The sequence below is a fragment of the Miscanthus floridulus genome, chromosome 7 (assembly GCF_019320115.1).
Source record: "Miscanthus floridulus cultivar M001 chromosome 7, ASM1932011v1, whole genome shotgun sequence".
Taxonomy (NCBI): domain Eukaryota; kingdom Viridiplantae; phylum Streptophyta; class Magnoliopsida; order Poales; family Poaceae; genus Miscanthus; species Miscanthus floridulus.
This window is the reverse complement of record NC_089586.1, coordinates 133,255,147-133,327,235: the sequence shown is the minus strand read 5'-3', so window position 1 is coordinate 133,327,235 and position 72,089 is coordinate 133,255,147. Positions and strand designations below refer to the sequence as shown.

At 46.7% G+C, this 72,089-nt stretch overlaps 2 protein-coding genes and 1 pseudogene across 2 annotated transcripts; 1 reads left to right on the top strand and 2 right to left on the bottom strand.

Moving 5' to 3' along the window:
- Positions 1-49,347: 49,347 nt before the first annotated feature.
- LOC136464884 (probable prolyl 4-hydroxylase 3) lies at positions 49,348-52,793 on the bottom strand. Its single transcript, XM_066463835.1, has 8 exons — positions 52,237-52,793; positions 52,005-52,086; positions 50,999-51,194; positions 50,558-50,687; positions 50,275-50,462; positions 49,979-50,078; positions 49,672-49,719; positions 49,348-49,507 (listed from the first exon to the last, which is right to left on the bottom strand). The coding sequence occupies exons 1-6, from the start codon at positions 52,497-52,499 to the stop codon at positions 50,005-50,007; spliced, it is 933 nt and encodes a 310-aa protein (XP_066319932.1). The 5' UTR covers positions 52,500-52,793; the 3' UTR covers positions 49,348-49,507; positions 49,672-49,719; positions 49,979-50,004.
- Positions 52,794-54,697: 1,904 nt separating this feature from the next.
- Positions 54,698-60,485, top strand: LOC136464883 (plant intracellular Ras-group-related LRR protein 6-like). The gene is made up of 21 exons (XM_066463834.1): positions 54,698-54,967; positions 55,615-55,678; positions 55,769-55,905; positions 55,999-56,085; positions 56,352-56,427; positions 56,572-56,646; positions 56,726-56,795; positions 56,881-56,958; positions 57,048-57,108; positions 57,205-57,283; positions 57,852-57,942; positions 58,183-58,243; positions 58,335-58,405; positions 58,535-58,608; positions 58,717-58,854; positions 58,940-59,044; positions 59,300-59,424; positions 59,500-59,596; positions 59,768-59,842; positions 60,017-60,072; positions 60,310-60,485. Exons 1-21 carry the CDS (start codon positions 54,903-54,905, stop codon positions 60,383-60,385), a joined length of 1,761 nt encoding a protein of 586 aa, XP_066319931.1. The 5' UTR covers positions 54,698-54,902; the 3' UTR covers positions 60,386-60,485.
- A 516-nt stretch (positions 60,486-61,001) lies between these two features.
- On the bottom strand, positions 61,002-67,194 carry LOC136468057 (protein EMBRYO SAC DEVELOPMENT ARREST 30-like; annotated as a pseudogene).
- Positions 67,195-72,089: the final 4,895 nt, after the last annotated feature.

The following is a 72,089-nucleotide window of genomic DNA, read 5'->3' as shown; positions in this document are numbered from 1 at the left end:
TTCTGACCGATTAACCCCATAATAACCATTGCACTCAGGGCAATTTTCAATAGTTGGTAATTTAATACCTTCTTCCCAGCAATGGATGAAAAACGGGCACCTCCAATGATCTTTATGCCGATGCCATTCTTCTTGCTGTTGTCGATATCGATCATTACGCTGACGCCAACCCTCCTGCTACCTTCGATGAGTAATCACAATGCCAGGTCGAGGAGGTTTTTTGGAACTACTGCGTTCTCCCAGCAAACCCTTACTTTTTGCATCATCGGTAGTTATCCGATGTTGGGGATCCACTGATGCGTTTTTCTCAGCAGCCTCTGACGTCAATACCTTGGTCTTCCCTTTGGCCTCCAACGTATTTGCTGGAAAAGGGTGTTGATCAATTTTCATCGGTCTCTGGGCATTGGAAGTACCAAACTTAATTCTCCCAGATTCAATAGCCGATTGTAATTGTTGCTTGAACACCTTGCACTCATTTGTACTGTGTGAAGTTGCATTGTGCCATTTGCAGTACAAGATCTTCTTCAACTCTTCTGCCGATGGGATCACATGATTAGGTGACAGCTTAATTTGACCCTCTTGAAGGAGAAGATCAAATATCTTGTCGGCCTTGGTGATATCAAAGGTAAACTTTTCTGGCTCTTTCTGACCAAAGGGACAAGATATCGGCTTTTTATTCTTAACCCACTCAGCTAAGCCGATAACTGGTTCTTCATCAGAATCAGAATCTCCTACTTCTTCAACAAATGATACTTTTTTATTCCAATTCTTTTTAGGTTCAAAAACCCTAGTGTCTTGATCAGAAATCCTTTGGACAAGATGACTGAGACTTTCAAACTCCTGAGAAGCATATCTGTCTTTAAGATGTGGCAATAACCCTTGGAAAGCCAGATCGGCAAGCTGCCGATCATCCAGCACCAGACTGTAGCACTTATTCTTTACATCTCTTAGCCTTTGCACAAAGCTTTCTACCGATTCATCATTACGCTGTCTCAATTTTACTAAATCGGTAAGCTTCTTTTCATAGATTCCAGCAAAGAAATACTTATGAAATTGTTTTTCTAGATCAGCCCAAGTAATAATAGAATTTGGTGGTAATGAAATGAACCACGTAAATGCCGATCCAGACAAAGATGATGAAAATAATCGAACTCTTAATTCATCTCTGCTAGCTGCCTCTCCACATTGAATAATGAAGCGATTGACGTGTTCCATTGTTGATGTGTCATCCTGCCCGGAGAATTTAGTGAAATCTGGTACCTTGTGCCGATTTGGAGAGGAATTAAATCATATGTAGGAGGATATGGAGTCCGATAAGAATAAGTATTGACCTTGGGCTTTATCCCAAACTGATCCTTCATAATTTCTGCTATCCCATCGGCCCAAAAAGCATCAGCTTCCTGCTGACGAACTGGCTGAATTTCTACAGGAGGTACCTGCTGATATCCTTCCACATATCTTTGTGGCCCACGATTTTCAGCAATCGGCATATTTGTCGTTACTTGTGGTCCATTAACCTGTTGGAAAGGATTCATCGGCTGTGCTGCCGATGCTTGATTCTGACAACCAGCTTGCATATGACCTGGTTGAATCCCTGCAACCTGCTGATTTTGCTGAACTGTATGCTGAACAGGTAACTGTCCTGACCAACCATTATTAGAACTCATCGGTACAAAACTTACCGATGGCTGGTAATTTGCTGACATTGTTGGATAATTATAACCAGCTTGAGGCATAAACTGAACCCCAGTTTGACTCATAACAGGGGCTTTCTGCTGCATCGGCAGTAAGCTTGCCGATGGATTTGAACTGGGCGTTTGAACCAAAGGCATCTGGAAACCCCCTGGAGTTGGTTGCACAGTAGTTGCTGTGGCATATTGAGGCACTTGGGCCATCGGTGAAACAACCGATGGTATAGGAGCTTTTCCTATTGCGTCATACACTTGAGGTAATCCAGGATTAAAAGCAGATGACTCCGGAGGCATACCATATCCCCACCAATTAGTAGGAATTTGGCTATTCTGAGACACAGGGCCTGACATAGCTGATGCCGATAGATCTGTACTAAGCTGAATTCGTCCTCCTGATCGTATCGGTGTAGATTGAATATTAGGTAAACCTGCCGATAATGGAGAAGAAGTAACCTCCGTACCCACAACGGCCGAGGGAGCCAATGGAGTATTGACAGATGCCGGCTCTGGTTGGTGATAGGCAGGCCCAACATAATGCGGTGACGCTTGTCCTTCTTTGAGAGTTCGAACCACAGCATTATGAACAGTATTGGACAGCACATTGGAATGATTAATCAAAGCATGATTTACTGCAGAATTAACCATCTCTTGAAGTTTACCAGGATTGGAGTCAAAGGTAACCTGCCGAGGCAACGGCAAATCTTGCTTCTGGATGACTTGTCCACTCTTGTTCAGGCTAAACGATTTCAGACAAAGCTGCCTGTATTCTTCTATAGCCTTTTCCATAGCCTGCCTCTGCTCTTCCTTAAGATCTTCTTCTGATACCGCGATAATGTTCCCCGCATCGATCTCGGAATTGAACATTCTAATCAAAGGATTGTGGTCCCACCGGGCATGCCAAAAGATGTGTTGATGCAAAAAGTGGATCTGCAAACACAAAGGGCTAATACCCGAATCGATATCCAAGGCGTGCCAGTCGATTTGACCTGTTAATCGACAAGGATGAAGATACGAGCACTTTGGTCCTGACAACAGCGATACGCCCGGAAGTCACGGCCAAGAGGTACTCACACGGAACTCGTGGTTTGCCGAAGGTTGCACTGAAGCGATGCAGCTCGCCGAATCAATGAGAACTCGTAAAAAGGGAAAATAATGCAAATTGACGAAGTCGCCGAAAAGTAAGTAGATGCAAATAGGAGTAAAAAAATTGGTTTTGATATTGATTGATATATATCTATTACATTGCCCCTTACTCCATATTTATACCCTGATCTAAAGAGACACAACCAAACACAACTAGGACACCAATCCCATTTCTAAGGAAACACGTGACTCTTACATGAATCATATTCTAACAAATATAGAAAAGGAAATCAACTCCTATCTATTTCCCTGTCCGCCTCAATTACGATGGAAATCTCACCGTCCTCCTTCCCATCAGCATACTCCCTGTTTCATCGGCAGTAGTCTTCAAGTCTTCCTTCATCGGCATACTCCCTGTTTCATCGGCAGTAGTCTTCAAGCCTCCCTTCATCGGCATCGACAATAACACCTCCAACCTCATCGGCAACGCCCGAGTCCAAATCAACCTTTCCATCGACCATCCCCAGCTATCGGCAACTGGCTTTCATCGGCTATCAGAGTATTCGGTAACTTTCCCCTTGCCGATTAGTCCACTCCGATTATTTTGACACGTGCAAAAAACGGTGTCAACAGATGTCACTTATGCTAGCAATGTATTTGGATCTTATATTGATGTAATCATTTGAAAGCTATGTTGTTTTCACTAATCGGTTTTGAAACCCAAACTTATACTATTATTTGTGAACCCATTTGTAATATTATTTTCGCTGCAACTCTGCATATGTGATGTGTATTTGCTTAATCATGCGATCTTGGTTGTGATGTTGATTTACCGAGGTCCTTCGTGACACTCGATGGACTACCGGGTTTATATAAGTGAAAGTATGTGCGTGTCAACGTGTTAGCGGGAATAGCCATACTTGATCTTGTATAAATTGGGCGGTTCTGTCACAAGCCCCCAATTACAAAAGTTTGTGGTGTTAGACTCAATGGAGGTTTATTTTATAGGGGTTTCAGCTGACCCCCCTTGGTCGGCCAACCACCCCTAGCTCCACCAACCTCACGCATGTTCACATGCAAAGAAACACACAATTGAGTGATCTTAGCCCTTATGCAATGGCGATTTGATCCAATGGTTATGCGAATGTGTCACATGGATTCATGAGCCCACACTGAAACACTATATATATTCTACTACCCCTCAGTCTCAAGTCATGACACAAAGGACCTAAGATGCAATGCAAGTGCAAAGTGCAAGCTTAACACCTAGGATGTTACAATTATGTGGTCAACATCACCAAAACCCAATTATGGCTTGATTGCATTGATAGTATCCGAGTCCTGGCTTCTATTCCACTGGTGGTGAAATGTCATACTCTAAAAGTCGTTTACCTCTTGTTCTCCTTAGCCTGCAATTCATCTATTTGACGATGGGTACAATAGCTCTCTAAGAGTGATGTGCTTCTTTTCCCAAAATAAATGTTTACAGGTGATCAACTCACTTTATCTTTAGATTGAGTTGTAAGCTGATAGCGCTAGCTAACTGCTAATGTTATTCAATATTTCTATAGACCTCAAATGTTTTGATGTGAAGAATTTGTTGTCGATATCCTTGTTAATGGTGGTGAATGAAATGGGGAGGGGAGGAGCTCAGGAAGTGCTATGCATTTGTGTGCTGAAATGACCCTTCTGACTTTAGATAGTGCTCTAGCTGTGGTGCCATTGTGCTGTCAAAGACGAGTCATGAGATTGTGGTGCAGAACGTCCATACAAGCTTTTGATGTACACATACATCTTCTTGTGACAAGACTGGTGAAATGTGTAACGCCCTCGGTGTTACCGCTTAAACAACTTGCTAAACTATGTCATGAGCATCATGTTTATGTGTCAATGCATGTGATAAAGTGTGTAGATCAATTTTCGTAACAAAACGATCAACAAAAATTCTAAACAAAAGTTGATTCAATAGTCATGTTATATCACTTAGGGTTTAAATCCAATTTTTATTAAGCAAAAATACTATAGAACATGTATGTGACACTTAAATAATGTTGGAGGTACAAACTTGGTAGATGACAATGCAACTTTAACTTTTGGAAAAGAGATGTTGTTAACTAGTGTTTTGGGAGCTCTAAAATCAAACTTGACGTTAAGATAAGCTCTTTTCGTTAAGTCGGCAAGCACTTGAACGATTGTTAAAATACCATGTTTGGCAAACTATATTGAGCGAAATAGTTAAATGGTGCTTAACTATTTTGCTCCTATGGGTTAGTATAGGGTATGGACTATTGCATGAAGTATTTGTTGGTTGAAGTTAACAAGGTTTAGATCTATTAAAAATTGCAACAAAAGAGTTAATGGTGACAGCCTCAATTGAAATCCTTAACTTCCTAAGTATTGAAAAGTAGTAAGATAATGCTATTTTGATATTTAATTTCTATCAAAATGTTTAAACACTAGTCACATGTTTTGGTATTGTTGATTGCATCAAAGTGAGTGCTTGAGCAAGGCATGGGTCGACATTGTGTTGGATGTCACGTTGTCCGCTCTAAAATTGCCCTAACTTCACTAGAACGCGCTACGAACCCTGATTCGGTGCTCGGTTCACAAACCGGCGTTTAGCGTGATGAACCCATGTTGGCACCTCCCTATCTTCCTCTCTGGTCGCTCTCTGGATGTGAGGTTTGCTTTGTTAGCTAGGTGTTAGTATCGACTTTGGGTTCATGGAGTTGGTTGAGTCTTCATCAAGTTGGAAAGTAGTTTTTTTGTCGCTTTAATAAGCGTGTGTGTCACAAGTTCGTCCATTTGGCCCCATGGGCACGGTCGCCTTGCGCGCATGCGCAGTTGGCGTTGGGCTCGGTCCTGGTCTGGTCATGGCCTTTCCCTTCAGGCCAGTGCCGCCGATCAGGATGATGCCATGATGCGCCTCTCACCTCGCCTACCCTCTTGCTGGCCAAGCCACACCGAGCCGCTGTGCCGCGCATAGCGTCAAGGCAAGGCTACGACTACCGTCGCTTGGTCATCACGGCGTCTTTCCTGCCCTCCGATTCACCTTGTTCGCTATAGTGCTCGCCCTCCACCTCTCAACCCACCTTCCCCGCCCTCATCTCGACGCCGTTGGGTGGCCGCACGTAGGCGCTAACTGACTCGCTGCTCGCTCGTGTGGTCATATCTCCGCTACCGCCGTCTGTGCCCTGCTAAGACCAAGCCATCCCATCCTAGCACCCCACAACATGCTCCATCTATGTCATACCGTGCGGACGCTCGTGCTCATTAATCGCAGCCTCGGTCAAGGTTGGTCGGGCCTAGAAGCTGCTGCCCCATTGCCTTGCCACCGAAGGAGCTGAGTCACTTTGGAAGCTTAAAGAGCGCGATCCATGATATCCCATCTCGATTCAGTGCCCCAACGGCTAGGATTGAAAGCTAGCTAGCAAACCGACCCGCACCAAAGCGCAAACGAGCCTTGTAGTTGGCTAATTTGGCATTTTGCTCACCGCCGGCTGTGGGCATCGTCGAATCAGTAGGTTAGGAGGTGAGGCATGTAGGAGTGGTAGCAGTTCGATTGCTCATAACCCTACACTTGCCTTGACTCCCTCTATCAGGTGCTCGCACTATTTTGGCCAGGGAACTCGTCGACGTCATGGTGACGCATCGGTGTCCATCGTAGAGCGTTGCCGACCCACTCGATCGCACGTGGCCAGATCGCCACAACGCTTCCCAGCTTCAACCATCAGTAGGGTGTACACCACGGTGAGCTACAGATGCTTCTCCGCCATCTCTACCTAGCCGTGAGGGCATAGGCTCACCGGAACAGTCACGCCACCGCCGTGGATAGCCGCTCACCGCTGCAGCTCGTGATAGTGCGCCTTCGACTCCCTAATCTCCACCCATCCTTGCACATTTAGTTGTAGATGGTTGTTGGCCCCTTACTTCTGTCATAGCGAGCCTAGTTGGCCCAGCGCAACCGCAGTTGTCACTGATGTGCCGCGCCGCCGCGCGCGGGCACGCTGAAGATCGCCCCATTGTGAAGGCGAGGTATTTCGGGGTGCTATGTGCAAAACTCAAGACTAGTGGAACAGTGTTGCATGGTGTCATTTGAATTTTTAAGAGTACGAGCCTTCTTTTGCAAAATGGGCAAGTGCGCGTGGGCCGCTTGGTGGGCCAGCCTGCTACGCGCGTGGCCACTCCCGCGTGAGCCGCTTAGGCCATTGGGGCCAATATGGTTGTTGTCGGCCTCTTTTTTTTCTAGGCATTTTCTAATTTAGTTTCTAAGGCAACTTATAAATTCAATATAAATTTGTGTAGTCGGCCAAAAAATTGTGAAACTAATTTTATCGGGTTCCTAAAATTATGATCTATCTGCTAGTATATTTTGTTCATATAGTTTTATAATATTCTTAGGAGTTATATAATTAATTTGAGATACTTAATATTGTCAAAATATAAACTTGTTGCAATTGTTGTTATAAATTTGTAGTAGTGTTGGCTCTGAAATTTTTACAGTAGATTCCTAACATTATTAGGTGCTCACTGTAATTTTTGTAGCTCCATAGGAATTAGTTTGTTAAGGTAACTAAATGAGCCCTAGTACAAAAATATATATTTAATCAATCAAATGTCAAAATTAGTTGGGGGTTTGTAGAACAAAAACATTTTTAGGAAACGAGCCTCACTTGACAATGTGGATATATGACTTAGTATGTTAGTCATTAGAGCTAACTCATTAGCTTGCGAGACGTAATCATATTTTAGAGTTGCGGTTGCCATTGATTATTTACGTCCCTGCATTGCATCCACGTATTTCATGATAGGAGCGATGTTGGATCGCGGAGTCGTCTGGAGTAGCGGAAGCAGATGGTGACTTGATGATGAAAAGCTAACTTGGTTATATTTTACCCAGGCAAGCCCCGGTGCATAACCCCCATTATTCTGCACTTTATTTTATGCTGGTGCATTAAGTTTAAGGAGTTGAATGAAACCCACTTACATATATATATATATCCTTATCCTATGAGTCTTACTAGTATGACATGATCATGTAGATTGCTATGCTTTAGGACTCCGGTAGAAGTCGAGTGATTGCCTGTCACTCGTGAGAAATAGGAAAGATATTATTGTTGTTATTATATTACTGTCATATGGAATATATATATATATGAATGATAATTAGAGATCAGGCGGAATAATACTTTGGATCTGGACTTGGTTGGGCATTCGAGCGAGGCTCGGATTGCACTTGTTCCGCCTGTGTCGGTTATGGACCGGCCATTGCATTGGATTCTAGTCAGATCACAGACTTATTATCCTGAGCACATACTTGCTTATGGGGGCAGGAAGGCTCATTGCTCTCTTGTCGTGGGCTCTGGCTCTTTCTAGACTGACTGATTGGAGGCAGAGATGGTGGAGGTCTAAGCACCACATTGAGTCTAGGACTCAGGTGTGGGGGCTTGGAGTCCAAGTTTTGACGGGAACCTAGACCCCTTGATAGGAGAGTGGTGGGTTGGTCCTGCTTGTGTCAGGGGTACAATTGGTGCGTATGTTTCGGGGTACCCAGCTAGAATACATTAGTTCATGGATCGCCCTATGATACGGTATGACTTGTCTACGATCTAGCACCGTAGTAAGAACTAGAATATGAAAGATGGTAAAATGGTTTTGATTGCTTACCACCTGCTTAAAAGTAGCATATGTGCTTACATAGAATTGTTTGTTAATGAACTAATTATGGCTACTAATAAAATTGAATATCAGGACGCACGTTTAGTAATGCTCCTGTAGATGCAATAAATCCACAAGCCAGCTAGCCTTTCATATCCTTAGAGTCTTTTCTTTTCTCCTGATGGGCAAGTCTTGTGGAGTACAATTGAGTACTTCCGGTCGGAGAAATGTGTCGGAGTCGGAAGTGAGCATTGTTCCTCTCCTTAGCTAGGCCTTCCGGCCGGAGAGGCAGTCCAGAGTCAGAAGCGAGCGTTGTCCTCTCCTTGGCTAGGCCTTCCGGTCGGAGAGGCAGGCCGAGTCAGAAGCGAGCGCCGTTCTTCCTTGGCTAGGCCTTCCGGTCGGAGACTGGATCGCCCTTCTAGCCTATCGTCACGTATTTGGGCTAGCCCAGGAGTTGCGTGTCATTTCATAATATCGTTTGCTAGGTCGAGCTTTTGCTGGGAAGCAGGTCCATTAGGGACCCCGGGTTTATGAACCCGATAGGAGCCCTCAAGCCCTCAGATGATTCGGGTAGAATGGTCTGGGGGATTTTTTTGTTTTAACAGCGGATGCGTGCGAGCGCACCTATGGGTGTAGCCCTCGACCCCCCTGGCTATTTAGGTTGAATTGTATAGGGGGGTTTTCATTTTGGTAGTGGGGGAATTTTTGTTTCGATAGACCTAGGGGTGTAACCCCTAGGCGATTCGGGTTGAATCGTCTGGGGGGTTCGTTTTGGCAGCGATTCGGGTTGAAACCTCCTGGTGGGCTCAGCGAGGATTTCCTCAATGTTGTGTACATAGAGTTTATTTGAAACTTTCATCTAAAATGTTTTACAATGGAAAAACTTATAATCTGTTATGATGTATATAACATATCATCATGTTAATGTTTGACTTGTCATTAAATGATTTTATTTCCGCTGAAACTCTGATAACCTGGTTATATTTTGCTGTTATAAACAATAAATATTATACTCTGATGTTGCACGGAAAGTGATATAAGAAATGGCTAAAATGTTGTAAGCTTTATTCTCCCATTTATGATCCTGTTGAAAAATGTGAGTTTTCAGGTTCTCCCATGGAGTGTGCTCGACAGAACTGTCTGATGTATCTCACCTTCGGGGTGCTTAGTGTCTAGTGGAAGACAAGCGCCTCCATAAGTGAGTTATTTCGAGCAGTTCTGCCACAAAATGCTAGTTTTAATTTGTTAAGTGGTGGCTATGGGATGTAGTATAGTGATGTCAATCCTAGGATGTTGAGACATTTCTCGGTCACCTTTTTGGTGATGATGTTTCAGGGAGTAAGTATTCTTCCTTGGATACTAAAGTGTTTTTGATACATACTTTTGCTTAACTTACTAACTTAATTATCTGTTTGAAAAAATAGATCAAACATTCAATAGTTTGGATGATTGTGGGTGGCTATTTTGATGGTTCTACGCTTTGAAGCTAATCTAAAGATCTATTTGGTTGGACTACCTGAGCTTAACATTCATTGTGAAGAAAAAAATGAATGTGGGGAAGGTCAATAGGGTCCGAGAGCAGATCCTAGAATTACGTGTCAATGAGTTGAAGGGTCTCATGAGAGCATTATCTGAAGCAAGCAAATGAGCCAAGTCAAATTGACTTTGATTCTGTGGTTGCTCGCGAGATCAATTTGACATGAAAGACTGGTCTAATCGACTTTGATTCTATGGCTTCTCGTGAGATCAATTTGACATGAAAGAGATCTATGTTGTTGCTCGTTCCATGAGTCTGTCCCTGCTAGACTAAGAGTGTGTATGTCTGCCCCAATTGAAACAGAGCGGAAGATTCAATCTAACCTCGAGCATATGTCCGTCTAGATAAGACCTGGGTTGGTTCGTGGAAACATTTCCATTTAGAGAAGACATGGTTTGGTTTGTGGAAATATTTCTGGGTGGCAAACGATACCCACTAGGCGAGAAGATATTAGAGCCTATCTTTAAGATCAATAGGCAAACATGGGATATGGTCTTTTACGGCGAACAGTGGACAATGTACCTACAACATGAACAAAACACTAAACAATAGTATTGGTCAGTGTCTCCTATCGGATGGGACAATATTAGTCAGTGTGATTTTTTTCTTTTTTCTTGTTATCTTATAGTAGTATACACATTCCAAGTGGCTATGGCACTCCGATGTTGTTTCTAATCTTTCAAGATCTTGACGATGGTTTGCGTGATTACATTACGGTGACCTGGTTGCAGCTGGTTGTCGCATGATACTACACATCGTGCGCGCTTTGACGTGCGCCTGGAATATGTGCTTATGTGGTGTTGATATTGCGCTAGAGTATATAGCAACGATATATTGCAAACTTCAATTATGCAATTCTTGAAAACTTTGTAGTTATAGAGAAGTTTATTGTCATCAAAGACCTTTTCAAGATAAATGACATAACTATCATAATTTCTTGTTGTTTTCATTACACCAAGCATGGTCTACCAAAAAAATCATGGTGGTGGTGCTCAAGTTTCGTCAAATGGAGATGATGTACCCTCAACCTTAACAACAAAAAATTGTTTACAAGAAATTAGATTAGCCTAAAATCAAACACCCTTAGAGCAGATACAGAACATTGAAGACAAAAACATGAGTCTTTGTATTATTCCCATGTGGACTAACAACTGTTTTGTGAGCACCATATAAGTTGTTTTGAAGATAACAATGCAAACCTTCTAGAACCTTCCACACAACTTATGATGCTTGATATTTCACATGAAACCACTAGATATTAGCACCATGAAAATATTATAACAATGTAGAATATAGATATTCAACATGTTTAGACTAATAACTAGTAACTAGCCACGCGACAAGACTTGGTATGTCCCTCATGTCAAACCTTTGCCACGCATGCGAATAACGGAGCATCCAACAACCCCATGGACTTTGGCTATATATATTGGTATGGGACCATTCTTGTGGTCCTTTCTCTCCATTTCCAAGTCGCCACGTTGCCAAATTGTCGACCTAAGGTAAGTTAGAAACTCTGGGGACCATTATCCACCACTGTCGACCATTGTCAAGCTCTAGAAACTCATCCAAAGCTCTGAAACGCCACCACCATGTGGTTTTGTCCAACTTAAGCTCCAAAACCATGCCCTACATACCCACATTGTTCTCTACTAGGCCAGGGGAGTTAAGGCGAGGAAGTCCACGATGAGCACATCAAGTTCCAATATGAGTTATACATTTATGAAATACCATGAGTTTTCAAAAAGGCAAAAATGTGTTGAAGTGGTGTGAATTAAGTGTGAAAGGATCAAGATGCCCAAGAGAGGGGGGGTGAATTGGGCTAATTCTAAAAATCTTTGCAATAATAAAACCCTACGGTTAGCCCACTTCACCCCTTGTGCCTAGAAAGTGTTTCTATTGTTCTACCGCACAAAAGTTTAGCACCCTATGTTCCAGTCCTACTATAGCATGGCAAGTCTATGAATGTAAAGACAAGAATTGAATTGCTCAAAGAAAAGAGAGAAGGAGGAATGCGGTGATGTTTTGCCGAGGTATCGGATAGTCGTCACTCCCCACTAGTCCTTGTTGGAGCACCCGTGCAAGGGTGTAGCTCCCCCTTGATCTGCGCAAGGATCAAGTGCTCTCTATGGGTTGATTCTTCGACACTCCATCGTGGTGAATCACCCACAACTGCTCACAACTTGAGTTGGGTCATCCACAAGCTCCACCAGATGATCACCAAGCTCCCAATCACCACCAAGCCATCTATGTGATGGCGATCACCAAGAGTAACAAGCACGAACTCTCACTTGACCATAACAAGCCTAATGAGAAGTGTGGATGCACACTTTGCTACTCTTGCTTTCACTAATGAGGCCTCTCATTTGGATTCTCAAATCTCAACCACCTCACTAGGACCTTGCTCTTCTTGGCACTCTCAAGAGTGTTTCTTAGCTGTTGGAATGAGCAAAAGTGATCCCTTGAGTGAAAAGAGGAAGTATTTATAACCCCTCATTCAAAATGAACTGTTATGTGCCTCTGCGGGGTGACCGGACGCTTTGGTCAAGGTGATCGGATGCTCCGATCAGTTCACCCGCCTCTATGTAGTTGAAGTTGTGACCGGACACTAGCCAGCGTCCGGTCATGAAAACTACCCTCTAGAACCTTACTGATGTTGACCGGACTCTGGCACCTAGCGTCTAGTTAGTTTGCTGCTCAGCGTCCGGTCAGTAGCCAGAACCTGACCAGTGTCCAGTCATCACTAACCGAACGGGTCTGATCAGGATTCTCCCTCTTTGGAACCTTACTGGAGTTGACCAGACTCTGGCACCCAGCATCCGGTCACTCACCTCTCAGCATCTGATCGCATCTAGATGACTTCACCTTGATCAAATGAACTGACCGAACTCTGCGCCAGCATCTGGTCACACCGAAACCAGCGTCCGATCAACATTTGACCCTCCAATCACTTCCAACTCGCAATCATATGTGAATGAAGTTTGCTCCAATTGATCTAAGGGCTTTTTAGGAGCTACCTAGTGCTAGATTTAATAAGTGTGCACCACACCTAACCCACTAGACTCACCTAGGTCAAGTTACCCATCCATACCCCCGTTAATAGTACAGCTAAAGGAAAAACAAAGTCCTAAACTACTCTAAGTGTCTCTTCAATACCAAACGACACTTAGAACTAGTCCATCCTTAACCTTGTTGTCCATCCTTTGGAAACCAAAATGATTTCCATCGTAGGGGCATGACAACCATGATTGCCCAATCAATTTCCATTACCATGACCTAACTTAATTGCATCTGCAAAACACACGTTAGTCACAGTAATCATGTATTGTCATTAATCACTGAAACCCAACTAGGGGCCTAGATGCTTTCAATCTCCCCCTTTTTGGTGATTGATCATAATACCACCTCGAGTATGTAAAAGAGATGAGGTTTTCAACATGCTTGGTTCATATATGCTTTTGACAATAAGAACGAAAGAGATAGGCAAGCTTATATGACCCAAGCCAATATGATGTACTCAATAGATATGAAATAAGCATGGGTACAAGTAATAAAGCTCATTTGCATTGGAGTTAAACACGAAAGCAAAGCAAATGAGCATAACACATGTGATATGACATATAAATAATTCAAAGTAGAGAGCACACATGTCACATATCACATGAATATCATGATCACGTAGATATCACTATCACATAAATATAGTTCGATGCATGAAAGTAAACACATGAATGCATAATAGTATATCACACATAAAAAACCAAATATAATAGATAGACTCCCCCTAAATGTATCGCTCCCCCTAAGTCTAACATACTTGATCCCTCTCCCCCTTTGGCGTCAAACACCAAAACCTAAGGGTCGGTCGGTGGGGCTACAGCGGACGAGTCGAGTGCTGAGGTGCGAGGAGCGAGCTGGAACTGTGTGCCATCATCATCTGATCCTGAGCTTTGAGCTGTATGACCCTTTGTAGCTAGAAACGATGCTGAAGCGGTCTGGGTCAGATTAGAGACTGGTGCGGCCTATGACTCTGTAGGTGTAACTGTAGCAGGCGGCTCTGATGATGCAACTAAAGAAGGGAGCGTCTCTGTAGTCCTAGTAATAGGTGCAACTGTGGAAGGACTAGGGACATGTAGATATGGTAGAGTAGGATGCCCTATCAACTCACTGAAGGTAGCACCAAGGCTCCTAGAAACTGTGGTATTTGGCACAAGCAGCGAGGAAGTCTGAGCTGGTGTGAAGCCCGTCTGTAGAGGTGTGAACTGTGGGGCTGGCACTGGTGAGGCAAACCATTGGGATACCTGCTCTATAGGTGAAGGAAACTGTGTCACTGGCTGTCCCTGACTCTGAAGCCCACCGGGCTATAAAGCTAGAGTCGTAGAAGTGGTGGTAGGCTGGCCGATCTGGGGTGAAGGTTGTGGCGGTGGAGCCCCAATAGCAGTAACTACATGCTGCATAAATCTGAGTAACTGTTGTTGCATGAGAAGCTATTGTTGGTGCATGGCTTGCTGCTGCTACTATATAGCCTGCTGCTGTCGCTAAAACTCATCCTATCTAGCCTAGAATTGTGCAAATGTAGCAGCGGTCTCCTAAGCCTGATGAGCCTAATCCTACCTCATCTGCTCAAGTATATCAAGTAAAGCGGGGTCTGTCTATGGTGTAGGTGGAGCTGAACTGGAGCTACCGGCCTCATGGTCATGATGTCGAGCAGGCATCTAAGGGATATCCTGGTAGTCATCATCTAAGATGTCACTGGGGTCGCTCTCTACCATCCCCTCCTACTGAGAATCAAGTTGCTACTCCTCTATAGCGCTATACCATTGATAGGCTTATCCTACTAGGTTGCAGTCTCAGGCACCTCTGGGTGACGGCGTGACTGGCTAGGTGCACTCGAACTCTTGTGACGGAGCATCTGGGTCATGTTATAAGCTAGAAACTCTATAGTAGCACTAGAATACTCTGCCAACATTTTAAGAGGCCTCACTGTGACTGCCCTGTGAATCAGAAAAGTAATCCAATGAGCATGGGACAACTGTCGGTGACCTCTGAACCCCTCTGCAATAGTATCCTTCATCTCTGATAGTAAGAGATCTCAAATATCAAATACAGTCTGCTGCATCAGAGAGTTCAGTAGCCATAACTGAATGTGAGTCAACCCCTCATGATATCCCATCCTCGGAAGTAGGGTCCTCCTCATGATAACATCAAGCACTCTAGCTATAGGAGTGAGGTCACTGGGTGTCCTGCTCGACCCCTCGCCAAATGGCTCTATGAAGCAATGGCGGACCAAATTTGTAGGAGGCACAAGACCACCATGTGGACGTCTGGGAGGCACTGTCTGACCATAGCACACCTCATGTAGCCGGATGGGTTGCTCCTAAAGCCTGAGAATCTCCCTGACCCTAAAGCTCATCAGCCTGTAATCTCTGCCTCTAAAAGCAAAGTGAATGAATCTGTGCTATGGGTCAATCCAAAGTGTAGAATAGAACTCTCGGACCCAAGATGGAACATATCTGCTTGTCCATCCAAGTAAGTTTGTCAGCCCTGGCAAGTAAGATAGGTAAGGGTGAATCTGCTCTTCAGCTGCTGCTACAATGGCCTTAATAGAACAAACCCTCTGAGACCTGAATGCTACCCCACTATTAAGATATGCATTATAAAAATCCTCCTACAGTGGTGTGTAGAAGCCCTCTGATGCACGCTCATCCCTCCTAGGCGGGAACCACTCCTCAAACTGCACAAACCTGAGCTGTTGCACCTGCTTGGCCATGGCGGCCCAAAAATCTAGATGAGTCACTAGAGGTGAACCCTATGGTCTAGGAGGCAAACGAGAACCCCTCCGTTGTGTCTCTAGCCTCGGTGTCACCTGGGTACGGGTACAACTAGAGCAGCGAAGCTGTGGTGCCTACTCTGTCTCCTCGGCCTGCTCGGCCTACTCTCCCTCCTGAGTCTGCTCTGCTGGCTATGGCTCTTCCTAAGGCTGAGGATCTTCCAAAGCAACACTGCATCCCTCAAGCATGATAGTCCTAGCTGGACTACCATGACGACACTCAACCTGCTCAATAGCTACTCTCTATGCTGGTGAAAGTTGATTTGCAATCTATACTCCACTCCTAGCACCTCCTCTCTCTGCACGATCTGCGGCAGCTGCAACAGCTGCTACTCTCTTAGTGTCAGCATATGCATAATTCCTCTTCGTTGTCGCCAGCTTCTTTGTTGCCTTGCCTTTCACATTAGTAGGCAAGCAAGGCGGAGGCCTCGGATCCTCATCACCGGGACCACCTCCGGCATTCTTGACACATGCCATCTAAAACAATCTGCTGCCTTGGACAAGAAACAACTGTCACTGACACTTCTGAGGCTTGGCCTCGATCCGTACTCGTGAACTTGGCCCCGAGTTGACTGACAACTGCTAATGAGACCTCAACAACACTGACTCCCTGCACGATGGAATAGATCGGATATATATGAATAATTTAAATATACGTCTAAAGATACAAAACCCTAAGAAAGCAAGCAATAGATACAAAATTGGAAACGAGGGCTTGCTACTTGACGAACCGACAAATCAACGAGAAGAGGAATGAATCAGGGAACCACCGGATCGGCAATGCAAGGCTAGGGTTAGGGGCAGCAATTTGGCATGGATCGACTGTGGAGATGCAATGTGAGGAAGCTGTCGGCTCTAGCGCCAGGGCACGGCGTGTGGTGAAGGGTGGCACGTGGCTCTGGTGAGATGGCATAGTAGACGGTGCAGGGAAGGCACGGGCACGGATGGCGCGGGTGTGGCGATGCAGCATGAGAGCGTTGGACGACAGCGCGGGAGCGGCAGCGCTGGAGCGGCGTGGACTTCACGAGCAGGGTGGCATGGCAAGCGATTGAGCATGGCTAGGGCATGCAATGCGGTGGCTCAGGAAATGGTGATGTCGGCGCGGGCGTGGATGCAGAATAGGTTAGTGCTGCGGCGTTATATGGTGGCCCTCGATGGATCAGAAAAGGAAACGAGATAAGAGTTGGAATCCCGCACGATTTCTACTGACCGGACGCTTCGGTGGCAATGACTGTGACACTGCCACCTAGAGTCTGGTCGACTCCAGAGAGGTCCAAATCCCTTGGAGTCATGACCGGACGCGTTTGATCACAACTAACCAGACGTAGCTAGAGTCCGGTCGATCCTGTCTTCGTCTTCTTCGCTTGACCGGACGTTGGAACACCTTCTAACCGGATGCAGGGAGAACACTGTTCTAGCGTCCGGTCATTCCTTTGCATCAATGATTCACCACCTGTGAATTGACCGGACACAGGAGAGTAGAGTCTGGTCTAGCATTCGGTCACTCCTTTTCAGCAATTCTTCAAAATCCTTCGAGCTGGCTGTTCCCAATCGAGTCCCAACTTCAATAAGATCCAAATAAACACCAATTGGGACTGATGTGAGTGACCTCTCTCAAACACTCAAATTTTTTAAAATATTTTGCCTTAGGCTATAATTCTTTTTAAGAAAATAGGCAATAAAAGGGTGATTGAAGAGAAACGACAAAACAACATTCATGCATATGGAATGCAATACTTGAAAGTAATTCTAGTTGCTTGTCAAGTTTTATCCAAGGTTAAGCTTCTTCACACGCTTTTCGGCGGTTATCTTAACCATGTTAGACAAGCCCTATATGCATTACCAAAGATTAAACACATTGTATATTACAATGCAATGCAAGGGACAACACAAGCTCATTTTCTAATGAAGTTGCTAAAATCAAGCACATTGAGCTCATTCCTCAACCGATAAAATGTTGCCTCATCTAGCGGTTTAGTAAAGATATCCGCCAATTGATCCTCGGTCCTTACACCTTCTAAAGAAATATCATTCTTTGCAACATGGTCTCTAAGAAAGTGATGGCGGATATCTATGTGCTTGGTGCGAGAGTGTTGAACCAGATTATTAGCAAGTTTTACCGCACTCTCATTATCACACATAAGTGGTACCTTTTCTAGAACTACACCATAGTCTAGCAAAGTTTGTTTCATGTAAAGTATTTGTGCACAACAAGCACCCACGGTAATGTATTGCGCTTCGGCGGTGGACAAAGCCACTCTATTTTGTTTCTTGGAGGACCAAGACATAAGTGATCTACCAAGCAAATGGCACCCTCCGGATGTGCTTTTTCTATCAACTTTACAACCGGCATAATCCAAATCAAAATAGCCAACTAATTCAAATATAGCTCCTTTGGGATACCAAAGGCCAATGCTTGGTGTGTGCTTAAGATACCTAAGGATTCTTTTAACGGCAATCAAATGAGTTTCCTTAGGATTAGCTTGAAATCTAGCACACATACACACACTAAACATGATGTCGGGCCTAGATGCGGTTAAATATAACAAGCTACCAATCATAGAGCGGTAGAGAGTTTGATCAATCGTGTTACCTCCCTCATCTAGGTCGAGATGTCCATTAGTTGGCATTGGTGTCTTGATTGGCTTACATTCATCCTTGGTGTACTTTTCTTGAGAGATAAAAATCCCTTCTCTCATTTGCTTGACTTGAAAACCAAGAAAGAATGTAAGCTCTCCAATCATTGACATCTTAAACTCCTTCGACATCAATTCACCAAACTCTTTACAAGAATCTTCATTTGATGATCCAAAAATGATATCATCAACATATACTTGACAAATGAAGATATATCTATCAAGCTTCTTAGTGAATAGTGTGGTGTCGACCTTCCCAATAGGAAGCCCTTCTCAATGAGGAAGTCCCGAAGATGCTCATACCAAGCTCTTGGGGCTTGCTTAAGCCCATATAGCGTCTTGGACAACCTATAAATATGATTAGGATATCTAGGGTCTTCAAACCCGAGAGGTTGATCAATATAGACTAGGTCATTTATAAAGATATTTAAAAATGTACTTTTCACATCTATTTGATATAGTTTCATTTCATGATGTGATTCATATGCAAGTAGGATACGAATGGCTTCTAGTCTTGCAATCGGTGCAAAGGTCTCTCCAAAATCTAATCCTTCAACTTGAGAGAACTCCTTTGCAACTAGTCTTGCCTTGTTCCTCACAACAACACTTTGATCATCTTGCTTGTTGCAGAACATCCACTTTGTTCCAATGACTCTTGCACCTTGTGGTCGCTCTTCGAGAGTCCAAACTTCATTGTGGGTGAAGTTGTTCAACTCTTCATGCATGGCATTTATCCAATCTAGATCTTGAAGAGCTTCTTCTACCTTAGTAGGCTCAAAGCAAGAGACAAAAGAGTGATATTCAATAAACGAAGCAAGCTTTTGAGAGCGAGTCATTACTCCCTTTGATGGACTCCCTATGATGAGATCTTGTCGATGAGCTTGTAGTAGAGATGAATTTCTTCTATCAAACACTTGAGGGGGAGGTTGTGGAGCATCAACATCATGTGCTTGTGTCACCATTTGCTCATGGGAGACATGCATATCTTCATTTTCTACTCTCCCATCTTTATCACCATCTTGTGGCACATTTGATGAAGAAGGTGGATTAATCACTTGTACAACATCTTCATCATCTTATGGTTTGATGTCTCCAACCGAAATATTCTTCATAGCCTCCCTCAATGGTTCATCACCTACATCATCAAGATTCTCATGTGCTCCTTGGAAGCCATTAGATTCATCAAATTCCACGTCATATGTTTCTTCAACCAAGCCGGTGGTATGATTAAATACTCTATATGCTTTGGACTTTGATGAGTAACCAATAAGAAAACCAATATCACAATGTCTTTGAAACTTCCCTAGGTGTTGCCGCTTCTTGTAGATGTAGCATTTGCAACCAAACACCCTAAAGAATGAGACGTCCGACTTCTTCCCATTGAGCAACTCATAAGGTGTCTTGCCAAGAAACTTTTGAAGGAATAGGTGGTTGAATGCATAGCATGCGGTGTTGATAGCTTCCGCCCATAGAGCTTCGGAAGTGTTGTACTCATCAAGCATTGTTCTTGCTAGTATGATCAATGACCAGTTCTTTCTCTCAACTATACCATTTTGTTGAGGAGTATATGTTGCGGAGACCTCATTCTTGATCCCAACTTCATCACAATAGGCTTCAATGTTTGTGTTGTCAAATTCTTTCCCATTGTCACTTCTAATCTTCTTGAGCTTCACTTCAAACTTATTTTGTGCTCTCTTGGCAAACTTCTTGAAGCATGATGCAACTTTGGATTTGTCATGAAGGAAGAATACCCATGTGTATCTAGAGTAGTCATCAATAATCGCAAGACAATAAAGATTTCCTCCCAAACTCTTGTATGTTGTTGGTCCAAATAAATCCATGTGAAGGAGCTCTAGTACTCTTGTGGTTGACATGAAAGCTTTTGTAGGATGAGTATTTGCATCTTGCTTATCGGCTTGACATGCACTACAAAGCTTGTCCTTCTCAAACTTCACATCCTTCAACCCTCTCACCAAATCATTCTTCATTAGCTTCTTGAGTGAGCTCATCCTAACATGAGCAAGTCTTCTATGCCATAGCCACCCAAGTGTTGTTTTGGTGAATAGACAAGTCTTCAAATTAGCATCTTTGGAGGTGAAATCCACTAGATATAGGTTGTTGTATCTAAATCCCTTGAATATCACTTGATCGTCATCTTTCTTGGATACAACCACTTCCTTCTCGGTAAATAGACATTGAAAGCCAAGATCACACAATTGTCCAACGGATAGCAAGTTGAAACTCAATGAAGCAACACATAGCACATTTGAGATTGAATGATCATTTAATATTGCCAATTTGCCCAATCCTTTAACTTTGCCCTTTGAATTATCTCCAACTGTGATTCTTTCTTGTCCATCTACTTCTTCATCTAGTGAGGTGAACATACGAGGATCACCGTTCATATGTTGTGTACAACCACTATCAATTACCCAATGACTTCCACCGGTCTTGTAGTTCACCTACACACAAGAGATCAAGCTTTAGGAACCCAAACTTATTGAGGACTCTTGACTTTTTCAACAAGTGACTTTGCTACCCAAATTTTCTTAGGTCTATTCTTGTTGGGAGGTCCTTAGAACATAACTTTCATCTTTCCACTAGAGTCCTTTCTAAGCATGTAATGAGCATTGAAAGCAAAGGGTCTAGCATGCTTGGGCAAGGGTTGTGGTGGTGGAGTTTGACACTCATGGGCAAAGTGGCCTTCTTGTCCACACTCAAAACACCTCTTTGGCTTTGGCTTTGACTTGTGTTGTTGTTGTTGAGCTTGAGCCTTCTTCTCTTGGTTTGCCAAGTAACCAATGCCACTTCTATTCATCTTCATGACAGTGTTCATTAGTAGCTCACTTTAAAGATGCTTGCCTCTTGTGAACTTGCTCAATCCAATCTTGAGATACTCTTTCTCTAACTTGAGCTTCTTATTTTATTCCTTGAGTGCATCATTATTTTTCTCTTCCTTGAGTTTCTTGTTCTCTTCTTTGAGCTTCTTATTCTCAAGAATCAAGTCACCATCATGATCAAGAGTTTCTAGCACTATAGTGTTGGTGGTTTTGAGCTCTTCAAGATCTTTCTTGAGCTTTTCATTATCATGCTTGAGCTTGATATACTCATCATAGTTGTCGGTTTCAACCACTTGCTTGCCTTTGCTACTAGATCCTTGCTCAATGCTCTCAACAATTAAATCATCACATGACGTAGCTATATCAATCTTAACAACATTGTTAGTAGCATCATGTGGCTCATTGGATAAAAATTCTTGAGTAATAACGAGATTATCATGATTTATTTTGAGAGTTGTATATTCTTCTTTTAGCATATTGTGGCTAGTGATGAGCTCTTTATGCATCCCCTCAAGTTTATCATGTTTATCTCTAAGCTCTTTCTTAGAAGATTTGAGCTCCTTGAGTGTAACACCTCTGGTGTTACGAGCTCGTTTAGCGTCGAGATTTAGGCCTAAGAAAATTTCTAAAGCGTCTGTTCTCGGATTTTAAAAATTTGGCTTATGTATGTCGGATAGCAAATAAAAGGGCGAATGGCTTCTTCATCCCCATCCACTTCAATTCGAGCATAGCTACGAGACCCAGTCGCCATTGTGAAGCTAGGTTCGTTAGTCTGAGGTGATGGTGTGATCTGAGAAGAAGAAAGGATCCGGTTTGTCAAAGAAGTTCAAGATCTCTTAGTTAGTTTGGTCTTAGGGTTCGCGATGTTTTACTTCTCAGGCGACTGTTTCTAGATCTGTTGGTGCTACGCCATGTTTTGGATAATCATCTTCTTGTTGATTCTCCATTGCCCTCGTCTATCTCAACTTCTGGAGTAGGTCTCGGTTGTATTAGGTTGCTCTTAACCATGTATCCCTAGGTCCCGTGTGGTTTAGTATTCGAAGTCGTGTAATCTTTCGTGTAATCCCTGATCTACGAGAAGTAATCATGTTTCCCTCTGCTGGTTCTTGCTTCGAATCTTGGGACAAGATTCTTTTTAAGGGGGGTTGGTTGTAACACCTCTGGTTCTACGAGCTCATTTATCGCCGAGATTTAGGCCTAAGAAAATTTCTAAAATGATTGTTCTCAGATTTTAAAAATCTGGCTTATGTATGTCGGATAGCAAATAAAAGGGCGAATGGCTTGTTTATGTGATTAAGCGTGAAAAACAATTTTTATAAATAATTCGATGTTCACATCCGCGTCGCGTTGCCGGACCACGTCGTTGCGTACGCGGGCTTGCTAGATACGCCAATGGAGCTATACCACAGTCTGCCTCCGTTGTCTCGTCGTGTTATTGTCTTTGTCGCAGCGTCATTGTCTGCCTTCGCGTCCCACCAAGTTGAGTCGTCTCAGGTCTGCACGCACCCGCTTTGATGAGTTCATTTGTTTGTTCACTCATATATATATATATATGAGGGGAAAGCCAACTTCACCAGGTGCTCTGTCCTTCCCGCCAGGCATGATAAGGCATGCACAGCTAGCGCCTAGCTGCACTGTGCACCGACAGGCACATCTGCAGCACTACGTGTAGTACGTGAGTGTCATAGCAAATATATGTACCATCTCCTTCTAAACAAATATATATATATATATATAAGTTCCAATTTCTCTAAAACAGTTTTATGCACTGCTTCCATCCGACTGCCTGTGTCATCGCATCACTCTGTTGCCTCTGTCTGCCTCTTGTCTGGCTCCCTTTTTACTTCTACCAGACAAGCAGCGCAGAGTCTTTACCACAGATCAAAGCAACGCAGCTCATCTTGTCGCATACGTCGTGGTCCGCTACCACCGTGGCGCTCCAAGCTGGCCGAGTTTCACGCTGCACCGTCCTTGCCTACTTTGTCTGTATTGGCTTATCTCTGCGCTGCCCTGGGTTCGCATTCAAGTGAGGACTGAATCCTCCCTGCTCTTTTCTGTCTGCTCTACATCCGTCTCCGTTGCTTTTTCTAAGCCGAGCATCCACCTGGGCGGCGGCCGCAGTTGCCACGCCTTCCACCGCACTCGGCTCTGACGCCTCCCTTGCTTTCCCTTCCGTCCGCCTGTGTGCTGCAGCGCCGCTCCACCTTCACGCCGTTTTTTCCCTCGCGTGAGCGTGCCTGGGCCTACCACGGCCGTAGCATCGGTCCTCCTTTTCCTCCCTGCGTCACACGCTGCTGGCAGCCGTGCCCCGCCCATGTCTCCGTCGTCCAATTTCCATAGCGCGCCCATGTCACCACTGCCGGTCGCCGTGCCCCTCCGGTGTTGTCATTGCCCGGCACTCCTGCAGCCACCACCTCGGACCCGCACCACGGCCATCCATCGCCCTTCCCATTTTTTGTCGCAGCCGCGCACGAATCCTCTCGGCCGCATCGCTGCTCCTCGCGTGTGCGCGCTCTGCGCACCGACGTAGCCGCACCTCACTCCTACGCCGGCCGTACCATACCGCTCAGTACCCTGGCGTCCACGCAGCTCCTCCTCACGCACCGAGCGTGGCTCCGCATCGCTCCTCTACCGCGGCACCTCCGCTGCCTCGCCAGGACACGGCTGCCTTTGTCTCGGTCGGCGTCCGCCTTGCCGCTCGTGTCGTGGCCTACACCGGCAGCAACCTTCTCTAGGTCGAGTGCCACGGCGCTAGGTCTTCGGCGTTGGGCCGCAGGGAGCCGCCGGGTACAGCACCGCCGGCCGGATCCTCCTATCCGTGCTCTGCTTGGGTGGAGGACGGGATGGACCGTGGGGTAAGAACAAAATTGTCCAGGGTCCCCGATGTAATTTCTATGACTTGGATGAATAGTGTAGATGTCATGCGTGGTAGTTTCGGGATAACTCGAGGGCCTCGTTGCATATATGACATCACCGGACCGTGTGGGCCAGTTCGCTGGGCAGCGGCCTGCTTTTCGCTGGGCCGACCTGCTGTTGACCGTCCGCCTGGGCCGCCAGTCCGGCTACTGAATCGCCTACCCCACTGGGCTGGACAGCTGCTCAGCAGCGCGCGCTCGTGGGCCGTCTCCGCCTGGGCCACCGCTCGTCTGTCTGCCTGGGCTGCCTTGTCGCTGGGCCATGTCTAGCCAGCAGGCCGAGCGCGTGTCCGCGGGCCGAGCCAAGCCGTTGGCCCTTTAGTCTTATAAAGCGCTTGTTAATTTAGTTTCGGGCATAAAACTTGTAAAATCAAAATAAAATAGTATAGGAATTCAAAAATGATGAAACCAGTTTTGTTGAGCTCCTAAAATCCTGCCCTACCTGCTAGTATAATTTGTTCACATAGTTGGATAATATTCTTAGGAAGTTATATAATTAATTAGAGATAATTAATATTGTAAAATATAAACTTGTAGGAATTTCTATGATAAGTTGGTAATATTGTTGAATCTGAAATTTGTATAGTAGGCTCCTAGCAGTATTAGTTACTCACTGTAATTTTTGTAGCTCCGGAATAATTAGTTTGCTAAATAGATAATGATGTCTTATTGCGAATAAAGGTTAAATTGATAAAATAGAATAAAGAAACAACTTGGGTTTATCTAACTAAAATGATTGTTGGGAATTAGCGTCTTATCCGACAACATGGATATGTAGCCTAAGTACGTACGTTGTTAGAACGAGTTCGTTAGCTTGTGAGGCGTGATCGTGTTTCTAAGCAATTCAGCTGTCGTTGATTATTTATATCTATGCATTTGCATCAATGCATATCATATAGGTACGATGATGGATCAACGGATCAATTGAAGGATGATTAGGAATCCAAAGATGGTGTAATGGTATTCTCTCCAGGAGATGATGCAATGGGCTTGTTATTCAGCTGATGGTGGATGATCTGAAGATGCAGATACTAACTTTTTAATATATCTTACCCAGGCAAGCCCCGGTGCATAACCCCTACTTTTCTGCAGTTTAAATTATTTTTGTGCATTAAGTTTTAAGGAGTTGAATGAAACCCACTTGCATATATATCTTTATCCTATGAGTCTTACTAGTATGACATGATCGTGTAGATTGCTATGCTATAGGACTCTGGTAGAAGTCGAGTGATTGCCTGTCACTCACGAGATATAGGAAATATATTATTAATATATCATCACTTGGAAAATATAAAAATGGTGGAAAGGAAAAATGGTGATCGGGCAGGGATATGGTTTGGATATTGGTGGGTGTAAGAGGTTGTGTCGCCGTGGACATGGGGCATAGCTTGGTTACACTGCTTTCCCTGTCTGGTCGATTAAGGACCATTCGTTGCATAAGACTCTAGACAGGTCATAGACTTATTATCCCGAGCACATACTTGTGTATGGGCGCTTGGAAGACTTGTTGCTCTCTTGTCGCGGATCCGACTCTTTCTGGACCGACTGTAAGGGTTTTATTTTGGTGGAGGAGGTCCTTGCACCGCACTGAGTCTGGGACTCAAGGGCGAGGGCTTGGAGTCCCAGTTTGGATGGGGACCTAGACACCCGGGATAGGAGAGTGATGGGTTGGTCCTGCTTATGCCTGGGGTACAAGTGGGGGCATGTGTTTTCAGGGTACCTAGCTGGGGGCATTGATTCGCGAATCGTCGGGTGATCCGGTATGGCTTGTCTACGGTTTAGCATCGTAGTAAGAACTGAAAGATGGAAGATGGAAGAAGGGAATCTGATTGCTTACCACCTGCTTGAAAGTAGAACATGTGCTTACATAGAATGGTTAGTTAATGAACCAATGTGGATGTCGGGGACCTAATACCGGGGTACCCTAGAAGGTGGAACCAATAACCACCAAACGTTAAAAACTTCTGGACGGATAAGGGCGCCGTTACGTCCCTTGTTCAAATGACAAGAGTTTGGTTCCGCCTCGCCCGACGCCTTTGGGATAGCTCTGCCTCGCCCAAGGGCTAAGGGCTAGTCTCCATCTCGCCCAACGCCTTTAGGGCGGGCTCGGTCTCGCCCAAGGGCTAAGGGTTAGTCTCCGTCTCGCCCGACGCCTTTAGGGCGGGCTCAGTCTCGCCCGAGGGCTAAGGGCTAGTCTCTGCCTCGCCTGACGCCTTTCAAGCCAACCTCGCCTCGCTCGAGGGCTGAGAGATAGACTCCACCTCGCCTGACCCCTGAGGGGTGGGCTCGGTCTCGCCCAAGAGATAAGGGCTAGTCTCTGCTCCACCCGACGACCGAGAATGAGCCTCATCTTGCTCGATGTCTAAAGACTGGTCTCATCTTACCTGACGACTTCTCCCCGTTCCCTCATGATGATGGGTACAGGGCAAGACAAGACGTTTGGGTCAACCACGGCTTCAAGGACCATACCCTGCGCCCTGGCAGGATAGGTACTGCCAGGGAATGACGGGACATGTGCTTTAGACCCTTCCAGGCGTTGTAGAGCCCAAAAGGTACTACAGGTGCGTGCTCCTCGCCTTGTAGGGTTGTAGGCACCGCCTTCAGCTCTGGGACATGGAACCCGACGAAGATATACGACAACCACTACACTCCAGAAAAGGATTTGCAATCTCCACAAATGATGGACATGCCGTCACCACGTTATAAACCCAAGGGAGCGGCACCCGCTTCCCGACCCCACGGGTCCATCAAATCAAAGGACCTTGCCCACAGCGCTGTTTCGGACCCTGACCCCATGTCCCTCCGACAGAGATTCATAGGAACCAAAAGGCATGCGGAGCAAGGATGGGCGAGGTTCATAAGTCAAAACCAATGTTCTGCAGCCCATACCCTACGCATGGCAGTATTCTGTAATCATCCTGACATTATACAGGGGCATCAATAGTATTGTAGGCGCTTATCATTCTTCGCACCCGTCAGAATGAGAGAAGACTGGGTAGACGTGAGCCACAAGACTAGGTAGAGTACGCATCCTAAGCCCACACCCTTGTAAAGCCAGCCCCTTCATCTATAAAAGGGGATGCGCTTCCTCCTACAGAGGGACCGATCTTTCACAGCATAATACACAACACTCACACAGTCAAGCGGCGATCAAGCTCTTGGCCTCCTTTCAACCCTTCCATCAGAGACTTGGGACCAGTCCCTCTCTCGATCATTTGTATCCCCTACTACGAACCATTCACGATGCTAATAACACGAGCAGCAACAAACTGGACGTAGGGACATTCGGCCCGAACCAGTATAAATCTTGTGTCCTTTAGCGCACCATCCGAGCCTAACGTGCATTACTATAAATTTACTTGCCGGTGCTTGTACGAAACACCAATAGTTGGCGCGCCAGGTAGGGGACTTGCACGTTCCAAATCAGGCCTCGGATGGCCACCCATGCAATCAGCTGGGCCTCGGGCGCACACGTGTGTTTCGGCGACCTAGATTTCATCGTCACACTAGGAGGAGAGCTGGCGCTGACTCACACGGCCGCCCAGTCTCTCCCTTCCATCGACCTCAACCGTCTGAGGCTTGAGGGCACACCGGGCAACTCCCTTGGATCCCAGTCATCAAGGGAGGCCTCGCACAATGTCGCCCTGTTTCTGGAAGGCCTCGTACAGAGCGCCTCGATAGTGTTTCCGTTCGGTCTCTACAACGCTGCGGCGATCGCTGGCCACCTTATGGCACTACGTGTGGTTCAGTCACCCACAGACATCGAGTTCATGGGGGCGATTGAGCATGATACAGAGACCCTCTATGGGCTTCATAATGAGGAGCTAGGATCGCACTCTAGCTCAGACTCCAGTAGGGGGAGCCACCACCCTTCCCGGGAATGCTTCATGGCGTAGACCCCTGAGGGGCACGTCGAAAGTGTCTCCGGGGAAGAGGTTACTCCGACAAACAACCCTGACGGTAGATCTGGGGAAGAGACGATAGCCCCATCTCGCCTAAGGATGGAGCAGCTGAGGGCCCGTCAGCAAGAAATCGATGAGGTCGGGCAAGGGCTCGTCCGGGAGTACGCGGACATCAATCGCGAGATTGAACATCGTGGAGACGGGGGGCGCGCGCACGCCACGGCCCGCACCGTACACCAAAGGATCCTCACCGATGATGGGACCCTTCCTCACTTTGCTCGAGCAAGCCAAAACATCACTGCAGCAACCGCCTTGCTGCATGGCCTTCCGAAGGCCGCGACGTCCGAGGATCGCCGCGCCCGCCGAGAAATTCACATGTTGCTCAAGCGTGCGGCGACGCAGCAGGCGGAAAGTTCATTGTCTCGACGACGCGAACCCAGCACCAGCCGGTGCACGCCCTCAGTGCGTCCTACCAAGGACGCGTCCATTCACCAAACACCGCCAGGCGGTAGGCAGCCCTCTGCCATCCCGGTGCATCAACGTCTCGGCCACGACTGCGATGTGCGTAGCACCATCGACGCCTATAGGCGCGTCCACGGCGACACCGGAGAGGTGGCCCGCCATGGCTACCATCCCCGACACGGCGGATGCTACGACAGTGGCGAGGACTGAAGCCCAAGCCCTGGCCTACCAGGCCCTCAGGCTTCGGCCGACACATCCTCAATGATGCGTTCCCCCCAAGGTATCGACCGCCTACCAACATCCCTAAATATTCTGGCGAAACAAATCCTGGGCTTTGGCTCGAAGACTATCGGCTTGCATGTCAGGCCGGTGGTGCGAGTGATGACGATTTCATTATTCGCAATCTCCCACTGTTCTTGGCCGATTCGGCGCGAGCATGGCTGGAGCACCTACCATCCAACGCCATTCAAAGTTGGGCGGATCTGACGGAGATCTTCGTGGACAACTTCCAAGGCACGTACAAACGCCCTGGAAACCCATGGGACCTCAAGAACTGCCGCTAGAAGGCCGATGAAACCCTCCGTGGGTACATCCAGCGCTTCTCTCGGCAGTGCAATGAGCTCCCTAATGTCGCCAACACTGACGTAATAGGAGCCTTCCTATCTGGGACAACCTGTGAATCCCTGGTCCACAAGCTAGGACGCAGGGGCCCATGGACTACCAAGGAACTCCTGGACATCGCCACCAGTCATGCCTCTGGAGAGGAGGCGGTCGGAGCCATCTTCGATCGCTCCGACAGAAAGACGAGGCGGGACGAGGACGCCGGTGAAGGCGCCTCCAACCATCCCACCAAAAGGAAAAATAAGAAGCAACGGCACGACAACTCGCTCGTGGCCGCTGCTGACCGCAAAGGTGGCCGGAAGCCCGCGGAGGGCACTCCAAACCACTTTGAGAAAATGCTCGAGGGGCCATGCCCAAACCACGCCTTCCCATCCAAGCATCTATACAAGGATTGCGGCCTCATGCGCAAATACTTGTTCGAGGGCCTTAACAAAGGGGAGCAGGGGAAGGAACCAGTTCCCGCCATAGACGACGCAGAGGAGAAGGACGATGCCTTCCCAACGCCGACCGGAGCTCTCATGATCTTTAGAGGATCAACGGCCTACGACTCCAAGCGCCGCCAGAAGGTCGCATGACATGAGGTCTATACAGCAGGACCGGCCACGCCTGCCATCCTCCGGTGGTCGGAATCCGCCATAACCTTTGACTGGACCGACCATCCGGATGCCGTCCCACACCCGGGAAGGTACCCGCTTGTTGTCGATCCGATCGTCGGTCCAAAGCGGCTCATGAAAGTACTGATGGACGGAGGCAGCGGCCTCAACATCATGTACGCTAAGATGCTCGATGAGATGGGCGTCGACCGAACAAACCTCCGTCCCATCCGAGCACCTTTCCATGGCGTCGTGCCTGGTAGGCAAGCCGTGCCACTAGGGCAGATCGATCTGCCTGTCACTTTCAGGGATCGGTCCAATTATCAGACCGAGACCCTCACCTTCGACGTAGTGGGGTTCCCGGGGACTTTCCACGCCATCTTGGCACAACCATGCTACGTGAAGTTCATGGCCATTCCCAATTATACGTACCTTAAGCTGAAGATGCTGAGCCCCCGTGGGGTCATCACCATCGGCACCTCCTTCTAGTGCGCTTACGAGTGCGAAGTTGAATGCAGCGGACATGCATCCGCAGTCATCACCTCCGAAGAGCTCGCCACCCTTAGGGAAGAGGTCGTTGAAGAGGCACCCGACGCGAAGAAATCAACCGGGTCGTTCGAATCGGTAGAAGGCTCTAGGGAGGTCCTCTTGGACCCCAGCAACTCCGATAGCAAAAAAGTCTGTATCGGAACCGCACTCTCCTCCAAATAGGAAAGCGCGCTCGTCGACTTCCTCCGTGATAACAAAGACATCTTTGCGTGGAAACCCTCGGATATGTCGGGCATCCCGAGGGAGGTCGCCGAGCATACCTTAAAAATTCACCTGGGCTCCAAGCCGGTGAAGCAACGCCTGCGCCGCTTCGACGAGTAGAAACACAGGGCCATCGGCGAGGAGATAGCCAAACTGTTGGCCACAGGATTCATTAAGGAAGTATACCACCCAGAGTGGTTAGCAAATCCCGTTCTTGTGCGAAAAAAGAGCGGGAAATGGAGAATGTGTGTCGATTACACAGGCCTCAATAAAGCATGTCCAAAGGATCCGTTTCCTTTGCCATGAATAGACCAAATAGTCGATTCCACCTCAGGGTGCGAAACCCTTTGCTTCCTTGACGCATACTCCGGCTACCACCAAATCACGATGAAAGAGTCCGACCAACCCGCGACATCTTTTATCACCCCCTTCGGATCGTTTTGCTACATTTCAATGATGTTCGGTCTAAAGAATGCTGGGGCAACTTACCAGTGCTGTATGCTCAATTGCTTTGGAGACCTCATCGGGCGAACCATTGAGGCCTATGTCAATGACATCATAGTCAAGTCCAAGCGAGCTGACCACCTTGTCGCCGACCTTGAACAAACCTTTGTGAAACTTCGGGCAAACGGCATCAAACTCAATCCTGAAAAATGTGTTTTCGGGCTCCCGAGGGGCATGCTGCTCGGCTTCATCGTCTCCGAGCGTGGCATCGAAGCCAACCCGGAGAAGATATCAGCCATCACAAGGATGGGCCTGATCCAAAACATAAAGGGGGTTCAGCGGATCACAGGGTGCCTTGCCACCCTCAGCCGATTCATTTCGTGCCTCAGCGAACGAGGACTCCCCCTTTATCGACTCTTGAAGAAATCTGACCACTTTGAGTGGACAGCTGAGGCCCAGGAAGCGCTTGACATGGTTAAGCAATTTCTAACTAAACCCCCGGTCATGGTCCCTCCAAGCAACGAAGAATCCCTCCTCTTATATATCACGGCCACCATGCAAGTGGTTAGCGCCGCCTTAGTAGTAGAGCGGGAAGAAGAGGGGCATGCCTTCAGGGTGCAGCGCCCTATATATTTCATCAGCGAGGTATTATCCGACTCCAAAACCTGCTACTCCCAAATCTAGAAACTCCTCTACACCGTCCTCATCACCAAGAGGAAGCTGCGCCACTACTTCGAGTCACACCCTGTGACAAGTAGTGACATCATTCCCCCTCGGTGAGATCGTCCGTAGCCATGACGCTACAGGAGGAACCGCAAAGTGGGCACTCGAGCTAATGGATCAGGGCATTTCTTATGCCCCCTAAACAGCGATCAAATCTCAGGTACTGGCTGACTTCATCGCGGAGTGGACCGAGGTCCAGATGCCACCAGCAGCCATCGATCAAGAGTACTGGACAATGTACTTCGACGGATCGCTGATGAAGAAGGGCGCTGGAGCAGGACTAGTTTTTGTATCTCCCCTCGGGGTCCACATGAGGTACATGGTTCGGCTCCATTTCCCCTCATCAAACAATACTGCAGAATACGAAGCGCTCGTCAACGGCTTACGAATCACCATCGAGCTGGGCATCCGATGCCTCGATGTCAGGGGCAACTCCTAGCTGGTCGTCAACCAGGTCATGAAGGAGTCATGCTGCCACGACGCCAAGATGGAGGCATACTGTCAAGAGGTCCGATGGCCGGAGGACAGATTCGATGGCCTCGAACTCAATCACATCCCAAGGCACCTCAACAAAGCAGCCGACACGCTCGCAAAAGCAGCGTCCAGCCGAGAGCTAGTCCCGGCAGGCATCTTTGCCAGCGATCAACACAAACCCTTGGTACGTTATGCGGGGTCAAAACAAGCCGATGATGGCCTATCTAGTCCGACTCTAGGGGCCGATCCGCCAACTGCTCCGCCCGACCCCGAGGTTATGGAGCTTGAAGAGGACCCAGCAGCAGAGTCTGACCCTCCTGATGACTGGAGAACGCTTTACCTTGACTACCTCCTCCACTACATACTACCGGCAGACAAGATGGAAGCCCGACGGCTCACATGATGCGCCAAGTCCTTCATTCTTATAGAGGGCAGACTCTACAAATGGAGTCACATCGGGATTCTGCAACTCTGTATCCCTGGCAAACAGGGAAAACTCCTGCTGGGCAACATCCACAGTGGAATCTGCGGTCATCATGCTGCACTAAGAACCTTGGTTGGGAATGCATTCCGACAAGGCTTCTACTGGTCCACCGCAGTAGCCGATGCTGAGCAAATTGTACGCACCTGCGAAGGGTGCCAGTACTACGCTCGGCAAACACACCTCCTGGCCTAGGCACTCCAGATGATCCCCATCATGTGGCCCTTCGCGGTCTGGGGGCTCGACCTGGTTGGGCCACTCAAAAAGGTGCCCGGGGGCTTCATCCACCTGCTTGTCACCATAGACAAGTTTACAAAATGGATCAAAACTCGACCAATATCCACGATCAAATCCGAGCAAGCTGTGCTATTCTTCCTCGACATCATCCATCGCTTTGGAGTACCGAACTCCATCATCACAGACAACGGCACACAGTTTACCGACAGGAAATTCATTCGGTTCTGCGATGAGCAACACATCCGGATCAATTGGGCAGCCGTCGCGCACCCCCGGACGAATGGGTAGGTTGAGCGCGCAAACAGCATGCTCCTTCAAGGCCTCAAGCCTAGAATTTTCAACCGGTTGAACAAGTTCAGCGCGCGCTAGCTCGCTGAGCTCCCGGTCATGCTCTGGAGCCTAAGGACAACTCCTAGCCGGGCCACTGACTACACACCTTTCTTCATGGTCTACGGTTCTGAGGCCGTTCTCCCAATGGACCTTGACTATGGAGCACCAAGAATCAGAACAAACGACGAACAAGGGGCCGAGGCATCTCACCAAGACACCATGGACTAGTTAGATGAAGCCCACGACATCGCCCTCCTCTGTTCGGCTAAGTACCAGCAGGCGTTGCGACGGTACCACAGCCGACGGGTGCGGGGTCGAGCCTTCAACGTCGGGGACCTCATCCTCCGCCTTGTGTAGAGCAACAAGGACCGCCACAAACTCTCACCGCCCTAGGAGGGTCCCTACGTCGTCATGGAAGTACTTCGCCTGGGCGCCTACAGGTTGAAAACCATCAACGGCGAGGTCTTCACCAACGCCTGGAACATTGAGCAGCTACGTCGTTTTTACCCTTAAATAAGCACATACTCTTCCTTATCAGCTTTTGTCATTACAAAACCTCGATCCTTAGTGACTTCCAACCCCTGCAAATCGCAAGGGGTCAGACCTCACTCGGGGGCTGACATGAGTAATACAAGTAGTACGCTTGTAAAAACTTCCTATGTTATATTCACAAACGTTCTCTAAGTTTTCCATTCTTCTCGTAAACAAGTCATAAGGACTAAGATTTCAGAATAAATTCTGACTACAACTGGTAGGACTGCGGGAGACCCACGCCCTAGTGGCTGCAACCTCTTTGCTCACCAGCACAATCAAAATTAATTCGCCCGCGTTCCTAGTTTCTTACGACTTAAACCATGGGAAGGGTCGGAGGGCACTAAAACCACTTCTATAAAAGGAGAAAGTTAAAAAACTGCTTGCCATGGCAAAAGATGAAAATTTGTTCATTTCTGCACAAATTCACCACTTACAAAGTGATTTCATCACAAAAAGGACTAATATACTTGTAAATTTAGAGGACTGTTTACTTGGGGGCTTCCCCACAAAATTATTCAATCACAGTCTCTGCCTAGCTTTACTACAAGTACTACTGCGGCCGCCGTGCCATGCTCTCCATCGGCAACGCCCTAGGGCATGTACATGGGCCAGTTTGTCTACTGCGGCCACCGCGCCAAGCTCTCCATCGGCGATGTCCCGCCGCTCCACAGGATCTTCAAAGGCACCGTCATCTGCAACGTCGAGCACCACACCGCTAACGGTGGCGCCCCTCCACTCGGGACTACGCCATCGTCGTCAGCCACAACCCCGACAGCGACGCCTCTGCCGGGGCGCCCAGGGACTATGCCATCGTCGTCAGCCACAACCCTGACCACGGCGTCAGGGTGGGAAACCCCTCCCGCCAAAGGAGGAACACAGCAAACGACGGCGAAGTCGACGACGTACGGCGCCCACCAGCGCCCCTTCTCCTTCGGCAGCAGCGACTCCTCAGCAAGGGCGGCACGCACCATCTCATCTATGCTGGATGACCTCTGGCTCGACATCATGCTCCAGATTCACGAGCGGATTTGTGAGTTTTCTCTCTCTCTAGCATGACCCTTCCTCACTCAGGAACCGCCGCGACGCACGGACGCATTTGGCGGAAAGGAAGAAGGAGGAGAGGTAGTGGCTCAGAGGCAGAAGAAGAGGTGGGATGAGAACTCCCCTCCCCCTCCCTATTTAAAGAGGAGGCGATGAAGCTAAGGAAAGGCGAAAGGTTGGATGAAAAATTATCTCCCTTCCCCTCCTTAAATACGAAATCAATGCTGATAGACACCTGAGGGGACGCGCCGGAACTGACGGGACGTGCCCCGGTCGACGAGGCACCCCCTGGTCAAAAGGGATACTACCTAGGTATGGCCCGCCACTGACCCGCTCTGGACGTGGCAATTAAGGCGCCCAAATGGGTAGACAACCCTTTGCCTCCCCATGCAGGACCACAGAATGATCCGACGACAGGACCTCTATGAAGGGGAGCCCAACAGATCTCCTGGGTCGACCATGCGGCCCAGGAGAGACGACGAACGAACGTCCAAAGAAAGATAAGCATCTCTGCCTTCTTACTTTACGCGTTAAAATTCATTTCCGAGCTTCCGACCCCGTCAAACGGTGGGGACACGAACATCACTCGGGGGCTACCGAGGGTGTCTACCAGTCTAGACATCCTCCTCACCCGACCCCTCCGGACGCTTGAAACCAGGGGCGCGAAATATGGGCATAAAACTTTGAGTAAAACTAGATGAACTAGCAGACCCTACGCCCCGATAGCTACGGTGTTTCTGTTCACCAGAATAATCATACTCAATGCCCCCCGCATCTCTAGCTTCGACATCTGCCTTCTCATGAAGGGTTCGGAGGGGTCCGCCTACAGAATCTCCCCCAAAGGAGAAGCTGTCAAGTCGCCCAAGTCAATCGAATGGCTCGGACCGCCACCGAGATACAAAAAAACAAAGAATAGAGATTCTTATGCAGGTTACTCCAACCTCGTCGCAAACATCAGGGCCCGAACCCCGCATGAACACATCTGGTAGGAGCTTTTCCGTCACTCATGCCACCAAGGTAACGTTACTGACCCCGCCTTTATTTCGATTAAATTATGCATTCAAACATTACATATGCAAAACATTGCATCCCAACGCTTTGTGTCGCATCACGAAACGGTCGTCACCTCATTCGATATAGGTGGCAGCAGGCCGAGGTTTGAAGGCTGGCCCGCGAAGGGCTCGAGGCTGCCTCGTGCCAAACAGAGCTAGGGAGAAATAACTAAGACGAGCCCCAGCGGCCCTGCCCGACCCCGCTCAGAAGCGGATAGGGACGTCTCAACCTTTTCTCGTTCAATTCTAACCCCGAGCTAAACCCATAGAATCTCCATCGAGGAGAGGCCATTGGGCCGCCTGAGCCTATCAAACGGCTCGGGCATCTGCCAGGAGGCGGGTTAAGAAGTTGTGAAATGCCACCAGAGGGCTCTACCGACCCCATCAGCAAATGATGGACCCGGATTCCACACGAACGTACCCGTTAGCGAGCTCATTGAGCATGATACTAGAGCCATCAAGGCAAGTGTCGTCTACTCAGCCCCTCCGATTACGAAAATCGAGGATGGGGTAACACACGAAACACGGCTGACCCCTATCAGACCCTAACAGGGCTTAGGGGCTCGAGCCGCTCGATGCAGGGACAGAGGTTAAAAGACCCCCTTTGCTGAGCCCATAGAGTCCCCATTTGGGGAACTCTGTTGGAAGGCAGGGTGGGGAATAGTGGAACGCCATCCAAGGACTTTACCGACCCTGTCACAAAACCACGGAACGAGATTCCGTTTGAGCATCCCCGTTGGCAAGCTCATCGGGCACACCATCGCTGCGGTCTCCAGTAACACCCGACCCCAACAACCCCAAGGGGTCGGATGTCACTCAGGGGCTGGTAAAGGTATGGCTACCTCCCTTCCTCTTTTTGAAACAATCATTACATCAGATTCCCTCCAGACGGCTATGGTATGTTTTGCTCAAGCGGCACAACCAAAACTTTTTCCTAGAAACACCACCAGCCCCGCGGCCTTAGGCAAAGGGAAGGGTCAGATCGTATAAACACTCTTTGCAAAAAAGGAAGAAGGTAAAACCTAACAAAATGAAATTATGAAGCAAAACCATGAAATTGTTTCCAGACTCAAAAGTACCGACACTTGTTCACATATTACATATAAATCTTGTTCATTCGACTAACTATTTCTACGAAGGGAGAACCGCTTCTTTCAATTTGTCCGCCAGGTCCCGCGCAAGAGGTGTCACCGCCTTCTCCATCTCGTCCAGCTCAGGATCTTCATAAATAGGCGTGAAGCCTTGGCTCATCACCTTCAAATTGATCTCCCGATCATAATGAGAATGGGCGACAGCAAAAGCTTGGGTGATCCCGGCACGAAAGGCATCTTCCTCAAGTTGGCCGACCTGTGCCGTGATACCTGTGACATGAGCTGTGAGCGGGCTAGTCTCCACCGGCTCCACTACCTTCAGGGCATCAAGGACCACCCCGATCGCAGCTTGCAGAAGATCGTGCTCATCGCTCTCAGTCTAAAGGGTCCTTCGCACATGGGCAAGCTCCTTTTCCAGCTTGGATGAGACATTCTCGGCGCTCAACCTTCGGCTCACCGTGTCACCAAGATCTGCTCGGAGGGAGCGGACCACCTCGATGTCCTCATCCACCTTCTGCTGAAGGGTCGTGGCCCTACTCTCGGCCTTTAGCCTAAGATCCCGCTCCGCCTCCAGCTCCTTCAGGACCTCGATAGCCCGCTTACTGGCCTGGGCATCCTTCTCGAGCAGCTCGTCCCACTCCTTCAGAATCCTAGCGGCCTCTTCCTCTTCCAGCTTTACCCTCACCACCAGGTCCGTGAACATCCCATGGGTCTCCTCCACGTCTCGACGCGCCTCAGCCTCCCGCTCTTGGGCGGCAGCAAGCTATGCGGCTATATCTGCTCGCAGCCGGGCCTCCTCGGAAAGGCGATCCCACTCCGTCTTCTGTTCATGGAGGAATCGGGATTTATTCCGACTGCGAGCAACGAGAATCTGAAGAAGAAGAAGACCGGTATCAGAAATACGAAAACACAAAAACATGCGAAGAAAGAAGAAAACCAAGCGAATACCTGGGTAGTAGGAATAACGATTTCACGCAGGGCTCCTCTGGCCTGGTCTAGGGCATCCAGCAAGGTCATGATCCCGATGTCAAGACCCTCCCACTCCATGCTCTTGGCATGATCGTCGAGCTAGAAAAGAGCCGACGTCGGATCCTGGGCGGCCATCCATCGGAGCGGCGGCTCCCCCCGCACGGGGGAGCGGCTGCCTCCCGACAAGGGGGGTGGGGGCGGCTCCCTCCTAATCCTATGTGGCACCACCGCCACGCCCGACAACCCTCCGGCCATGTCCGCCTCCATCTAGCCCGCCTCGTCCACCGCGGCCTAGGCCGCCGGGCTTGGAACGGTCGCGGCCACTTCCACCTGGGTCTCCGGCAGCTCGGACTGCACTGCGCCCTCAGGCACCACCTCCGTCGGTGATACCAAACCCCTAGCCGGCTGTACCACGCCCGCCATGGAAGATGCCGCCTGCTCAGCAACCACCGAGGATGCGGGTGCCACCACAGGCACCGTCGGATCAGCCAACACAACTCCAATGTCGGCACCACCCCTGCCCGAAACAAGGGCGACGCCGGGCAGCACCATCCGTCCCACCTGAATGGTGAGACTCTTCTTAGGCACCAGCCCTAGGGAGTGGCCCGTCCGCAAGAACCTACACAAAGGTAAAAGCCATTAGATCAAAATAGAAAGGGAAAAAGATGAAAACAGGGGAACCAGCGGCTTACGCTGATGCCTTCGGCCGGCGGGAGCATTTTGGGGGTGGATCCCCGGATCCCTGCCCTAACTCATCTAGGTGGGACCGTTTCGAGCCTGCCCCCTGCTCTACGGCAGGGGGACTCATCTCCCTTACTTCATGGGGTGCGACACCAGAGCCGCTCCCCTCCACCATCTCATGGGGCATGGCACCAGAGCCACTCCCCTCCACCATCACCTCGGGGTTGGCGGCGGTAGGCCCGCCTTCCCCCATCCACCGATCCTCGGTCGGCACGCTGTGCGAAGCGGCAGACTCTTCGGCCTCCACCGACCTCACCAACTCGCTTCCCTCCGCGTGGAATGGGAAGGGTCCCTGCACGGACGGGTGGGCACTTATCAGTGTGTCCTCGTCCTCTAAGACACCCCAATCCATGACGGCTACCTCATCGTCATCGTCATCATCGTCGTCGTCGTCATCACTGCTCACGTCCTCTCCCTGATCCCGTGCTTCCTGCTTCAGTCGTTTCTTCTTCTTCATCTGCTCCCTTGCTTTCTTGTCCTGCTCGGCCATGAGTCGATTCGCCGCCGCCACGGCCTTGTCCTTTGGTAGCGGAATCGGACTGTCTTTGAAGACTAGACCCCTCGGCTGGTCCCAATGTCGCAAAAGCGAGTATCAAAAAATGGAGATTCAAGAAAAAGAAAGAGCACGGGAGAAGAAGGCTTACGAATTCGAAGAACCCCCAGGTTCTGGCCGCATTGGGGGATGTCCAGGCACCGGATACACAATGTCGAGGATGCCACCTGTGGAATCCTTCATCGGCTCCATCGCCTCCTTGATGCGCTGCGCCACTTCCGAGAAAGGGAGCGCCTCGTCAACAAGCACCGTCCCCTCGAATGACATCCCAGGCATCATCCGATGCAGGGGAAGCATGCGGCCATCAGCGGCGCCACCCTCCTCGCATGATAGGTGCCAATAATCCCCACCCCCTTTACGCCCCGTTCCTTCAGGGCTTGGAGGGTGGAGAGAAGGTCGGAAAGGTGTTTCTTGTCTTTGAACTGGACGCCCTAGGCCCATGACTCCGGAGCCTTTTCAATAAGACGCCCGGTATACCTCGGTAGGGTGGCACTCACATCATCCCTGACGTAAAACCACTGCGAGTGCCATCCCTTGTTGGAGGTCGCCAGATGCATGAACGGGCAACCCTTCGACTGGGTATGGTGCAGATGAACGCTGGCACATCCCATCGGCATGCTCATATCCTTCCCCCCAACCTTCCTCTTCGACAAATTAATGGTAAAGAAATACCACCATAGATCGAAATGGGGATCAATCCCCAGGAAACCCTCGCACAAGGCAACAAACGCCGCCATATGTTGAACCCCATTGGGAGTTAGATGCTACAGCTCCACCTCATAATAATCCAGCAGCCCCCGAAGGAATCTATGCGTGGGTACCGCAAATCCCCGCTCATGGAAGATGGCGAAAGAAACGACATACCCTTTGGGCAGCTCCGGCTCACCCTCGTCACCAGGTAGTAGCCACTCCTAGATGGTGGACAGCGGGTGGAGAAGGCCACGGCGGACGAGGCCCTCCAAATGCCGTGAGGTGATGCTAGATCTGCCCCCACAACTCCATTAAAGCAATTAGGGAGAAAGATGGGCGTGAGCTCGACGGTGGCTACAGGGCAAGAGCAAACTTGACGGCGGCTGCAACATGGATGCAAGCCGGTCGATGGTGGTAGTGCGGGCGTAGGAGGCTAGGGCGATTGGTGGTGGATGTTTCAGAACGCAAAGGCAAGGGAGCGAAATACGGAACCTTGGGGGCGAACCCTGTGGTTTTATAGGGGCGACGGACGCGAGAAGGGCAACCGTCCGCCTTGATCTCCGGGCCTGCCATGCGCACCGCCGCGTCATGTCGCGGGACACACGCCCGCAGTCCCTATCCTCTCCCACCAAAAATCACGGTGGACGGTACGCCTTCCCTAGGCGAATCCGGACTCTCTACCCACCTGGGGAACGCAGGCCACGAAGATTTTTTCTCTTCGGCCCACCTAGGGCCCAGAAGCTCGGTGGCTGGCCCAACTGAGGACGGGTCCACGAATAATCCAAAATCAAGGACGCAAGTGTTACTGGGATCTCAGTCCATGGACAAGCCCCAGTTAGGTCAGCCCTGAATGAGATCCCCGTGAATGGGATACCATGACCCCTCGAAAAAATATCCAGTTGATGAAAAACTAAGTCCTTCAGCCTTATCCGCGAAGGATCCGATACAACCCCCCAGGCGACCCTACTCAAATCACCCGGGGGGCTCGGGGGCTACACCCATCGGGTGTGCTCACACGCACCCTCTGGCAAAGTAACTCCGATGAAATCAAAAACACCCTCCAAGCGGTTCTACTCGAATCACCTAGAGGCTCGGGGGCTACTGTCGAGAACCTAATACCGGGGTACCCCAGAAGGTGGAACCAATAACCACCAAACGTTAAAAACTTCTGGACGGATGAGGGCACCGTTATGTCCCTTGTTCGAATGATAAGAGTTTGGTTCCGCCTCGTCCGACGCCTTTGGGATAGCTCTACCTCGCCCGAGGGCTAAGGGCTAGTCTCCGTCTCGCCCGATGCCTTTAGGGTGGGCTCGGTCTCGCCCGAGGGCTAAGGGTTAGTCTCCGTCTCGCCCGACGCTTTTAGGGTAGGCTCAGTCTCGCCTGAGGGCTAAGGGCTAGTCTCCGCCTTGCCCGACGCCTTTCAGGCCAACCCCGCCTCGCCCGAGGGCTGAGGGATAGACTCCACCTCGCCCAACCCCTGAGGGGTGGGCTCGGTCTCGCCCAAGAGATAAGGGCTGGTCTCTGCTCCACCCGATGACCGAGAACAAGCCTCATCTTGCTCGATGTCTAAAGACTGGTCTCATCTTACTAGACGACTTCTCCCCGTTCCCTCATGATGATGGGTACAGGGCAAGACAAGACGTTCGGGTCAACCACGGCTTCAAGGACCATACCCTGCGCCCTGGCAGGAAAGGTACTGCCAGGGAACGACAGGACATGTGCTTTAGACCCTTCCGGGCGCCGCAGAGCCTGAAAGGTATTACAGGTGCGTGCTCCTCGCCCTGTAGGGTTGTAGGCGCCGCCTTCAGCTCTGGGACACGGAACCCGACGAAGATATACAACAACCACTACACTCCAGAAAAGGATTTACGATCTCCACAAATGATGGACATGCCGTCACCACATTATGGACCCAAGGGAGCGGTGCCCGCTTCCCGACCCCACGGGTCCATCAAATCAAAGGACCTTGCCCACAGTGTTGTTTCAGACCCTGACCCTACGTCCCTCCGACAGAGACTCATAGGGACCAGAAGGCGTGCGGAGCAAGGATGGGCGAGGTTCATAAGTCAAAACCACTGTACTGCAGCCCATACCCTGCGCAGGGCAGTATTCTGTAATCATCCTAACATTATACAGGGTCATCGACAGTATTGTAGGCACTTATTATTCTTCGCACCCATCAGAATGAGAGGAGGCTGGGTAGACGTGAGCCACAAGACTAGGTAGAGTACACATCCTAAGCCCACACCCTTGTAAAGCTAGCCCCTTCATCTATAAAAGGGGATGTGCTTCCTCCTACAGAGGGACCGATCTTTCACGGCATAATACACAACACTCACACAGTCAAGCGGCGATCAAGCTCTTAGCCTCCTTTCAACCCTTCCATCAAAGACTTGGGACCAGTCCCTCTCTCGATCATTTGTATCCCCTACTACGAACCGTTCACGGTGCTAATAACACGAGCAGCAACAAACTGGACGTAGGGACATTCGGCCCGAACCAGTATAAATCTTGTGTCCTTTAGCGCACCATCCGAGCCTAACGCGCATTACTATAAATTTACTTGCCGGTGCTTGTACGAAACACCGATAGCGGCTATTAATAAAAATCAAATATAAGGACGCACGCTTAGTAATGCTTCCTGCAAATGCAATAAACTCACAAGCCAAATAGCCATGCATATCCTTGGAGTCTTTTCTTTTCTCCTGTCGGGTAAGTCTTGCTGAGTACAATTGAGTACTCAGGGTTTTATTCCCCCTATTGCAGGTGACAGGTGGATGTTAGAGCTAACCCTTGTGTGTGGATACCTCCTGGTGGGCTCAGCGAGGATTCCTTTACGCTGCGATCGTAGTTTTTATTTACAACTCTCACCGAATGTTTTTATAAATGAAAGTTTATAATCTATTGTCATAGTTGCTATATATATCAATACTTCAACATGTCATGAATAGATATTTATTTCCGTTATAATTCTGATAACATGTTTATATGCCGCTGTTACATTAAATTATTCATAACTCTGATAAAATGATTTCATTCTGCTGTTATAACAATAAATGTTATACTCTGATGTACATGTAAAGTGATGAAGAACTGGTTAAGAATGATGTAAGCTTTATTCTCTCATTCGTGATCCTGATGGCAAAAATGTGGATTTTCGGGTTCCCCCCTAGGGTGTGTGAAAGGTCCTAATATGGCTAGAGGGGGGGGGGTGAATAGCCTATTTAAAAATCTACAAATCCACTAGAGCAATTTGATTAGTATGACAAATAGCATAATGCAAACTTGCTCTAGCTCTACAAGGGTTGCAAGCCACCTATCCAACAATTCTAGTTGCAATGATTACTTAGGCACACACATTTGCTATGTAACTACTCACTAAGAGCTCTCAAACTTGCTATTCTAAAGAGCTCAACTAGATGAATGTAAATAATAAAGCAAGCTCTCAATTCTAATTACACTAAAGAGCTTATATCAACTAGTTTGCAAGAATATAAATAAGTGAGTAGGGTGATTATAACGCCGTGTAGGAGATGAACCAATCACAAGATGAATATATAGCCAATCACCGGGAGAATGCAAATGACAAGAGACAACCGATTTTTCTCCCGAGGTTCACGTGCTTGCCAACACGCTAGTCCCCATTGTGTCGACCAACACTTGGTGGTTCGGTGGCTAAGAGGTGTTTCACAAACCTCGTCCACATGATAGGACACCGCAAGAACCGACCCACAAGTGAGGTAACTCAATGACACGAGCAATTTACTAGAGTTACCTTTCGGCACTCCGCCGGGGAAGGTACAACTCCCCTTACAATCACCGAAGGTGACCACAAACAATCACCAACTCGTGCCGATCCTTCACCGCTGCTCCAACCGTCTAGGTGGTGGCAACCACCAAGAGAAACAAGCGAAATCCGCAGCGCAACATGAATACCAAGTGCCTCTAGATGCAATCACTCAAGCAATGCACTTGGATTCTCTCCCAATCTCACAATGATGATGGATCAATGATGGAGATGAGTGGGAGGGCTTTGGCTAAGCTCACAAGGATGCTATGTCAATGAAAATGTGCAAGAGTTATCCCTTGAGCCAGCCATGGGGCTATAAATAGAGCCCCCATCAAATAGAGCCGTTGTACCCCTTCACTGGGCAAAACACGCTCTGACCGGACGCTCCGGTCATACCGACCGGACGCTGGCCCTCAGCGTCCGGTCGCCCGATGGACGCCACGCGTCACCAGCTTCAAACGCTGTTCGTCAGATTTCAACGGCTACGAAGCTGACCGGACGCTCCGGTCAAAACTGACCGGACGCTGAAGCCCCAGCGTCCGGTCGTTTCCAGTAAGCTCCCGGAGGCATGTTTTTTCTACCGGACGCGTCTGGTCCACCTTGACCGGATGCAGCCAGCGTCCGGTGCTCAACCCTAGCCACTGTGCCGTCTGACAGCTCGACCGGACGCAGCCTTTCAGCGTCCGGTCACTGAGTGACCCAGCGTCCGGTCAGTAGACCGACGCCAGCATCATTTCGACCAACTCCATTTCAACTCTAACTTCTTCACCCTTGCTCAAATGTGCCAACCACCAAGAATTTTGCATCCGGCGCAATAGAAAATAGACATTTCATTTTCCCGAAGGACCCAAACCCATCTCAACCCTACAAACACCTTGTGCACATGTGTTAGCATATTTTCATAAATATTATCAAGGGTGTTAGCACTCCACTAGATCCTAAATGCATATGCAATGAGTTAGAGCATCTAGTGGCACTTTGATAACTGCATTCCGATACGAGTTTCACTCCTCTTAATAGTACGGCTATCTATCCTAAATGTGATCACACTCACTAAGTGTCTTGATCACTAAAATAAAATGGCTCCTACATTTTATACCTTTGCCTTGAGCCTTTTGTTTTTCTCTTTCTTCTTTTCCAAGTTCAAGCATTTGATCATCACCATGCTATCACCATTGTCATGATCTTCGTCATTGCTTCATCACTTGGAGTAGTGCTACCTATCTCATAATCACTTTGATAAACTAGGTTAGCACTTAGGGTTTCATCAATTAACCAAAACCAAACTAGAGCTTTCAGTGTGTCCGACGGAACCGAGTAATTTAGTGTTCTCCCTCGAGTGCTCAGTGTCTAATGGAAGACAAGCACTCCTATGAGGTATTAGATTAGGCGGTTCTACCACATTGAGTTTGGGTGACATAGCTTCATTTGCTTCTCTAAGCTCAACACTAGCCTTTCGGCTATATCACATTTGGCTAAAAAGAGAATCATTCTTAGCTTCTAGCTTGTCATTCTTAGCTCTAGTCTTTCTAATGATCTTAGTGTATTGATTTAGCAATTTAACAAGATCATCATATGTAGGTGATTCATATTCATCATCATCACTATCACTATCACTATCATCATTGTTAGCATGATCATCACCACTACTATCATCATCATTTGATACCTTTCGTTCATCCTTGGCCAAAAGGCATAGGTGTGTAGAGGATGATGGCGGTGGTGTCGGTGAAGATGATGAAGAGTCAATCACAATTGCGGCCACCTTCTCATTATCACTATCATCATCGGATGAGCAACTTTATGAATCAATATCCGTGAGCCAATCACCGACGATGTATGCCTTCCCATTTTTCTTCTTCTTATGGAAGTCCTTCTTCTTGCTATCTTTCTTCTTGTATGGCTTGTTCTTCTTCTTTTCATCTTTATCACTTGAGTCATCTTTCTTGCCCTTGTTCTTATTCTTGTACTTGTCTTTCTTGGGCTTTGTGCATTGATGTGCTAGATGACCAAGTTCTCCATAATTGTAGCAATCCATCTCGGAGATTGGCTTCCTTCTAGAACTAGTGAAGAACTTCTTTTTCTTGCCATCGAACTTGATGTCACTCTTGTTGAGCTTCTTTAGCATCTTGGCGGTTCTTCTCACCATGAGAGCAAGACTTGCATCATCAACTTCATCATCACTTGAGCTCTCATACTCAATTCTTGCTTTCCCTTCTCTTGGCTAGCCTTGAATGCTAAGTCTTTGTCTTTCTTCTTGGTAGAGGATGAACCATCTTGTGGTGTGATGTGCATGTACATCTCATGAGCATTGATCTTTCCCAAGATTTGAGTCGGTGTAGCGGTGGAAAGATCACCTTGATGAAGCACGGTCACAATATGCCCATATTTATCAATGGGGAGGACACTCAAAAATTTTCTCACAACATCGGATGGTTGTATTTGAGTAAGTCCAAGCCCATTGACTTTCTCTATAAGAACATTCAAGCATGAGTACATTTCATTAGCACTCTCTTTAGGAAGCATCTCAAAAGAATTAAGCTTTTTCATAACAAGATGATAGTGTTCCTCATGCTCGCTCTTAGTTCCCTCATGGAACGCACAAATGTCCGACCATAGTGCATGGGCGTCCTTGTGGTTCCTCGCCCGGTTAAACACATCTTTGCAAATGCCTCTAAAGATGGTGTTTTGAGCCTTTGCATTCCATTTCTCATAGTTCACTTCATCGCCTTGAAGGTGCGTGGGATCCCGAGGTGTAGGGAATCCTTATGAGGTGGCTCTAAGTATTCCAACTTCTAGAGCTTCTAAATACGCCTCCATGTGGACTTTCCAATAAGGAAAATCACCCCCTCAAAGATAGGAGGAGGTCCATCCCCGTGAGACATCTTTCTCTAGACGGTTAAGCCTAAATACGTGAGCACGAGGCTCCGATACCAATTGAAAGGATCAAGATGCCCAAGAGGGGGGGTGAATTGGGCTAATTCTAAAAATCTTTGCAATAATAAAATCCTACGGTTAGCCCACTTCACCCCTTGTGCCTAGAAAGTGTTTCTATTGTTCTACCGCATAAAAGTTTAGCACCCTATGTTCCAATCCTACTCTAGCATGGCAATTCTATGAATGTAAAGATAAGAATTGAATTGCTCAAAGTCAATGCTCAAGTAAAGAGAGAAGAAGGAATACGACGATGTTTTGCCAAAGTATCGGAGAGTCGCCACTCCCCACTAGTCCTCGTTGGAGCACCCGCGCAAGGGTGTAGCTCCCCCTTGATCCGCACAAGGATCAAGTGCTCTCTATGGGTTGATTCTTTGACACTCCATCGTGGTGAATCATCCACAACCGCTCACAACTTGAGTTGGGTCATTCACAAGCTCCGCCGGATGATCACCAAGATCTCAATCACCACCAAGCCGTCTAGGTGATGGCGATCACCAAGAGTAACAAGCACAAACTCTCACTTGACCACGACAAGCCTAATGAGAAGGGTGGATGCACACTTTGCTACTCTTGCTTTCACTAATGAGGTCTCTCACTTGGATTCTCATATCTCAATCACCTCACTAGGACCTTGCTCTTCTTGGCACTCTCAAGGGTGTTTCTCAACTGTTGGAATGAGCAAAAGTGATCCCTTGAGTGAATAGAGGAAATATTTATAACCCCTCATTCAAAACGAACCGTTATGTGCCTCTGCGGGGTGACCGGACGCTCTGGTCAAGGTGATCAGATGCTCCGGTCAGTTCACCTGCCTCTGTGTAGTTTAAGTTATGACCGGACACTGGCCAGCGTCCGGTCAGCACTGACCGGACGCGTCCGGTCACGAAAACTGCCCTCTAGAACCTTACTGATGTTGACCGGACTCTGGCACCCAGCGTCCGGTCACTTTGCTGCTCAGCGTCCGGTCAGTAGCCGGAACCTGGCCGGACACGTCCGATCAGGATTCTCCCTCTCTGGAACCTTACTGGAGTTGATCGGACTCTAGCACCCAGCGTCCGGTCACTCACCTCTCAGCGTCCGGTCGCATCCAGACGACTTCACCTTGATCAAATGAACTGACCGGACTCTACGCCAGCGTCCAGTCACACCGGAACCAGCGTCCGGTCAATATTTGACCCTCCATTCACTTTCAACTCGCAATCATATGTGAATGAAGTTTGCTCCAATTGATCTAAGGGCTTTTTAGGAGCTACCTAGTGCTAGATTTAACAAGTGTGCACCACACCTAACCCACTAGACTCATCTAGGTCAAGCTACTCGTCCATACCCCCCTTAATAGTACGGCCAAAGGAGAAACAAAGTCCTAAACTACTCTAAGTGTCTCTTCAACACCAAATGACACTTAGAACTAGTCCATCATTAACCTTGTCGTCCATCCTTTGAAAACCGAAACGATTTCCATCGTAGGGGCATGACAATCATGATTGCCCAATCAATTGCCATTACCATGACCTAACTTAATTGCATCTGCAAAACACACGTTAGTCACAGTAATCACGTATTGTCATTAATCACCGAAACCCAACTAGGGGCCTAGATGCTTTCAAAGTGGTTTATGGTAACACCTTATTGAATGAAAGGGTTTTGGGTAAATTAGAGATTAGGTGGAACCATACATGTTTGCCCTTGAAGTTTGGACGGAACTCGGGATTGAAGCATAAGATGTCCACCCTGTCTCGATTGAGGACTGAGTTGGTGTTTCTATCTTGCCTTACTTAAATTTGTGTAAACCATTCGACCCTGTATGTGATAGGGCTTGACCTAAACCCCTCTAGTTACTAGTTAGTCTGGTAGTTGTCTAGAGGTAGGGTGCAACGGACAAGCAAAGGGAAGGTGCAAGTAATGCAGGCTTGTGACCCGGATTGGAGTCGGTTAAAGGTCTTAATCCCCCTTTTTTTTGAACTAGGTGATTTCGCCGCAGCTATGCTGAGATGATGCTAGGAGGGTAATGGTTAGGACAGGGCCGGGCCTTCACGGTAAGTGCATTGCGTTGTTTACCTAGCTTGTGGGTAAAGTATACACCTATGTAGAGTTGAAACGTATCTTGATAGCTGTGCTTGTGGTTTTGGATAAGTTACTGACGACAACTAGTGTTTGGGTAAGATTTTGGGTGTTGGTGTGAGTGTTTTTGGAATGGCCCGGCGGTTTTGCCGTGTGCTACCGCAGACGAGGAGTCCGGTAGCAATTAAATTTTGGAATAACAGCTATTTATCCAATGAAATGATCTCAATACGAATTACTCATATGAGCTTTGCTAAAACCGCTTCTGTCCTGTTGACTAGTGCATCGCCGCGGACAATCATCATTTGTTTGCTGCTTCCTTCTCATGTCATGTGAAGTGCGTTGTGCTGTGAGGCCGCGATTGGCGCTACCTGAGTCATCACATCCGCATAGGTGATGGGCTGATGGCGATTGACACAGATTGCGATTCTTCCTGTCGTGTTTGGTTAGTTAGCGTCTGTCGGTCAGGGTCTTGGGACGAGGAATAAACTCTCTTTGGGTACGAGTGCATATTTTTGTCGCTTCACATTGTGGGCCGATCACTCTTCCAGAAGAAAATTAAACACTTGTGTTGTTCTGCAGCAGATCCTTAGGATCAGTACAACACCTGCAGCTGAGTTCCAGCACCATCAATCAAACCACCACCGACAGGGAGACATCTTCAACAGTAACACAGCATTCATGTACTAGATGTGAGCTCTAGGCCTCATTATTCATTAGTACCAAAGCTTATAAGTATCGTAGTAATACAGCATTCATGTACTAATACTAGGGGTATGGCACAAAAACAAAATCTCAAACTCTATGCCCCCAGACACTACACCACTCCTCTATAGCTGGGGTACTGCAAGGGAAGAAAAAGAAAATAAAAGACAAAAGCAAAGTCAGCAAGGATCAGCCCCAAAAAATTCTGCAGGGACGAACAATGCCCCTGCTTATTGGCCCCCTATTATCTCCCCTCCAACAAAGGAGCAAAGAATACAGCTTCAGTGGGTCTGTAAAGCATACATGAGTGTCAATCCCGTAGAGCCCCAAGTCACATGCATAGAGGTCCATCTGCAGGAGAAAGTAGAGCGCCAAATTAGTTTTAACAATTCTTCAAGCAAAACCTTCACATGATCAAGGCTCTGTATTCCTTGCAAACAAATCAAGCAGCACGGTTGGGTTTTATATAGATCAATCTCTAAGTGCAAAGATAATTGGAGCCAGGTGCCAAGTTACTTCAAAGCTCAAAGCCACATTTGTGCCAAGACTAAATACATGTTGTTAAAATAGCACAAGTAACACCTTACAAACCCAATCAAACAGCATATACCTTTTTTATGTTCGACTCTCCAAGCCTCAAGCTTTGTACTCATGGATATGCATCCACTTGGTTGACGACCATTTATTTCCTCTAATCACAGGACAACCCCCTGCAAGAACAACAGGATATAAATAAAACTGCATATAATATAACATATGAAAAGCCGGAGGGCCAATATCTTTCCACAGGGAAAATGGAACAAGGCTACAAGGGCTTCATAAATGAAAAGGTGGAATAGCTTCAGACCTTTCCATATCATTGAAGAAAAAATAAGTAACAAAAACAAAGACGGCTATTGAACTAACCATGCAAACTTAATGGGTCCAGAGTGGCATCTGGTTTCATGCTCCAGAAAAGAAGTGCATCTCCCATCTTTGGTTTGACAGAAAGGCCTCTTTTGGCACACTCTGAAAGCTCATTGTACCATGGTAAAGAACTGGCGTTCACATTTGCATCAGGGAAAATAGTCTCACCCCCTTCTTCAACATCTGATCTGTACCCATTAAAAATAATATATAAGAAAATACAGCAAACTCAATTAACACTACAATTATCTAACAAGAAAATAATGTATAAATATATACTTACAGATACATCAGAAGAGTAGCCATCCTCTGACCACCATTCTTGGTGTTGAACTCATCAAGAAAATAATCAAAGTGAGGCTCATACTTCTGCCCGACTTCATAATGCAGCACTTGGAGTCCTTCACCATGATCTGTAAGGCAGCATATATTAATATGATTCAACAGGATAATACATCCTTTAAATGATCAAAGCAAAAAGAGAGAACGAGTTGGAGATACATAGCTAGACTGCATTTCATGATGGTAACATGCTGACAAAACTCAGTTTCGTGTCATTGGGTGTAATGTTATTCCTAACAAACAACTAAGAAGGCACATATAACCATCAAATTGCGCTATGTGCTATACGTTTTAATTTATCATTTTTAAGATCACGCTAAGCACAGATCTTGCTCGTGAAAAATATAGCCGTACACTAAATATACTCATAAAAATCACACACCTACAGGTGTGAAGATGTAGTCTGCTATCCTCTTTTCAATTGCTCGAATAACCTTGTCTCTTCCTCTTTGAAGAAACATGCCTGAACTTGTCCGAACCCTGCTGTCCTTGCTTTTACCAGTAGTGCTGTCGACAACTGTTGATTTTACCATGTGAGGCTTGGCCAATTCAATTAGGTACTCACACTCTTCCTTAGACTAAGAAAAAGAACAAAGTATCAGCAATCAGCGTAGTCAGATAATCATTGACATTGGGTGGGGAGAAGCAGTTAGTAAATACTGACTACATAGATTGTACAGTATGCATAACTATGAACAATTGAACACACACATAACATCTGAGATGTTTTTCCTAAGTAGACGGTAGATATGGAATTGCATAACCAACCACGTCAACCTAAACACGGTATTTATGAAGTCAGGTGTACTCGCATTTCAATGATGGTGATACACAACAAGAAGCAAAAGAATATATCAGCGACAGACGATGCATGTACCTCTTCCATCCATAGGCAATTTGGTCCCTATGTAAAACCACCAGCAACATATATGCCACAGGGAACTAGTCAACAAGACAAGTATTCCACTGCATTTAATATGGTTTAGTTTGGCCAATTTACATCCCAATTGTCTCATATGTCAGCTCATAATCCACCACAAAATAGAGTTGTGCTATGATAAAATGAAGGCCTAATACTAGAAGTTTAGTCTACCTTTTTATGTTAAAATAAAATGCAATTGAGACCCCCCCCCCCCCCCCCCCCCCCCCCCCCCCAAAAAAAAAAAAAAACTAAATAAAACTGGAATGCAGTACACACAATTGCTAAGTTCATGGCAAAACACATGCGTAAGTCATAAGATGTCCCAGATCCAACTGTACTACCACACAGCTCATGATTCAATCCATCTCGGTCATGACAATCAGATGACGCGAAGAACTTTACACAGATGAGCAAGCATGCACAGACAGAGAGACCGCGGTGGTGGCATTGGCATTGCATTGCTTACCAGGAAGTTGTGGTAGACGAAAGCCCTGGGCTCCCACGAGATGACCTCGGTCCACTGCGCGCCGCGCTCTCCCAGCCCTTCCCTGCTCGCGACCAGCCAACAGCAGCGACGATCAGGATCAGCAGCGGATCGAGCCAAATCTGAAGGAGCTACAGCAGGTGGGGAGGGAAATGCGGGGGGCGAAACGGAACCCCCAGGTGGACGTGGAAGGATCACATCAGTCGTGACTCACCCCAGGTCGCGGCGGGCGCCGGGGCGCGCGGGTCGGGCGTCGGCGGACTCGGTCTCCCCTCCGGCAGCGCCGGCGGCGGTAGTGGCGGCGTTGGGCGCGGACACGGGGAGAGAGAAGACGCCGAAGGCGATGAGCGCGAGGAGGGCGGCGGAGACGATGAGCAGGGCGGTGAGCGCGATGGCGTACCGCGAGGCGTGGCCGCCGCGGGTCGGGAAGACGCGCGGCGGGCGGATCCCCCGCATGAGCGGCCGCGACGGCGCCATGGGGCGGGCGGGTGGATCTCCCACGCGGGAGGTCAGGTGGGGTAGGGGGAGGGAGGGAACGGAGCCTGGAGCGAGACGGACGGGCGGGGCGGCGTCGCGGACGGGTCGCTTTCTGGCCTCTCCCTCCGCGTCGGGTTCCAGTGGCTTCGTTTTCTTGGCGGCGAAGGGCGGGGCGGTGCAGCCGTCTCTCTCGTCTAGTCGTCCGTGCCCGTACGCGCTGGAGATGGAATTCGGTCGTGGCGACCCGACCCGAGCCGCGGATTTGTCTCCGTCCGTGCTTGCCAAATGCCAAAACTGGGGGCGGCGCGCCACCGCCTCCGCCTCCGCATCAGGATCAGGTGGCGATTGCTCCTCTGGGCCGCGCCACTGACAGCTGCGTGCTGCCGTTTTCATGCCATTAAACAAAATCATGCAATTCTTTTTAGACTACACAGTAACACAGTACGACCTAAACTCTGTCTCTAAGAACACACGCACGTTGATCCTGCTCCATCACCACCTTCAAAGACTGAGCCGGTAAATCCTCGAGCCAAAGTCATCATAAACATCTCGCTATCGATGGAAACACTACCTGCCAATGAAAGTATGATTAAATCCTAAAATATTCGCCCCTACAAAGAGTCAAACCCAGGACGTCAAGTGCTACTGAGACTCTTAGGCTACATGCCCTTTCACCAAAGCTATAATACTAAGTGAAACCGTTTTGACTTAACCAATTGTTTTTTCAACATAGTCATATTTGTTATGTCAAATAACTAATTATTTGGATACACATGGCTAGTTATTAGTTGAGGATAAAATTAGCCCAACAACTAGTTGAAGCTAAAAGAATTAGTCCTCCTGTTTAAATGCACAATAATTTTGATTAAAATTTAGCTAGCTGTCAATTATCCCTTATATCCAAACAGGTCCTAAGGCTTTGTCCAGATCTCATTGTCGAAGGTTTAGCTACTAAGGTCATGTTCGCTTCTCTTATAATCCGTCTTTTTCAACTTATTTTTTCAGCCGGAACAGTATTTTTCTCTCACAATAAATCAACTGAAACGGTGTTTCGGCTTGTTTTTTCAGCGAAGCGAACGGGGCCTAAATTTTAGACCACTTTAGTTCTTGATGTTCCAAAACCCAAGGTTTAAAGTACTACCTAAAGTTTAGCTAACCATAAAAAAAATAGATTATACAAGTGAGATAAAGTAGTCTAAAGTTTTAGTCCCAAGACAACTAAATTTCGATCGTATAACCCAAGTAGAGAAACTATTTTAAGAATCTTTGTGCAGTCACACGCGTTTACTATTAAAAAGCAGATGTTTCAGATAGCCTATGCAATATCATATCTTACAATAGTGCCATTTTAGTGTTTTTTATTGGTATATGAACCATATAGATATCAATGAAAATTATTGAGGCCTTTATTTTAATTATTTTTAGCTTTTTTAATGAGCTTTTGAGGCTCCACAAACGTACATGAAAACAATTCTGCTGGCCAGAAACACTCCTCTGCGCAAGACCATTTGGTGCGACTCCGCACCTAGAGGTGCGGAGCCGGTGGAAAGAAGTCGGGTGACAGTCACAACAAAAAAGACTCATGGTACATATATAGAAACTCACATAAATACACAATCCGCCTAAACTCTGTCTATGCATGCACATGCTTTGTAATCCTATGACTGATGAAGTGACGATATAACACTGGGCCCGGTCAATACGTATATTTTATTTGGATTATGTTTGTCAAATATATCACATACAATGTTTTCTGACAAAAGCAGAAACGAAAAGAGAGAATGCTAGTTCCTCTTTTCTCTATGCTGGGTGGGAGAATTATGCAAATTATGCTTTTCTTCTGTTGATTCTGACTCACTTCCTTCACATTTCCAACACCATATCCTCTTTTTAGAATAAAAAACCACACAACAAGCAAAACGAATAGGCGACCGATTGTTGCTCTAGCGCGCTATAATGCAATATACGGATAATTGATGATATGAAGAAGGAGATCAGCTGCATTTGATTTTGAGAAAAAATTGACGAGGAGATGGAATATGTCGATGTCGATGGAAATTAAATTACAAAAATAAAAAGAACTGGAAGGGGGATCATCTGGCAGCTGCATTGCGTTGGGCTGTGTGACAAGGCCCAGCCCAAGACAAAACTCTGTTTGCCCCTCGTCTCCTTTCTTCCAGCACGGCAGCTCCAGCTCCAGCTCCACAGTGCGGGGACTGCGGGCAGGCTGGAATGGATCATCATCATCTATTCATCTGTGAAAACAAAACGTGGATCTGAATCAAAAGAGGGAGAGCTGTCGCTGCTGTCTGCCCGCCTCCATCTCCACCCATCTCCCAAGCTCGATCTCATCCCATCAATGGCGATCTGAATCAACCAAGCCATCTGGAAGCTTCCAGTCCCATGGAGCGGATCCTCAAGTCCGCCAGGGAGTCGGGCTCCCTCAACCTCTCCAATCGCTCCCTCAGGTCCGTCACCATCACGTCCAAATCGCACCTCTCCCACCTCGTCTCTATCTACAGCGTCCTCCTTCAGATTTCACCTAGATCACATCCCGTCCATTCGGACGGACCGCCTCCACCTCTCGTGCCCGCCAATGCCGCCTAGCTAGCTTCTCTGCTTCTGGTCTTCCCGGTTCTGGCGTGCCGGGGGATCGCGTGCTGACATTACATTTCGGCCTGACTCAACTGTAAGCTCCAGTTTGATGACAGTTAGCACTATTTCATGCCATGTGAGGGTAAAATGTGAACGCTTCCCAAAATTGTTTACAGCTTCATACTTGCAACCCCAGCCGACGGAACATCATGGAAAACATTGGTGCATTTAGTTCCAACATCAGCCACCACACTTATGATTTCATCTCTTCAGCAAATATCCAGACATTCTGTCAGGGGTGGGGTGGCCTCGGAGCTAGCACTACTTCTTTCCTTTTACCCTCACTCACATATAGTCACATTCTCAACTATGGAGCTTGTTGCTAAATACGAGATCACTCTACTTGTCGTACCTAAAACATACACATTCCATCCTTCACTTCTGTTATAGCTAGCTAGTTAGTCACTGCGTGCGTCTCTCACAGTACTTCTGCCTGTTCCTTTTCCACCTTGCCCTGCAGGGAGATACCCAAGGAGGTGTACAACAACTTGGACACGGGCAGCCAGGATGAGAAATGGTGGGAGGTAACATGCTCATTACCTACCACTACGCGCTAATATACACGCCTACAAGTGATGATAAGTAAGTAATCAGATCACGCGTGCAATTTTCAGGGAGTGGACCTCCAAAAGCTCATCCTGGCTCACAATAACCTCGAGGTGTTAAGAGAAGACCTTAGAAACCTGTCTTCGCTTGTTGTTTTAAATATAAGTCACAACAAGATATCTTCCCTTCCAGCAGCTATCGGAGAGTATGCACCTTGTATTTGTTGACGAATTCCATTCATAGATATGCACCAGTAATTTAATGGCGCCATGGTTGTTTGTAATCCTCTTTCTCGCAGTCTCCCATTGCTAAAATCACTGGACATATCTTTCAATCAAATAAACACTCTGCCCGAAGAGATTGGCCTGGCTACTTCTTTAGTCAAGTAAGCCTATATGTACTTTTTGTGTAGTTCAATTAATTTACTCTCATTTTATACTGCATTGTTACGCAGTTCCACGTTCTTTTGGCAAGTATCTGCAGTCATCTCTCCTACCCTAGATCTCCGTAGTCTGCATGCCTTTTTTTTTACCGCTCCACCTCGTTTGTGTTTCACAAAGTGTACAGCAGCTGTTGATTAGCACATCATGTGAAGAGTAGAAGCAATGTGTGATGCTTAATATTAATGTATTTTATGCCATGTTTTGCCAGGGTTGATTTCTCAAATAATTGCCTTACTGAGCTTCCACCTAGCCTTGCCAAATGCCCAGACTTGTCCGAACTCAAGGTAAGTTGCATTGGATGTATTCTTACTTTTTGGCATATAGTTATCTGGTTTCTTGGTCTTGCACTTGATGGCTTTCCAATTTATCACTTCCTGGTTTATTTTGTAGTTTAGACACGCACAAAATAATGTATGCATTGTGTACAGGCATCAAACAACAACATATCCAGAATACCAGATGTACTTGGTGGCTGTTGCAAGTTAAGTAAATTGGATCTAGAGGTAAGAACTAATAGAATGCTAAATCTATTACTTTGTTGTTCCAGTTGCCTGTTGAAACTCAAGTGCCACAACTTATCAGGGTAACAAGCTTGTGACGCTTTCTGAAAACATGTTTGTGTCATGGACAATGCTCACAGAATTGAATCTCGGTATGAAATGTAACACAAGATCTGTTGAATTTATGTGATTCATTTGAGTTTTGCTTGCATTTAACTAACTTTTAGCTTGTTCCAGTGAAAAATCTGCTTACAGCCATCCCAGGTAGCATCGGAGCACTTTCAAAACTAATTCGCCTGGACATGCATCAGAATAGTGAGTTTATCTACCATGTTGTCACATGTGCATGCTCTGCATTTTTACTCTTTCACTAGCATTGATGGATTTCTACCTTTCTGTGTCAGAAATAACATCAATTCCTCCTTCCATAAAGGGTTGCTCTTCGCTAGCCGAGTTCTATATGGGGTTTGTTCTCTACTCACAACTCAGGACATATTCATCTTTTTTCTGTGCATTTATTTTTCTGTGATGTAAATTAATCTTTTCTGTTTTGTGTTCCAGAAATAACTTATTGTCTTCAATACCAGCTGATATTGGCATGTTATCAAAATTAGGCATACTTGATCTCCATTCTAATCAGGTACCCATCGTTTCCATGGCCAAATTGTCAATTTTCTGCATCATTTAAACAAAAAAGAAGACACTGTCGAGAAAAGCTGCCAGTTCCTTGGCTGGGAATATCTAGCATTTATTTTGGAACTGCAAGCAGCGAGTAGTGTGCGATAGTTGCTTGGGCCTTTTCATACATGATAAATTAATCATGTCAACTGTTTTAGTAGGCTTGTTTTTTGTGTGGGGGTGGGGTTGGGTGGGTTGGGGGGGGGGGGGGGGGTAGAATATCCTTTGAGATCTTGTTAGTTAGGACACATACATGATACATGTTCAAATGAATTTATAGAGCACAATCATTCAGAATAGCTTTAGTTATATTGTTGCTTCCTGCCACTTGATGATGGTTTTCACAACAAACTTATTTGTTAAAACTTTGGATGACTTCAAACAATTAAGTTATTTGTCAAAAGCGCCATATGTATGACAATAACAACGTAGCCTTAGTCCCAAGTTAGTTGTGGTAGGCTACTGTTTATTTGGGTTTAGGAGTATCCATCAACAAACCAAATGGCTGATGAATTTTCTCCTGTTACCAGCTAAAGGAGTATCCAGTTGGAGCCTGCAACCTCAAATTATCTTTCCTCGATCTATCAAATAACTCATTATCTGGTCTACCATCTGAACTAGGTTCGTTCTACTCTGCACTATGCTGCTGTTTGTCTGCCTTGTTTGGAATCACTATGCATTGGTATGCTTGTTTGCCTAGGCATATGTTATGCATTCCTCTCTGTCTGTTTTTATGTATTTAACAGATCGTAGATCTGAATTCTTGCATGAGTGATAAGTGTATGCTTTGGCCTTTAAGAACCTTGCGTAGTTTGTGTTACTGCCTTACTGAAAATTCTGACAATCCATGCGCCACTCAAGGTAAAATGACTACCCTAAGAAAGCTTCTGCTAACTGGAAATCCTATGAGGACACTTAGGAGGTATGTATTATCCCTGTTTCTCCTACCATTTCTTAAACAAGTTGTCAGGGAGCTCTATGGAGCTGCCAAAGTTAATATATTGTGTTCCCAGTTCATTGGTTTCTGGACCAACAACAACATTGCTGAAGTATCTGCGCAGCCGGCTTTCATCTGATGAGGAAGGTAATTGAGAAGTCTATGTCAACATGCATGCATTTGATCTTTGATGGCAACATTTGACATTAGATTGTCTGGATTTGAGAATCATTGCCATGACCACTTAAATGATCCTTAAACCTATTTCCTGCGCAGCATCAGGATCCGGAAGCACCCCGACTAAAGATGACCAAATTGCTGCAGCAAGGCGATTGTCCTTATCTTCAAAGGTGTGTTTTAATTTTTCAAAATATTTGTGGTGTCATAAGAAAGTTCTCCCTTTCCTTTTCCTTTTCTTCTCCTTAAATGAATTGGTTTCCACATTGCTGCTGTATCAGGAACTGGACTTGAGTGGTCTTGGTGTGACCAGTGTACCAGCTGCGGCATGGGAGACAAGTGATGTGGTAAAACTGGATCTTTCTAAAAATTCAATAGAAGATCTACCAAATGAGTTGTCATTATGCTCATCACTTCAAGTAAGTTTCTTAGAATGGAAATATCGTCGTCTTTTTTATTATTATCAAGCTCAACATGAATATTTAGCGTTTGCCTTTTTTTCAGTCCTTAGTTTTGTCTAATAACAAGATAAAAAGGTGGCCTCGCACAGTGGTTTCCTCCCTTACCAGTTTGTCTTCCTTAAAGCTGGACAATAACCCCTTGGTAGAGGTAATATAACAATCACATCTCTTTGTATCATTTGTCTTATGGCATATATTTGGCAAACAGAAGAATCTCAATTTGTCAAGTCTTATAGCCAATGTTGATTATTGGAGCTTGACCAAATGTTGATAGTACAAAATGAAAGCAGTATTAACTTTGAGAGAGCACGAAGAGAATATTCTTGAAATATTACGTGCAAATATATGGTAAATACCCAGCATTTCATTACACAATATCATAACACACTTGCTTTTCTTGTAGATATCATCCACTGATATTGTGTCTCTGTCCAAACTGGAAGTACTTGATCTAAGTGGCAATGCTTCAGCACTTCCTGAACCTTCTGCAGTTTCCGCATTACCACAGCTGCAGGAGCTCTACCTAAGGTTGGAATGTATGCACAGCCTCTAAACTACAACTATTAGAAGAAAGCTTATTTCTCTTTCTCTATCTGTTGGCAGACGAATGAAACTCCATGAATTTCCTATTGGTTCGTTGGGCTTAAAACAGCTTCGGATTCTTGACCTAAGTCAGAATAACCTTACAACTGTGCCGGAGGTAATTATTAAGATTTCTCTGCAAGCAAGGGAGTTTGCTAGTTTTAATAAAATTTCCTTTGGTTTCGTGATATGTTTTGAAGATCAAAATTTATATTTACAAATGTTGTAAGCAGCTGATAGTGGTGCCTTTCCGATTTCTGCATATGCCGACTAAACTTCACATAAACAGGACATCAAGAATTTCACTGCTCTCATTGAGCTTGATCTGTCAGACAACAATATAACAGCACTCCCAGCAGAGCTGGTATGTTTTTTCCTCATTTTTAGTCTTTTATTTCATGTATTTTCTTAGTATCTATTTCCGCGTGCTGTTCTATAATATAGATGTTATGGACAACTCTTCCTGCTCATGAGTTATATTGTATATATGTTTCTCAATCTAGCTGGATCTTGTATTTATGGATGCTTGTCTCTGCAGGGATTACTTGAAGCTAATTTGCAAGTGTTGAAACTGGATGGAAATCCACTAAGAAGGTAAGAATGTAACCTGGAGCTGTGATTTGATGATACCTGTGTTAATAAAGGAACCCAGGATGTAGCCGTGTGGTTCTACCAAAAATTACAGAAGCACACATAATAGCCATATGATTATTGGTGCTATGTGGTAAATCCTTGGAACAAAAAAAAACGAAATAAAAGGGAAAGATATAGTTGACAGACACATTGATCAACGGTACAATATGCTTAGCCTCCTGTTGCTTTATTGTGCAGCATAAGACGAACTCTGTTGGAGCGAGGAACGAAAGCAATTCTCAAGTACCTCAAAGAAAAATTGCCAGCTGAATAATATTTATAGAGCAAATTATTGTTGGACTCATGCAATAAAATGTTTTTTGGGCACTGTATCTTGTATCCTTTTCAATTTTCTGGACTGATTTTTTTTTTTGAGGGGGGGGGGGGGGGGGGGGGGGGGGGGGAGAGAGAGAGAATCTGGATCTTGTGTGAGAAGGGAGCTTTGTGATGGTTTGTGTGTTTGCACCCTCCATTCGATATACTGGATATTATCCACATGTTTGTATTGGAACAATATATGAACAATAAGATGCAACAGAAGTGCTTCAAACACATCCCAGAGAGAAATTATCCACCGTTGGATCTGACACGGTCAGATCATCATTGCTGATTCATCATTTATAGATCGTCACAGACTACACCAGCCAGCGGAATTTAGAAAAGGTTTCACGTCAGAATCATCTTTTGACAAATTTCACTCTAAAATTTTGAGCAGATTTCATGTGTAACACAAACTTTTCGTGTAGCCAAAATAGATATACACGATTTTCGGATTCATAGTATAAGTCATGCAGAAGCACCAACTTCATAAGCACGCTTTCGATCAACTCACACAGCAATTGCCTGGGACAAAACGGCAATGCATGTCCTGTATTTTACAGGTGCACATCTATCCATAAGCCAATCTCATTACCTCATAAATGCTAGATATCAAACTCACCCCAAAAATAATGCATTCCCAGTTAAGACATTTGTACAGAAACAATTTCTTTGGGCTGTACCCACAAAAATGTAATAAGCAAAAAAATGAGTAAGACGTGAAGGAAGAAGAGAACAGAGTGTTAGTTTCGTATTCAAGCCTGGTTGTATACCTAGTACGATCCAGGTAAGCTCCCTCGCTGGATGACCTTGTCATCCTGGGGCTACTCCAGATGCTGATGCGCTGCTGCAATGCAAGATGATTCCTGCTGGTCCAGGAAGTTCTGAGTGTATGCTTTTCTTGCTTGGGTAGTCTGGAGCTGGTAGCAGTTAAAAGGTGTGCCATAAAACCATGCTCCACATCTCTCTAATCATCCGGATCCATCTCTTCATCTTGCCCTGAAGATTTATTGGAGTCGCTTCTGTCAGATTCCTGCGTGTCTGAGCTAGAGCCATCTTCAGGCAACTCATCCTCATAGTCCTCATTTTGAGGTTCATTATTCCTGGCAGACGCCGTTGCAAGGCTGCGTGCCATCCAATCAGGACACTCTTCCTCACCTCCAAATAGGAATCTGCCATTGCTGTCTTTCACCGATTGAACAGCAGGTGACTTCAGCGTTCTGCAAGAGCACTCTGGCAAAGGGTGGGCGAGAAAAGATACAGGTCTTGACGACATAGCTGATGACACGACGCCTTCCACACTTGCACTCCTGTTGAGGTGCTCACGTGCAGCAATTGTCCAATTCCGCGGTGGATGATACCGATGATCATTAACATCTTCAAACAGCGCAGCAATAATCTTTCTGTTGATTCAAAAGGAAAGGAAATTATCATCATGCAAAACTACATAGCAAGTGGATAACTGTCAAAAGGTTATTATACTTGACCCACAATATACTACTGGACGATCCAGTAACTTTGATGTCTTACAATTAGCATAGCTATTGTGTTTGTTCCAAGTTTAACAGTTATCCACTTGCACTCTGAAGGCTACTTTACTACCATTAATGTCAGTTACAATTTTTTCCTTTGCAATTTAGCAAATATTAAATGCATTTTTAATGGCTGAATATAAGAAAAACTATTCTAAGCTGTACAAAAAGTATGCAACCATATAAAAATATAATAGCTCTGTACCTTTCAGGCCTGTAGGTTATACCGGAAGGTGTTTGGTATAACCGGTGCCCCATGACCAAACTTGAGTAGTCTGGCCAACCACTCCCGTCATTGTGAAACCCGGGGAAGAAGGCATCAGCTTCGACAGAAACAAATAATCAAGTGCATCCCAGAGCAACCGGTGTGCTTGCCTCCTGAACTCAATCAATGAAGCATCCGGTTCCGTGTCATTCTCACCAATCCAACCATACCAGCCTTCCTTCTCATGGGCATAGAATGGCCTTGCAGGAGGTGGAGGCCGCGGTCTTGGACGAGGCCCTGCTCTCTTCCATTCTTCAATGAGTTGTTTTTCACTTTTGGGAGGTGGAGGCTGTGGCAAATCTGGGGTTAGAGGATCTTCTGGCCCAACTAAATCAAACAGCTCCCTCTGACTACATAGTGAAGTGCGATCAACTAGGTTAGCAAACATAGCTCGTAGAGGAATAAGCATTCTTTGTCCACCAAAAGTCTCAGAACCAGCCAAGAATATTATTGTAGTTGGTGGGTAACCTAATGCTTGAAGTAGAAGTCCAACCTGGAAACACAGGATTGTTTACATCACAGCATTAGCAATCAAAATGAATCAGTAAGCTGGTATGGTAATAGGTAAATCAGGCATAGTATTAAGCAGATTATATCGTGCAGCTCAATGTGTGCCACAGGACCAAGGAATAGAAAGAAGAGACAAAGTCTTTCTAGTTTATCATCTAGTTTTCTTTTGTTTGGTTGCTTATATTTTGTCAGCCTCAGATTTCTTCTATGTGAATTCTCTTGGTGCAGAGCAGTAATATAACACCAGCTTACCTTTTATTAATGAACATGCAAAAATTGCATCCAGATTTAGTGAGCAAACATACTGTTACAAGCAAGCTCACCTCTTCTGGCATGAGTGGACACAAACCAGCCATCTTCCTGGACACTGAATCAACTGTTAGCTGCTCCTTTACTGTTCCTCGTTTAATCATCTGATTCCTTCTATACTGAATAAGCTCTGTATGAATATCCTAGAGATGATAAAATTAACAACCAGTCAAACGAAAGTCAGTAGATAGTATTGGAACACAATAATTGTAAGCATACAAACCTGGAACAGTTCAGCGCAACCATGAAAGGCTAGAGTATCTCTAAGCAGTCCTGGGTGATAGGCCACATAAGGACGGCCAGATGCTCGCAACCTATACAAATCATTCTGGAGTTATGACTTATGAGAACAGAAAACCACACTATAGGAAATATAATTAATAATGAGTAAAGAAACCGTCTCCTCGCATTGCACAGGCGAGGGTAAGGCTTGCCACTGACACCCTTCCCCAGACCCCGCACAGAGCGGGAGCTCTCTGCACTGGGTACGCCCTTTTTAATGAGTAAAGAAACCCTTCAGCTCCTATAACTAGCATACCCTGAAAGGGTAAGATTTCAACTTTACATGGTTTAAAACAACATTCTCAATCCAGAGAAAGCAACCCAAAACTTTCCAGTACACACAAGGAAACATTACAAATGATTAAAGTGCCATCCTTCTTCTTAGTGTGTACAAGGAAGTCAACTTCAATTACGGATTAAGGCCAACCATTATTTACTGAGGCATCACAACTGAAATACTCCCTCAATTCCAAATTGTAAGTTGTTCTGTCTTTTCTAGATACATAGCTTTCACTAGCTATGAATCTAGACATAATAGATATTTAGGTGCATAACAGAAACCATGCATCTAGAAAAGCTAGAACGTCCTACAATTTGGAATGGAGGGAGTACTAGTTTCTTTGCATAAATTGATGATGCATAGGGCATGGACCATAATTGATAAATCTACAATTGATTAACGAACAAAAAAGAAAGGGTAAGTGGATCAATGGCAAAGGTGGGAAGCCTCACCTTCCTACTATTTGGCTCCCAAGAGCCTGAATTTGAGGGCGCAACCTTAGAGCATGGAAGGCTACCCTGCATCTAAGCTTCTGAAATTCCTCCAAGCTTGAAGGGAGAATTGACTGTAGAAAACCGTATGGAAAGGCTCTAACTTCACATTGACCAAAGAATGAAAAAGAAAACAGAGTAAGCATGGGCGTGGAGGATACCTGAAGACAATTACCTCCATTAACAATTATCCCAAGAACTTTTGATTTTACAAGTCTGGGTAATACTTCTTTGATGTAGTATTCTGGAGTAGCAGAATTCCTAGGAGATACTGTGGGAAATTTTATCTTTTTCCTAGCCTCTCTGAGATCCTTTGGCAAGCCATGCACAATAACCACATCACTGGAAAGTGCATGTATGAAATGATCTTCATCGTATAGATAAGAAAAGCTTTTGAACTTCGGACTACAAGTTGGAACAGAGGAAAGGCTATATTTTAGAGGTCGAGCAGAAAAAAAAAGGATAAGGAATAGGCAACCACCATAATGAATTTCAGAATGAGGAAGGGCACAGCAACCTGATGCCTTTTGCACGAGTAGTTGCTTGTATCTCAGGAATAACCAGAGTGGCATTTAATAGCCTGGCAACGGCAACAAGATCACAGATCTAATAAAGGAAACAATGTCATGATCCTATTACAATGATAACAAGTAGAAGGATCCTTTACACATTACACAAGAAACCTTACTGAAGACTGTATCTTCTCAAAGCCACCATATATCTTTGCATAAATAAAACCATTATGCTTACTGGGAGCTGCAATAAGGTAATCAGACAGATTTATCAAGGTTTAGTTATATCGTAAAATGGTTTGATGCTGAGTATACAAATCATAACATTTCAGGTAATCTAACACTTTATAAAATGGGATAAGCATGTAGTAATTACAGTGAAGTGTAGCAATAGATTTATCCACATTATTGTGCAGAAATCACATTAAGAAACATTCTAAGGTCAACAACCTAACACTAATGGTTCCAATGTTGGGAAAATATAGAATATTTAATTATCATTCTGAATGAATCTCAACATAAGACAAAATGTGGAAACTAATGAAGAATGCTAGCATATTCAATGTCTGGAAAATACAAGTTATACAATGCCGAGTAAGAGTGCACCTAGGTGCGTTTGTGCCCATTTTAGTCTGAGCGCTGATATTTATACATATCAAAAATATGTCAGAAAAAAACAAAGACAGATAGCATGATAGAATATGCAAACTTGCAGAAAAATGATCATCGCACATACCAAAAAAATGCATATCACTACTATATGCATGTATCTTTTGAGACATTTCTTATACACAAATGGTTTGTCCAAAAAGAAATACAAATGCACCTACATTTTTTTTAACTCAGTGTCTAAAGTAACCAAACGACTAGTTTTTTTGAGGAAACGGCAGGGAAGCCCCCTACCTATTTTTTTCATTTTCTATATATGTATGTACAAAAGAACAAAGAATATCTGTACAAGTTACAAGGCTTGCAAAGCCCAAAGGAAAAAATACCAAACGACTAGTTGAACAAAAGATGCCACAATGAAAATACTAGTAAAGTAGGTGCAAGTTTAAGATCAATTTACCAGCATATGATTTGCTAGGTTTCGCAAAAGGATGCAAGTGATCAAGTGGGACCAATGGACCCCACAGTCTCCGTGGTCGAGGCCTCTGCCAAAAAACCAAGAAGCATAGAAAAAGATGTTACATATAATCGACGATTGCAGTGAAAATAGGTGTCCAACGTAACCACAGTAAACACAAATTCCTTCATTATAAAACTAAGGAAATTTGAGAAATGGGAATTGATACTGTGACATGGTCAGAGCATGTGAATTACCGGTCCAAATGGAAGGACATCGTCCATGTGCATAGTGTACTTTGTAATGCCCCCAGCTGAATAATTAGCAAGAAAAAGGTGCACGAGCAGCGATAGCATCGACAGCACGATGCCAATGGATGTGGCCAACTTAAACTTGCTTTTGAGCAGCATTTTATTTCATTACTCTAACCTCCAAATCCTGGTGAAAAGTTAACTCTTAGACATCTCCACAGAGCTATATCAGGTGCCAAGAAATCACAAGTGAAAAAAAGTGCACAGTTGCAAACATTTAGCAAAGAAAAGAGCTAGTACAATAAGGCTATATGTTAAACCCACACACAATTTTATCCAGAACCTATGGGTGAGCAAAATAACCACTACAAAGTAGCAGCAAAGGGCTAACCAGGAAAAAGAAAAGGTCCAGAATCTCACAAAACACAACATAGCAGCACGACCTGCCTCAACCAACCCAATGAGGCAAGCGCACAGTGCCCAATCTAGGCAGCTCCTGCGTGCAGCTGCACATGGTACCTCACACAGCACTAAGAGCACACACCAAATACTCGCAGCAGGAGAAGCATGTCTAGAAGGATCTGTCAATCTCGGATCCAGATTCGACAACTTGGTGGGGTTTTGGTGGAAAGCGCGAGACCAAGGCTTTGGATCCTGAGCAACTCAGACTCATTGCAGCATGCTGATGTGTGGGGTAACCCGGTCTCATATGGCTCAGTGAGCTAGGCCACTACTACTATATATACAATCAAGTATTCAAGTTGAGTAAAGCCCCCAACGCTGCTAACTGGCTGGAACAAGCCCAGTGAAGCCGAGAAACAATCAACAATCTGGAAGGATTCCATGTGTGTTCTACCTACGAGCTGTTAACTACTACTAAATTGGTATAGAACGTCATTAGCCACCGCACACTAGTCCAGCAATCGAATCCACCTACACAGGCACAGATAACGCGTCCCGCAAACCGTATATAGATGCCAAATGCAGGGCGGCGGAGCAAAGTTTGGCGGCGAGAAAAGCTCGCGGGAACAAACTGCTATAGCGGTGCAGTCGAATCGAATCTCAGCATGAGGCAGGGGCTGGGGTTCTACGTGCCAGCCAGCCCAGGAGGGAGGGTGGGTTTCCTTACCGAGAAGAGGAGGTGCGAATCGATCCACGCCCCGGCGAACGGGGCGAGCGGATCCCCGCCCCTAGCCCTAGGGCGGCCCCGAGTAGCGCGGCGACGCGGGCAGTGGGGGCGGAGGCGCGGCGCCGATCTGGATGGACGGAGGGAGGCGGGCGTGGCGTGATCGGCGCGGGGGAAAGGAGGAGGACGGTGGTGGGTGGGCGAGTCCGTGAGAGTGGACGACTCAGATTGGGTAACGTTCCTTCGGCAAGTCACAGCGTAACATGCAGCCCTATATCCAGCGTTGAAACATCATCCAACGGCTGCTAGGACACTTTAGTTTTCCTCCGCGAAGCTAGGCGGCTCGCTGGTTTTCGTCGGGCTGCATCAACCCGCGCCCGCGCTCGCCGTCTGAACGAGCCAAGCAGTCCTGCGCCGCCGCCTGTTGTCCAGAGGGGCCGAGCCGTCGAACTGCACAAGACGACGCCGGTCAGCAGCGTCGCCGCCGGCCCGAGCCAAGCAGCCCTACGTACGTCGCCGCCAGCCCAGGACACCGTCAAGGAGCTCCATGAGGACAAGTATCAGACCTCTTCTCTGTCACGTTCTTGAATGCGTATATGTGATTTGCAATATTAAAAATGAATCTGTAAAATACAAACTTCAGAGCGTACTGGTTCGTGAGTAGCCCAGTACTTCAGTTTTTATAGGTCAGTAGTTCAGTTCAGATAGTTCAGTAGTTTTTGTCTGAATTCTGGAGGAATCTGGATGGTTTGGAAGAATTTATGAGAGAAAAACACTATTCCGGATAAAAAAATAAACGGATCAAGCCGGGTTTAAGGGCACACGAACAGGGCCATAGAGTTCACTTAGGCTAACTTATTTATTTCTTTAGAATTGATATGTTTTATCTATGTGTTACTGGTTTATGTGAAAGGCAATGGAAGAACTTGATGATGGAAAACCTTGGTTTGAGATTTAAAAATTCAGTTGAGGCTTTGACAATTTTTGCGTGGCATGTTACAAACCTATAACCTATACATTTATACATGCTTTTGTCAATCTAAATCCAAATTAAAAATTTTAATTTCATTGGCAGCGACAAAAGGAAAATGTTGTTGTTCAGCCCCAAGTCCAATTGAAGAATGACGGCAGCAACAAAGAAACAATTCCGTAGTCTCAAGAATACAATGTCATTAGCAGTTTTACTCAACTCATAACAGCTACAACTCGTGTCGATGATAACCTTCAGTTCTAAGTATGTATAGGCTAGTTAGATAGCATTTTGGACAGGGCTAACTATAGTATTTTGCGGCCTAAATGTAATCTTTTGTGGCCTTACTATAGTCTTTTGTGGCCTGAATGTACATGTCAAATGCTTCAATAGTACCAAATATTATTGGAACACAGCACACAAATATGAAGTGTGCTTATCTCTTTATCAATCGTATGCGTGCTAAAATGTTCTGTTTGTGTGCAAATCTTATGTATTTCCAGAGCCAAAATGGCTTTGTTTCTGTGCAAATCTAGTGATGCAAAGTGGTGTTCTCCGTTATAGAGGGAATATGTCAACGCATAAAGGAAAAATCAATATGCTGCAAATCTGCTGCAGTTCAGGTTTCAATTTTCACAAGTTTTATCAATGCAATACCTCAAGATGGGCCTCTTAATTTTATTGTACAGATATGAAGAATATGGTGCGGTTACAATAAGTAATTTCTTATCTAATTACATGAACCATAGAGTCAAGCAATGGATCTTTGAATCTAGTCCCTGCAGAGAGCTCCTCCACAACGCCGGCATGCTTCCTGAATATCCATGTCTGTTACCATCTCCATCACAGCAGCGCGGAGCTCCGTCTCCTCTAGGACGGCGTGGTGCCAGAGAGTTCTTCCGTTATGCCTCGGTGCGGGTCTTCCTCAGCTCGACTTCTGTGCTCTCCGGGGAGGCGCGGATGCCGGCGTGGCGCGGGAAGGCTGGGCGCGGGACTATAGATGGCCAATGGGCTAGCCCGGCACGGCACGACACGGGCCCATGCCAGCACGGCCCGATAGCCAACGGGCCGGCACGACACGCCGTGCCTCACAGGGCCACGGGCCTGGCCTTCGGCCCAGGCACGGCCCTATGGGCCGATTTTCGTGCCGGGCCGACCCGAGAAGCACGACCATTTTCACAGGTTGTGCCAGCCAGAGGCCCACTGAGCGGTCGCATAGGGAGGCGAGGCGGAGGTGGCCGTCGGGGTTGGGAGCGGCGGAGCTCCGAATCTCGGGCCCTCAAGCAATAGAGAGGAGGAGATGAAGAGGGGCCGAGGGGGTGAGCGAGATGGAGAGGAGAGAAAACAAGGAAGGGAGTGAGTCGTCGGATCTGCCCGCCCGCGCGCTCCTAGTCGCGCGCCGTCGAGGGAGAGTGAGGGAGGGAGGGAGGCAGGGACGGGGAGGAGGCGTCGCGCCAGCGTCGAGGCAAGGGTGGGGAGCCGGATCCGCGGTGGAGAAGACCCAGCGTGGCCAGATCCACGGCGGAGATCCAGCGCCGCCGCAGAGGTGAGGGATGGTGAGGAGGACGATGGATCTCGGGCCACCCTCTCCACCGCGTCCTACTGCAAACATCAATCTTCCTCCCTCTTCATGGCGTCCCTCACCCGCTATGCTCCTTCTCCAGTGCAACTCCCGTCGAGAATGATGAGCAAGCAACATCCTCTCTCTCTCTCTCTCGCGCGCGCGCGCCCGTCTGCCTTCCTCCGTCGGTAAGCCAGCATATTACGAGCATATCCGTTGTCACTTTCCTCATGCTCTAAGTTGGACACTTTCGCTGCTCAGAGGGGCTAGATCCGCAGCCTTCTCCTTGGATCTAGGGTCGCTGTTGCTCAGCATATGCTTTTTGTGATGTTGCATTTGTTCAGCATGCTCGTTTCGGCTGGATTGCTCGTATCTGGCTTATAATACATGGCTTGAACAATATTTTTCTCTCACACCAAACCAGCCAGCGGTACTTTCAGCCATGGCTTATAAGCCAATCCAGCCGAAACGAATAGGCTGGTTATTTTTTTGTGTTGCGTCCGGAGATTTCTCATATTTCATAACAAATTCAGATGTTTAAGTAGATGATCTTTCATGTTGCTACAACAAAACTAGCATGTTGTGTCACATGATTGTTTGGTGTTCTCATGTTGCTGCAATAAACTAGCATGTTTGGTGTTGCAGGAAGCGAGACGAATAATCAAATACATAGAAAAGAAGAATATATATGAATAGTATAATAAAGAGAAAATGCCAAGAGTATTTCTTGGTGTTGCAGTAAGCAATCATTTTCTTACGTTGATTAGAGATGTTGCATCTCCTTTATTTTGATGTTTTAGTAGTTGGATGTTGGATGTTGCATTCTGCTTATTGTCCATGTTGCAGCCAACAGAATGAGATGTTATAATGATTGATTTCTCATCTTTGCAGCAATAAAACTAAGTTGTAGTAACCGATGATTTTGGCTCTCGATTAAGGATGTATCATCTCCTTTGTAACTGTGTATGTTGCACTTTGTTGATTTCCCATGTTGTAGCAACAGACAGTGACCGGGGCACCACGCGACATACGGGGCATGGTGGGGAAGGGCATAGCGCCGCTCTGCGCGCTCTTGTTGCGGGAGGAAATCGTGTGGATAAACGAGCGTTGTGGGGAAGCTAGGATGCATGATTTGATGATTCCGCTCGCTTGTATGGGACAACTGGCAGAAGCGTCCGGACGCAGCCAAGGGCCGGACGTCCGGGCGCTAGCTGCGCGTTGAGTCAAGGGTGCCATGCATAATCTAGGAGGCAGATGTTTGCTCCTCATCAGCTGCTCGTCCATCAGCAAATTAAGTAGAGCTGAGGTGGCAGCGTGGCATGCCTAGACCTCCAAGAGGCGAATTCAGAGGACCAGTCGTCACCTTGGCCTTGAGCAGGGAATTTGTTTTTTTCTTTTTAAGATTAGAAAATATAAATGAATTTTAGTCGCTCGCGTATGGTAAGTTTGGACGGAGGACACAGATAAACACAAGCACGTATAAGCACGGGTAGAAACGGCAAGCATACAAGATTTTTGCAAGTCTGAAGCAAGAAGATATATAAACGAAGCGGGCTAATTTGATTGGGTCCGATTCTTTTTTTGAACGTGATTTGATCCGATTTGGAATTGGAACCGACTAGCAGCGTAGCCGACCGTCTCGGAACCGAACTCTGTTGCTGGCCCTCGGCCTTGCCAAGGAGGTAGGAACGAACCAGGCAAAGCCATATCTACTATCATCTCATATCGATCGAAGAACGGCACAAGAGAAGGAATCGATCGGAGCCAAGGGCAGCTAGATCGACGATCGTTGTCGTTCTCGTTCACGTTCATGGGGGTCCAGCAGGAGCAGGTGGCCATGGGGGCGAATAAGCACGATGAGCAAGCAGGCGCGGACGATCAGCATCTGAAGGAGAAGGAGATCGAAGAAGAAGCCCCGCCAGCTGCCAGTGCCATGGATGACGGACGAGATGGCCACCATGACGTCGGTGCTACCCGGCCAGAGTCCTGACGGAGTACACCACCGAGGACGCCGCGAGGTTCGACGAGGACATGGCCCGTACCGATCGACAAGACGCTCGACGAGTTGTAACTTGGAAGCCAGGGTCGCCTCCTTCCACCCTGTTACTTCTCGTGAGCCCGTGGTACCGTACATGACACCGGGCCTGTTACACGAGGAGGAGGAGGTGGGCGACCTGCGCGTGTCCAAGGATGACATCAATTAAGGCCTGGTTTACATTGCCTCAAAATTTCAAATTTTTTCACTCTCTCTTTATCACATCAATTTTTAGACGCATACATGGAGCATTAAATGTAGGTAAAAAAAATAACTAATTGCATAGTTTGGTTGTAAATCATGAGACGAATCTTTTGAGTCTAGTTAGTCCATAATCAAACAAAATTTGTCAAATACAAACGAAACATGCTACAGTATCCAAATTACGAAAATTTGCAATCAAACTGGGCCTAAGATGCTCCGGTCCTTCGCCGCGCGCGAGAAGCGGCTACTACCCAACCCAGTTTTCA

Coding starts and splice junctions, on each gene's coding strand:
- LOC136464884 (XM_066463835.1), bottom strand. CDS start 52,499: ATGGCGCCGTCGCGGCCGCTCATGCGGGGGATCCGCCCGCCGCGCGTC. Junction 52,087..52,236: donor GGCGCCCGCCGCGACCTGGG/GTGAGTCACGAC, acceptor GGTCGCGAGCAG/GGAAGGGCTGGGAGAGCGCG. Junction 50,463..50,557: donor GCTACTCTTCTGATGTATCT/GTAAGTATATAT, acceptor TAATGGGTACAG/ATCAGATGTTGAAGAAGGGG.
- LOC136464883 (XM_066463834.1), top strand. CDS start 54,903: ATGGAGCGGATCCTCAAGTCCGCCAGGGAGTCGGGCTCCCTCAACCTC. Junction 57,943..58,182: donor TGGTCTACCATCTGAACTAG/GTTCGTTCTACT, acceptor GCGCCACTCAAG/GTAAAATGACTACCCTAAGA. Junction 58,855..58,939: donor CATTATGCTCATCACTTCAA/GTAAGTTTCTTA, acceptor CCTTTTTTTCAG/TCCTTAGTTTTGTCTAATAA.